This window comes from Varanus komodoensis, unplaced genomic scaffold (assembly GCF_004798865.1).
Source record: "Varanus komodoensis strain SLA01 unplaced genomic scaffold, ASM479886v1 scaffold8, whole genome shotgun sequence".
Lineage (NCBI taxonomy): Eukaryota > Metazoa > Chordata > Lepidosauria > Squamata > Varanidae > Varanus > Varanus komodoensis.
Window position 1 is genome coordinate 14,809,397 of NW_025336481.1, and position 72,089 is coordinate 14,881,485.

Below are 72,089 nucleotides of genomic sequence, written 5' to 3' on the forward strand. Positions count from 1 at the left end.
TGCCTCACACACACATGCTCACATGGGAAGAGTATCTTCTAGGTTGGGGCTCTGATTGCAGAGGAAAATGTAGGGGCACAAGCCTGAGACTGGTGTTGATATAAGGAAAACCCTTTTCCTCCCTTTTGAGACTATGTGTATTTTCCTTTCCTTTTGGTGCTTAAGAAAAGTGATAAGTGGGTGGATAGATGGGCAGGGCAATCCTATGCAGAAGTAACCCAACTCAGACATATTTACACTTACATTCCACATAAGTGTGCATAGGATTGCACCCACAGATTGGATTTTTTTGTGCATTTGTGGGCTCAGAGATGCGGAATAACTTTGGAGTCCAGTTCCTTCTTTGGCTTGGTTACTTGCCTTAGTGAGGCCACCATGGCAGCCATTATGTGACTAGCCACATTCTCCATGGGAGCCATTTTGTGGTAGTGCAGCAGTTTCTCAAATTTCTAAATGTGCCCATGGATCACAAAAGGTTTTGGACTTCTGTTGTTCAGAATCAATCCCAGTCCAAGTGGAGCATCATTAGCTCTGGAATAACAATTTCTATTACTCTCTGCTTTTCATCATCTTATCTGCCCAAGATTCTGTTGTATGTTAATCATACTAAGAAATAGTATTGCAGGATGATCGAATGCAGAGTGTACGAATTCTTAAGTTTTACTCAGAAATGAATATGACGGGGAGGTGGGGATGAAATATTCCATCCTTCACTTTATGACTACAAGCTCTTCACATCTTAATTTAGTCTAGGGGGCTCTAGGATATTCTATCTGCTCTTTTCTCTGTTGCCATGAATCTGAAACAGATAAATGTCTTCCCCTCTTCCTCTAGCAGGTATTGCCCACAATCAAGGGTTAAGCAAAAAGCAACAAAGGGAAGCCCCTTCCCCAGTTCCTTTCTGTAGATGATCCTGCCTGAAATCTACCAAAAAGCCCTTTTCTTGGGATGTTACATGATTAGGAACAGGGCTTTTTCAGCAGTGATACTTTTCAGTGGCAATTCCGCTGGATCTTTGGGAAACTTAGGTTTTAAGGATTAATTACTATTGTTTTGCTTAAGAGGGATTCTTAACTCTTCCTTTTAGAAATGTTTTTTAATTATTTGATGTTAGTTTTAAAGTAGTATTTCTTAACTACATTGAACTTATTTTTGTTTCTGGTTAAAAAGAACAGAAATATTGAGAATAAATAGGTGTGGCTCTTAGAAGCAGGGAGGGACATGGAACATGAATTCTCTTTTACCCTTGACTGGTGAAACTGCAAAAGTAAAGAAGAAAAAAGTACTCTCCAGCACCTTAACCCATACAGTGTTTAGTCCTGCCTGAGTCTTCCTGGGTACAGTAGGAATTTGTTATTGTGCTGCCTGATGAACAGACCTGAGTTCTTATATACAGTTTTTGCATACATGAATGGAAAAGTATTTGTATCTTCTACACACAAGTTTGGTGACCTGGTTAAGAAACAGAAGGAGGGCAGTCATATGCAGGTGAAAGGGCAGGCCTATGTACACAGGGCTGATTCAGAATTTAGTGGTTCCCTCTGAGTCTGTGGGATAAGGCAAATGGTTATTTGAGTGCACCCATTCATATAGGGCAGGGTGTTACTCATTTTTGTGGTGGTGGTAGGGGGCAGGAATTAACTGCTGAATTTAGGGATGACTTTGCAATGGGGGTAAATCATTTCCATGCAGCCAGGACCTGCAACCTGGCTTGCACTGAGAAAAAAGTGCAACATAACTGTGTGCAGAACATATAAAGATGTTGTAGATCCCTCTTTGCAACCTATACCCTGCCCAACATATATACACCATCAGTCATCATGACACACACTTTGTCTGACAATAATTGGTATTTACTTGCATTTTTTAAAAATTATCCCTGGATTGCTTGTAAGGTAAGTCAGTATTGTTATCCGTTTTGCATATTGTAGAAAGGAAATATTCACGCAGTGGCTTGCCAAAAATCATTGACAAGATGAGATTTTAAATGAGATTTGATTTTCTACCAGACAGCTCATACTTTTAGCCTGTCAGCCATACCTTCCAGCTTTTCTCAGGAAGAGTTCAAGAAACTTTTCTTGCTGTCTAACCACTACATTTTGTTTCTCCAGATTGCCAAAAACCTACTAGCCAGTTCTCAGAATGCTTCTTTTGTACCAGATGTGAGGCATTCTGAAATAAATTATGTTTTTTGTTAAACAAAGTTCATACGCAAAATGCACATGATTTGTTCCACGCCACTGAATGTCATTGTTGAAGGGTCATTTAAAATAGAAGTCTGCTGCTAATTCCCTGTATTTGTTTCTGTAAAAATGTTTTGTGTGTATGAACACTGTTGACATGGAATTCTCTGTGTACCTTAAGGTTATTATATTGTCCCTTCTAAAATAGGGAAGCACAACCTCTTTGGCCAGATGTGTTAGTGGCTCCATGGCCTTATGCACACACAAGGAATCTGTATGAAGGGAATAGAGCACTTTCCCTCAGTCTCAGTGGTTCCCTAGCATGCTGTGCTGAAACCTCACACGGATCCTGTGAAAGGCTCTCCTGTGAAATGGTGCCTACACTATAATCCAATTTTACATTTTTTTAATTTTTTAAAAAATATATACTTAGATGGATTGTATGAGATGTATATAACTTTCTAGCAATTATACCTATGTTTCAGATATTCCAGTAAGTTTCTGTTTGGAGTTTGGATCTATATGCCACCCCTTTAATCTTGAAAACTTTCTAAGATCCTCTGTCCATTGCATTACAAGAGGTGAGTGTTTATCCTTTGAATTTTGTAGTATTAAACTTGCAGCTGTCAAAAGTACACAGATAATCCATTTCCCCTTTCCTGTGTTCATTTCTAAGAAGCAGATAAATAATTTAAAAGCACATGCATATCACAAAATATTAAAGTACAAAAGGTATGTGTGCAATAACCTCCTCCCCTAAAGAAGCAACTACTGGACATTACTAAAATGTATTTTTTAAAAAGTATTACCTGTGTTGTACCACCAACAAATAGTCAAATTACAGAAGTGTTCATTAAGAGACTTTTTCCTGAATCAAATACATTCTTTCATCCATAGAAGTGAATAGTAGATGCCAAAGTGGGAAGCCACTGCAGAGGCATCTTGTGCTGGTGCCCACAGCAGTTTATCAAATTCCCAGAGGAGTCTAAACAGCTTGCTGTTTCCTTGTGGCAGGAGAAGAATAATCAGTATGAGGATCCCCCAAGAAAGGAATTGAAAGCATAGGCAGTGTTGTTTTCAGAGGCAGTGCTGGGATCAGGGCACCCTTGTAGGGTGGCAGACTGTGTACCCTGCCCTTTCAGATTTGCTTACTGGTATAAGCCTAACAGCTCAATTCTGCAGTGAGAAAAGAAGTCCTTATAGCACTACTAGTCAGTCGGGATTGACTAGTTATAATGCTGGGAATTGTGGGACTTTTTCTATTTAAATATACATAGGATGACACCCTAAGATTCAAACTATACCTAATCACAGATCAGCAGCACCAGTAAAACTAGCAGAGAAAGAGCTAAGGAATTACAGGTTTTTCACCTGTTACCTATGCAGTCTGTCTCTGTAAGAGGTTTTCTTCCAGCTGGCTTCCAATACTTTAAGTTGCCTATTCCTGGCTGGAGAAGAGGATAGTGAAAGGCTCAGCACAAATACTCTACTGGCTTGCCTGTTCAAAGTGCAAGTGCTTTACACTTGCATTGGTAGACACCTTTATTATCTGCCCCATAAGTGTAGTTTAAATTATTATTAATACACTGTAAGTTGAAGTAGTGTTTTTATTATTGGAACCTTACAAGTTTGACACAGTTGTAGTGCTGGCCCCAAAGCACTATAAAGTATAGCTGTCCGGAAATGTGCACCTGCTATTTGTTCAATTCCAGTAAACTCTACTACTTCTAGAATGATACATCAAAACAAAGCAATTCCTGTTTCAGATTTACAAAATTCTGTAGTAGTTTGTGTCTATATGTACCTCAATTATGAGCAAGAATGACAGGAAAGAGAAACAACAAAAATAGTTGTAGTGTCTTCATTATTTCAAGTGACTCAGGGTACACACTTACGCAAGTTTAGACGGAAAAGGGCCTACAACTCCTAACATACATGCTGCAAATTGTAGGCTTTTTTCTGGTCTTAACTTGTACGGAAAAGTGCCTTTAAACATTTTGTAAAAATGCACTTGGGAGTAGAAAGAAACAACTCAAATGTTGTTAATAGAACCAGTTTCAAAGCAACATTCAGAGAGCTATTATTTTGATTCCTAGAGATGTGGAGTCCCTTTCTTGCATCCACTGGAGTTCAGCAGTTCTTGCCCCATGCAAACCACAATTATTGACAAACATTAAACACTGGTTGACTTTTAAGTGATCTACACTCTCTCCAAATTATCTGAACACAAAATAAATGACACTTCACCCATACCATCACAGTTTCTACTAATGTTCCCATCTCTTTCTTCTTTCCCTCTTTCTTTTCTGTCTTTCACTGCCTAGAAAATAGCAAAGCCCACCACACCCTTCCTACCTCATCAGGTTCCCATTTAATTTACCCTCCTGTCTTCTTCCACCAATCCTAGGGTAGCCTCTCTATTATGCATAGATAGCTCTCTGTGTCCCTTCTCTGGTTCCTGCTAATCTCCAATCTACTTCGGGCTGGTGTATCCCTCTCAGTTCTAGTTAATTTCCTGGCATCGATTGTATGACTTCTCTCTTTTTCTTCCTCTACCCCTTCTCTCTATGTGGGTATTGCCTAGGTATTTCCCCAATCTAAATCACTTCTCCCTCTCAACATCATGAAGCATATATAATTGTGAACAAGTGTTGGTATGAGGACTGAGGAGTACAGGGCTCAAATCCCTTTTTAATTATTAAACTTACAGAGCTATCCTATAAATTTCTACGAAAAAGAAACTCCCACTGATGTCAGCTCTCAGAAAAATGCATGTATGATTGCAGCTGGTGTTACTAATCTCTGTCATAGGGCAGTTGTAAGAATAATACAGATGGTGAAGAACCACTTATTCCACGCTGAACTTCTTAGAAGGGTGAAATGAACATGTAACAAATATAAAACACTTGAATACACAATGTGTGCAAGTGTGTTGACTTGAATATCCCAAGTTCAATTTTCACTTGAAGCACCCTTTAAAATAAGCCCCAGTCACTCAGTTTCAGGCGCTCATGTACTATATAGAAACAGTTACGCTGGCCTACCATACAAGGTTGTTGTAAGTCTTTTTGACACACTGCTAACATTTCACCCTTTAAAAAAATAATTACTACATTTATTGCTTGTCAGAGAGCTTGACTAGTAGACAGCATGTTCAAGGTCAAATCTGCTTTCAGCTGGCCAAGTGACCTTTGTCCAGTCAACTGTCCATCTTAACCTGCCTCGCAAGTTTAGCAGTGAAGCCCAACGGATTTAGTCCCATTTACACTTCCATGTGCCCTGTAGAAGAAAAATCGATCAAAATGGTGGCTATACACTAGCTCCAGTATCAGAGGCAGCATACCAGTTGCTGGGGAACATGGGCTGGAGGGTGCAGCTGCATTCCTGAGGGCAGCACTTTGGCCACCATGTGAACGGAATGGCAGACTCCATGTACCAGCGTTTGATCCAGTTCGGTTCTTTGTACTTCCTCAAAACGGCTGGGTAGGGAAAAGTAAAATCACAACACATAAAGGAAGACTGGTCCATCAGGCCCGCTGATCTCCTCACGCTCAGCCCTTGTTCATATAGAAAGCCTCTTTCACGTTCTCACTTCCCTGTTCCCTCATCACTACTTTGTATGCCTGGAAGGCTGTGGGGTGCGTGTAGGAAGAACTTATCAGTGCAGCCGGAGGTGGAAGGACGATTCATTTTAGGACAACTTAAACGCTTGAGGACAGTTCCCCTGAATAGCTGTTTTCTCCAACGGCAGCCGTGAAAACAAGCGTCGAGTTCCCGCTTCTGCAAGCCTCGAGAACCGGTACACCGGCCTCTCCCTCGCCACCATTTCCATGCACGCCCCCGGCCCGCCTGAAATGGCCTCCGCGGACCCCCCACCCCCATGTGGAGGGGCAGGTCGCGGTGTGTTTTGCTCTGCCAGCCGGCCAGGCCAGGCCTCGCTGCTTCCCGCCTTCCCGGCTGCCGCGGGAGCCCCGCGAGCAGGCGGGGGCGGCGTCCAGCGGGGCACGGCAGGGAGGACGGGCTGGGGGCATCAGAGGACAGCCCAGGACGGGAGCTTCGCGGGGCGGGAACCGTCCTGACGCTGCGGGGCGCCAGCGGGGCCGACCGAGCCTATCTAGGCGCGGAAATCTCGCGCTTCCTCCGCCACCCCAGTCCCTTACTCGCCTCGACACGGCAAGTTGTTGTCTCCCCCGCCCCCCCCCCGCGCGCGCGCGCGCGCACACACACCCCACACACGCGCGCGCGCGCAGCTCGGATGAGCTACACACGCTCGTGAGGAGGCGTGCGTGGAGGGTACGTAGGATCGGGTGTGCCCGTGCTCCACCCTGAGGGGGAGCGAGCCCCCCTTCAAAGGGATGGCGATTGCCCCTTGGGGAAGCGGGCACCGATCCGCCTCCTGACCCCCGCCCTCGCCCCCAGGTGTAGCTACACGGGTACAACATGCCCTTTTTACATAACTCAGATCTTTTAGGTGCCTTCTCAAAAGTAAGCCACACATGGCAAAGGGGCTTAGGATGGCAGCCTTGAAGAACCTTAGGCGCCCGTATGTGGGTGTGTGTCGTTTTCAATTGATAACTTTGCGTTAAAAATGTATAATCCTTTTTCGGGGTGGGGGATGGAATAAAGTTCTTCGAAAGGGAGGGCCAGTTTCTGGAACCGTGGCGATCCCGCTCAGCTTCCAATCCTGAGTATGTTGGTGAATTCAGTGGGGTCCTCTGGCTAATGCCCAAGATTAATCTGTTGATTAATCTGTTGTTTGAACCCCCCCTTCCCACATGCTAGAACTGCATAGGGGTGTTCCTGTTCAGTAGAACAACAGTTAGATACGAATCTAGAGCCAAGATAGCCCAAATAACACAAGATAATACTCTCGATAGGTCCCTGCCTCCGAGGCGCCTGCAGCCTAAAACAAGATGGGGTGGGGTTCCGTGGGCGAGAAGGCAATCACGCACTGGGCGCTTCACAGAGGGGGGGCAGGCTCGCCACCATCCCACCTGGAGATTATGTAGGGCTTGTGGGGAGATGGATCCTTGTGGTGGCGGGGGGGGGGGATTCATGAACGAGGCATGCGATGGGGGAAAGGAGAGCCTCTATTTGTCTTTTAGTATGAGTGTGTTGACGTGCACATGTTATCGTGTGATTATTTTTGTAAGCCGCCTGGGGGGAGGGGAACTTTCGCGTTTAAAAGGCGGGATACCGATGCTTAGAATCAAGCCATAATTCCTCTCCATTGAATTAAATGGACGTGTGCGTATTTGTGGGCGCGTACGTGGAGAGGGGGGCATCCACTTCTTCCAGTTCTTGCCTTCCTCTTTTTCAAGATTGCCTTCTGTCTTTGTCCTTATGATAGCATCCTGCAGTCGTCTTTCTTGAATCGTAGTGGGAAACGCTTCCCCTCGCTTCCAAGCCCGCCCCCACGCTGCCCCCCCTCCCGTGTCAGGAAGAGAAAAGCCAACAAGATCAGGTGTGTGTATGTGTCTGCGTGTGAGGAGTTCGTGCAGCCAGCCTCAAAAACTCCCAATAGCCCTCCTTCCTCCTCCTCCTCCTCCTCCCCCCCTCCCTCAAGGATCCCTCCTCCCTCTCTTTCTCATTCAAACGCAGCGACTCCTGTTGTGTCAGTTTTAATTTCTTCCTCCGCCGCCAACCTCCGCCACTAGGCATAGCAGGATCAGCAGGTAAAGGAACCCTTTCCAAAATACCCACCTCTTTTAAAGTTCTCCTTGTTATGCTACAGTTTCCCAGCTTTCTTTCCAAGCGCTCCCCCCTATCCCAGGGGGAGGGAAGGAAAGGAGATAGGTGAGGAAAACGGAGATTAGCTTTCCCTAAACTTCTAGCTCGTGTATGAGATTTCTCCCTCGGCTATTCTGCCCGCAGCCTCTGTGCCCCCCACCCCCGCGTCCCGCAGCTCCAAGTCGATGTTTGTGAAACTTCCATGAGATAGACGTATTTGTTTTCGATACTCAATATGTCGATCTTAAAGCCGAGGGAGGGAGGGAGGGAGGGGGCAGGAGGAGGAGGAGGAGGGAGAAAGAGAGGATCTCTTTGTGAGTCAGGGATGTTCCTGGAAGCAAGGTTTGTAATGTGTTTGGCTCAAGGTTGGGGAGAGGGGGGTCAGATTTGCTAATGAAAAGTTTATTGATCCGTTTTGTCAGTTTCATTTTTGAATGCTTCTTATGCAGAATTTAATCTGCTCCCGAGTCTGTGTGTGTTAAAGACACTAGAGATTATTTTGAAAGTGGGTGGGGGAAAAGAGCTCCTTTAAAATTAACTACCTACTTGGCTCTTACAACAATAGACTTGGCTGTAGTGAGAAGAATACAAAATTTATCAAGAGGGTACAATACCGTTTCACTTCCGTATGCTTATCTCTTACCTATATATGGGAAGGTATTAATTCTTGGCTAATTGGCTTCATTTAGGGTGTGTTTCGTTTTGTGTGAGTTGCAGAAATCCTATCGTCGAAGGAGCCTTCTTTCGATATGCAATCCCATAAGCTCCCGCTCCACTCCCCCCCCCCCATGTTCTATGTGTGAATCCCCTTGTGAGTATCTGAATTGAAGTGCAAGAGTTTTTGAACTAATGGGCAGCAAAATTTCTGTACTGGGCATCTTGCTGAATGTCAAAATAACTTAAGTTTTGTTGTTCAGGAGGACTATTTTTTAAAAGAAAGCCTGTTTGTGTGTGTGTGTGTGTGAAACTGTCCTTTGTAGAATGACCTTGAAAGCTTTAAAATATTCACTTTTCCTGATTCATAGAAAGGGGGGGGGTGAACGGAAGAAAGAATCTAGTATGCAGTGAAAAGCAGAAATAGGAACTTAAGTCTGTAGATGAAGTGAAATCATTTACAGAAGAATGTGAAAAGGGAAGTTTCTGTATGTGAAGGAACAGAAGGAAATAACGCAGTTTCAAATATGCGAGGGGTGAGGGACACTTCATATAATTCTTTACAGTGTATTAGGCCTTGAAAAGCTTGCCCTGATATGATCAGGAAGGCAGAGGAATAAAATGCCTAACTACAAACTGAATAGCAGGCATTGACTTGCTGACCACTGCTTATATTCTGTCGGCGATTAGGGGCTGTTTTTGTGTGCAAAGGTATCTGAGCACAGTGCTTATAACAATGGCTTGCAAATGTTTTCTCGCCATCTTTTATTACACTTCAGGGGGTGCTTCTGTAAGATTTGGGACAGAAAATTCCTTTTTAAAACATCCAGTGATTGTAGTCATAATGAAATATTTTCTTGGACAGCATGAAATCTCTGGCAGAAATAAGCAGGTTAAACTGCTTTCTTTGAAGGTGGGGGAGGGAAAGTGGGTGGAGTTTGATTCTTCCCTCCCCCCCATACACATTACTTTTATGTGAATTGATGAGTCAGTATTTAACATCTCCAACTGGAATGCCAGCTTGTATGGGTCATCAGTTACTTGTTCTTAATATGAAGAACTCCCTTCACTCTAGAGAATTCTGAAATGTATGCTTATTTATTTATTTATTTATTTATTAATCTCCTGGGGGAAGAAGAGATGTGAGGGAGAGCATTCCCATGGCTTTCTTGAAATGATTACATTCCCCGAGTCCTTATTTCAAGTTATGATCATGCATAACAGCTGTAGTTGAGAAGATAGTACAGTAGAGTATTGATCTGACCTATCTAATTATATTCTCTTCTGCAAAGGCCAAGAGTTCTTGATTTCAGTTTCCTTGAGGTTGTTTGTGCTTGTGGTGGTGTTTTTGTTTTGCTTTTTTGAAAGGGAGAATAACATTGGCTTATTTGGAATAATTAATGTGTGCATATCACTAGTAAGAACAGTACATCTGATTATTATTATTATTTTGTATAAGGTTGATTCAATTATGTCTTCATCGCTTTGGAGCTGGTTGAATGACTTGACATGAGATTAGGTGCAACAAAAGAGAAGGCTGGGGAACAACAGCTGCCTTCCAGTTCTGAGGCACTATTGCTCTTAGCAGGAAGGCATTTTATCTTTTAGTGCTGTGTTGTCAGGTTTAAATGTTAAATATTTATATTCCTGTGAAAGGTTGTTAGACTACACTTGCTTAAAAAACAAAAACAAAAAACCCTTAGTATTTAGAGCTTCTCAAAAACACGATGTTGCATATTTATACATTTTTAAAAGATCCAATGTTGAAATACCAAATGATCCCAACATTTAACTGTACTGCCTTTTTGACTGGGAAAAAAAGCACCACTTGTTTGTACTTGTTTGGTTGCTGTGTGGTAAGAACTTTTAAAGGTGTGGCTTTAATGGCAGCTGACTATTCTTGCTGAGAAACAAGTCTTTATTTTGGTATGTGTGTCTCTGGAAATTCTATGAGAAGCAAAACTGTAACATTGCCTATACCCTGTAGGAAAGAATTGATTTTAAATTGAATAACCAAGAAGATCTTTCCTGAAGTTCATCCATGTTGTTTTAAAGGAAATAAAGGGCATAGCTGAACAATTTCCCCCAAGTTTTGTGTATAACATGATTACTTTAAAGTATGAGTGGTTTTTTCTGCGAAGGTTGAATATAAATAAGATTTTCATGATCTATAGATGTTGGGGTTTTCTTGTGTGTGTGTGCTTTTAAAATGAGTTAATTTCTTATAAGGGTAACTTGTTTTAGAGTGAATGAGGAGCCATTTCCTGGATTTGTTTTAATTAAGCTTTGCTATTTATAAACTAGTTAACAAAAAAGAAAATGGAATCATGAAGGATCACTAATATTTATAGCTGTTTTAAGAGGATGGCTACTGACTCCTTCAACAGGAATTGCATGTGATTCCAGATGGAGAGCTGTGGATAGCTTGGAATATCTCCTTTGTTTTGGTGGCAAATGGAAAGGCATGGGGGGTGGGGGATATGGCTGAAAAAAGAAGGTACTCTTCACTGCCCTTTTACACTGGGTAGTTTCATCTTTGACTTCTCTTTCAAACTCTAGACCTCCCCATCTGCATTACTTAAGAGCCTTGTTATACCTTGCATCCTTCTATAGAATTGCATTAGTTCAAGAATTATTTGTACCCTGTATGTACAAGATCAAAGTGAAAAGCAAGTCTCTTATCTCAATCATGTTACTTGAAAGTAAGCCCTGCTGCTGTTAGTGTGGCATACTTCCAAATATGTTGAGGATCAAGGTGCAAATTACTGCATTAGGTGCCTAGAAAAAATGAGAGTATGGTAAGAGAATTATATGCCTTATTTGACTTTCAGTATGATAATTACTGTCTAAGATGGAAACTTTGTAGTGGCAGTACAGTAGTAATAAATATGGTCTAAATTTTGAAAAAAAATGTTTAAAAGTAGACAGAAATCCACTACTTTTATGCAAGTATGCAGAACTGTTAAGTTTGCTGCCGAATAGTACAAAACCCCTATTGCTAACACACATGGGAAGGAATGCCTTTTCTGCCCTTTACCTATAGTTCAAATGACTAAGCTTTCCTATCTTTAGGCAAATTTGAAAGAGAAGCTTGACCTTTGAGTTTACTTGCTTCCACAAAGATTCAGGATGATTAAATAACTAAGACTATTGGACTGTCATTGACTTATTTATCTCATGTCATCCTTTCCAGTTCAACCTTCTATTTAAATGTAGAAAATCAGCAAAAATTTCTGCCACAGCAGGGCTGCCATTACTAGGCTTACAAGCTCTCCTTTATTCTCATTCACTTGATTAGAACATCAGGAGTCCAATACAATTGGTTCTTCCCCCCACCCCACTTCACATAATTACATTTGCTACGCCTTTGGCATAAAAGATTTATTCATAATGAACATCTTTTTAGCATTTTTAATGACACTGAACCTTGTGCAAGCCTCCAGTAAATAAACATTAGCAGTGGAAGAATACAGGAAAAAGTATAAAATTAGAAAGATGGATGCTCTTGTCAGAGATTTTTAAAGTGATTTACATAAATCAGGGGAAATCATGTTTGTGTAAGTGCATGTTTACAGAGCTTACAGACCTTGGAACTAGGTTGAGCACTCTGTATAATTTGCGCGTGTAAATGGGACTTAACAATTGTAAATTGGGTTTTACTAGTCTAAAGCTAGTGAGTTGGCAGCACTTCTCCTATTTTTTGTTCCTTTTCCCAGTCCAGGGCCACATGTGGTTGTTTTTAAAGCATGTTTTGTACTCACTAGTGTTTTGTTGAATTCTTGCTTTACACTTTTTAAAAGATTGGTTCATAATAATGCTAAGGAATGTTTAAGAGGTGTCCTTTGGTCTGTCCAAGGATTGGAAGAATTCCAAGGGTAGAAATTTCTCATTTGTCAACCTCCATGAACTGTTGGTATCAACTCTATCAGCAGCTTTTGTTTAACATCCTCAGATGACACAGCAGAAGTGGCTAGAAAATAGTAGTGTGTGTATGTGTGTTTTGGGGGAAAAACATCTAGATCAACTTTTCTCCAGCACTGACTTGAACTGAGGTATGTTAGCTTGGGATGGCTTTGTACTCTTCAGGAAATGATTTCTAGCGCTTTGGTAGTGTGACAGATTTTTTTATCAGATGAGGTTCTTCCCAGGTTGCCTGGGTCAACATTTGGAACAGCTTACAGTCAAGACACATCTGACTGCAATCCTGCACACTTACATGGAAGTAAATACCGTTTAACATGGGGCTTCTGGGTAAACATGGATACAGTTGCCCTGTTGGTGCATTTCTACTTTTGGTTTGAACACATTTTCCTACTGTACTGTAAACAGTGAGGGATAGAAATTTTTTTAAAAATAGGACTGGCTTCATAAAAAACATTAATTTCTTGGCAGATGCTGTGAACTTGCACAAGACATCTGGGATAGAGGCTTGATGGCAGCCAGTGACCACTGTTTTGTTGCTCCTCCCTGACCCTGTGTGTTACAGAGAATATAAGCACACCCCTTGTTAAATTATGTAAACATCTACCATAAAACACAGAATAGTCCCTTATTGTTTTGCCAGTATGGTGAATGCATCTTGCTTCTAGGTGTCACAAAAGAAACTGGAAAGGAACTTGGAACAAAACCAAATGTGTTGCAACAAATTTTAATGTGACATTCAAATACAGTTACACAGCAGATATTTGGTGCAATAGATCATTTTATCCAAAAGAAGTCTTTGTATCTTGTTTTCAAGGATGATTAAGCTGCTGAACTACATAAATGTCTCAAATACTATGTTCTTGGTTATTTAACCAACTGTATATTTGCTGTAGTAGCCAAAGATGAGAGCCAGTGAGGTGTAGTGGTTAAGAGCATGGGACTGGGACTCAGAGGGTCTGGGTTCTAGTCCCTGCTCAGCCATGGAGCCAACTGGGTGACTTTGGGCCAGTCACAGACTCTCAGCCCAACCTACCTCACAGGGTTGTTGTGGGGATAAGATGGAGGAGGAGAGATGATGTAAGCTGCCTTGAGCCCTTTGTAGAAAAAAGACAGTGTGTGTGTGTGTGTGTGTGTGTGAGTGTGACACTAAAGCAGTATAACTTTAAAACACGTGATTTGATAAAATCTTAGTTGTCTATATGTTGGAAAAGGACAGGATGGGAGTGACTTCTAATGAAGGCAGGTCATTTGGTAAAAAACCATAAATACCTATTATAGCTGCATTATCTAGTGTCACATGTTTGATGTATTAATGGTATGGCTATAGCAGTCCTTTGAAAGAACAAACCATTGCATGTTAGTTGCTCTGCAACTGAATGGAGCAAGCAATTATATTTACTTGAGGATTGCTTTGTGTAGCCCATATTAGTTAAATCTTTGCAAGAGATTTAGTTTTACTAGAATACTTAAACTGAATCAAATATCTATCTTCTAGAGCTCAGGATAATACGTAAAATGTTAAAGTAGGCTGTATGTTGATCACCCAGAGAGAGAACTGTTTTGCAGTCATTTTAACTTTTGATTGTATCTAGTTTCTTCTGTCTCAGACTTTGTGCCTGCTACTCAGAATGTAGCAATAGTAGAAGTTCCCAATTTTTTTCTAGATACTATGAAAGTATACAGCTTTGGTCTTAACAACATGCCGGCAAGATGGATATGCTGCTGGCAATTCTCTGACGCAGGGAAACAAGATGGCATCTTCTTTTCACCCCATTCATGTGCAGGAAATGACTGGATTGGCAGTTGAATTTTATTTTATTCCTGGTAGTAGTACATGATAACTCCGGCGTACCTGAACATGCTTAGCAGGAGAGGTTTCCATCTCTGCTTCCCCAGCTTCTAGTGCCCAAAGCAGCCCCCTCTGCCTAATGATAGGGCCAGCCCTGGGTTAAGTTTCAACTGTTTCCAAGTACAAGTGTGGGAATCAAACGTTTGGATGCTGCAGCTGAAGCCTCTGTTTCCTCATTGGCACTCTTTATGTGGTATAATCTAGCAATACATTCATTTGATGGGTCTGCTAAGCTCTTAGAAATTAACTGAAACCATGCTTTTGCCTGTCAGATCTATTTTCAGTTTGATGAAGTGCCAGTTAACTCTTTCAGAGGAATAAAATAGTATACAAGTATAAAAATAATCCACTTTGGATTGCAGGTGGGAGATCATGTGTCCCCTAAAACAAAAATTTAAAAACAAAACAAAAACCATGCTGCATAGGGAAAATGCTGAGGAGCATGCTTGGCCAGAACCATCTCACTAATAGCCTCCTTTGCATGGGAATTGAGATCTTTTATGATTATTTCATATTAGTGATACTTCAGAGTGCCTGATTTACAGTCCCAAGAACTTTGTTTCACAAGATGTATTTTAATATGTGTACTGATTTTGGCAAAACACAGAATGGACCCAATTTATTGATTCTCATAGCTGCTCTCATATAGGGTACAGGGTAGGAAACAATAGTATATTCAGTTTCTATTCCTCCCCCCCCCCCAGGAAATATTCTGGCATTCCTACTGTTGACCTTCAGTAGGAATAGCACTGGTATGTTTCCATGTTGCAAAGTTGTATAAAACATTAGAAAAAAATCAGATTTTTAATTGCCCTTCTTGGGTTTCTTAAAGTTCTTGAATATTGAGGCTTAAGGCCCTGAATGTACCAAAACCTTCTGGAAAACATGAATACAAATGATTGTTAGTTCTTAAACTGACTCTTCTCAGAGCTTCCCCCCCACAAAGTGATGAATTAGCACAGTGGATTATTGATACTGTGGTAGTTACAGTTACCCTTGAGGAGGTTGAAGAGAGCTTGATCTTAGTGTTAAAATAACATTATTTTTTCAAGTGTGGATGAGGTGGTATGTATACTATGAATTACCAATTTATTCATACCAGGCCAATCTACAAAACTAAATTTAGCATCTCCTGTTCACAGAATGGATAAAAAACTTTTCCTTAAGACACAGAAATGTCTAGGTGCTGTTCGTGTTCCACTAGACAGAACTAAGGAAACTTACTCTGCATTATGTCATACGGAGTTCTTTACAGGGGTAAGGAGGCTGTGGACTCTAAATGAACAGCTCCACCCACTATTGTCCAGGCTGGCTGTACTGGGAACTGCAGTCCAGTAGCATCTAGGGAGCTGAGGTTTCTTACCATGTTTCCTTGAAAATAAGACCTAGTGTGTTTTTGTGAGCCAAAAAAAATATAAGACAGTGTCTTATTTTTGGGGAAACACGGTAGCATTGTGAACAACACAATGTAATAAAGGAGCATCTTTTGGAATGATATAAATGCATACCTGTTCTTGCTCATTCTGGTTTCTCCAGATGTTTTGGAATCGATTCCTGTTAGCCCCAGCTAGCGTGGGTGCAGGTTGAAGGTGGTTGGCATATTAGAATCAGACTTAGATTCTTTTTATTCTTTCCCCCACTCGCCTTTTACATAAGAATTCTTACCGAGTGCTTTCATGCAACAGGGCTCTCATGTATTGTTTTCCTGGACATTATATATTAAAAAGCTTACATTTCTGAAGCTGAAATATTAAGCATTTTGTGGTTTTCACAGACAAGTTACCTTTTTCCAAATGCAGAACCACATTTGAGATCCAGTGTGATACAGCAGTTAAGAGTGTTGGACTAAGACTTGGGAGCTTAGGATTTCCGTTCTCCTCTTAGTCATGAAGCTTCCTGGGTGACGTTGGGCCAGTCACTGACTCTCAGCCTAAACTACCTCACAGGACTGTTGTAAGGAAAAAATGATGAGGAGAACCTTGTAAGACACCTTGGGTTCTTTGTAAGAGAAAAAAAAGGCAGGGTATAATGTGATGTAGTAGTAATAATAATTGTGGCCATGATTAAAGCTCACCAAATAATGGCCAACTAATCTATACATTCTATAAAATGCAAAGAGACAGGAGGCATGTTTTAACCATTTCTTTTGCCCTAGGTCAATCTGAACAGAACTAACAGATTTATGCTGAAATTTCCAGTGCTAATTACATGTGTTTAACACCTTGTTCAGAACTAGAGACAGGTAAACTTGTCTCCCTAAAAATTTTCCATTGTGGCCACACTCTTTTCTCTTAAATCTGGGGTGAGAATGTGGAAAGGATGTAATACATAAGGGAAACCTGAATATTGAGATGTGAAGCTTCTCTTTGTCAATTCTTAAACATGAGAAATATTCAGGTTATTTTTTCCAGGTATTTCTGTGTGGTCCTGCAAACGACCTACTATTATATCTTGAGGGTGTTTGCAAAGCCTTGGATCAAGGGTACAGATCCTAGTGAGATCTTGTATCCAGCCCTCCAAACAACAGCGCCCCCAGAAGCATATTTGAAAATATTTTTGGAATTCTCATTATTAGTTGAAAAGCAGATACTCTTATGTATTACAAGCAGCTTTTACAAGTGACAACATTTTCTTGAAACACACTGTAAGAAACAAATGTTGTAATTTGCCTGAATTTGGGCAATATATCTGAATGTGTCAGGGTGCTGTGATCCTAAAAGGGCTGAATAAGCTCAAGCAGTGGTAGTCCTTGTAGAAGTAAGATGTTTCTGATACAGATTTTCATGAGCCAGAAAACACTGTCATATGCATGAACTGTTCATTGGTGAAGGTTATAAACATGTACATGTACATCCAGGGCCAGAGGAGAAAAGTGTAGAACTGTGGGGCTGAAACTGCTCGGAATTCAAGGAGCAACGGCACATCTGTGACATTTGTATGTAGTTTCCAAACAGATGTGTAAGTGATCTGTTCAGTACAGTAGTCACTGTGATTGCTATCTGCCTAGCTATACTTTTGTTGATGCGATAAGAACATGCTAGTTCCAGTTAGGTTGAAATGTATTGCACCTTCCAAAGGTAAAAACTTCTTAGCTAGAATTTTATCAACACATTTGCTTTGTTGATAGCAACTTGGGCAGTGGGAGGGGTGAGTGTGTAGATACATTTACTATACAGACTTGCATACCACCTATCTCCATACTTCTACTTTAGTGGCTTACAGGAAAAAGTAAAATTGCCTATTGCTGTTGTCAGTTGATTTCCTAATCTTTCCTGATCTCTCAACTGTCCAGAGAGCCATGGAAGTAAAATTGTTGAATAAATAAATAAAATAACCATAGGGCACATTTTTAGAGTCTTAGAGCACCTTTCAGCAAGTGTGCTGGCTCCCAATCTCATGTGCTGCCTCTGGATTCTTCTCTATGACTTGCAAATCCAGCATTTTGGGTTGCTTAAGGTAAAGAACCCAAATCCTTGAAGCAAGAACAAAATATGTGTTTGAAGTTTAGGTTGTTTCTTTCTCAGTAATCCAGAGTTCTGGGTTCATATGCTCTGGAAAACAAATCAGGAATGGAGTGACCCTGGATCCCAGAAGTGGGCAAGCAGTTGAGAGCCAGCTTATTTTTCTCCCTACCCCTTTTAAGCATAGCTTGTTCATTGCATACAAACTGGGTCTCTGTGTATGAGTACATAAAAATCTGCCAGCTGATTGCAAAGCTTAATTGCAAAAAGCAAAACTATCAGTGTTAACCTTCTGGAACTTGTGATGCCCATTAGCAATGAGGTCTCATATTAGGATACTTTTGTAGCAAAGAAGTAAAACTGGCTAGATTTCTCTACACCTGAGCTTGTTCTAAAGCTTGTTCTTTTATGAACTGTCATAAACAAAAGGAACTTGACTTTTTCTGAGACTGTTACAAACAATTAAAAGCAACATTTAAACATTTTTCAGTAGCATGTGAGCAACACTGGTTTTAAAGTTTTGCTGGCAGTGCATATGGTGACTTAGTTGTAAAACCAATTTATTTTTAAATAATTTTGAAGCTAAATCTTTACTGCTGTTGGAAATATTTAGTTGGGTTAGGGGTCAAATGCCCAGACTCTGAAATTTAGGGTTAGGGTTTTTTTCTTTTTCAGGTGAAACAATATGTACAATATTGTATCTCCTCATAAGATGTAGTAGACTTTAATCTTCCAAATGAAATACATGGCATGCATTAAGTAACACATGTTTGCATATATATTCCCTACAGAAAAAGCTGAGTACAATAAATGATGCCTCATTTAAACTGTTCCCCCTGTAAAAAGAACACTTTATGGTAGATGTTGCTTGAAAAGCTTTATTCTAAGACTATCATGTGAGATATTGTGAAAATTAAGACTTTTGAAATCTACTTTAGGAACTTAATGCTTGAAAAAATTCACCTATCTTACCTTTTAATCTGGGCTTTAAAATAGCAACATCTCCAATTTGAATAGGATGCTATCCATAGATAGTTTTTCAACTAGAAGTACTCTTAACTGTGTAGATTTTTGTTAGCCTGTGTTGGTGAGAAACACTTACTTTTGAATCACTAGAATGATAGTGTTCTGTACAGTATACTTCAGCTAGCTTTTAAAAAATGCTTCTTGGGATACAATCCAATGAGGATCTAAATTCAGAATATTGTGGACATCTTCTTGAGAGCAGGAAGAGTGAGGAGGTGATCTGCCTGTGCCCTGCAAATCAGCTAGGTAGCTTTTTTCAGCCACCTGACTATGACACTTTAGCTGAGGAAAGGGAAGGAGGCTGCCAGTATGCAGTATTGTTTCATAATGGACCTTTCTCCTTCCCTCCCCCGGAATGCCCTTCTCTCATAACATTGTTTCATCATTTTTTAAATTACTTTTTTTGACTTGTACAACTGTGGAGATCCATATTTCTATAAGTTGGAAACCTCATCTGGATAATGCCCTGGAGGTTACCTGCTGTCAACATGGATATTGACCCAAATAGGCTGTTGCTTTCACTTTTCTTTCTCCTGACAGTTGTCAAGAGAAAGAGAGAATGAGAGAAGGCAACTTCCCTCCATTTTGCAGCACAATCCATAGGGTTTTGAGTAATCCCATAGGTCCCAGTGCTCCCACTTTTCCCAGCCATTCCTGAGATACACTGGTTGCTTGGGAAAGTGGAAGAGTGCGTGATTTGCCTTTTTCCTACCTTTCCCTTTGATAGCTATCAAAAGTATGTAGAAAAAAGTGGGTTTCAGGCAGAACTAAACAAGGTGGTTTGGGCAGATAGTATTCATAGAAACTCACATACTTGCCTGTTCAAAGCCCCCTGTCTATTGCTATCTAAACCCGTTTTCAAAGAAACACCTTAACAGGTGTCAGAAGTGTTAGCAGAAAGGGAAGTCTGGAAAACACCTTTGGAGTGTCTTTGGTTCAGTGCAAAGTACATGTTGCATTTTGGTAGCAGGACCTCCCCTAAGCAGGACATTGCCCAGCCAAGATGTTCTGATTTTTGACTCATGATCTGTGTATTTTCATAGTTACACAAGTCTGACTAAAAGTATAATTCAAAGTTATGAAAATACTTGTGCACATTTGGGGTGCAATTTAAAAAATAGGTGGTTAACTGGTGATAACCCCTCTAATATACTGCTTGATACTTTGGTGAGCTGTCAGTGCCAGTCAGTTATGAGATCACTGTTCACAATCTCTGCAAAATAAAAAGGAAAAGTAGGACAAGCTTCAGTGAACAAAAAGCACGCACTATCACAGCAGGGACAGGAGACAAGATGAGTTTATTGTGAAGGACACAAGAATGGCAGCAGGAGGACTGAGCCAGAAGAAAGGAAGTTTGATCATGTATCAGGTACCATAGATTGTACACAACAACCAACCAAGTTTGACTTATTGCCAGCAGGGTGGATTTGATTTAAATTTAGTCAGCAAGACTAGATTTAAATCATGGTTTTCTACATAATTTGCATGCATGCCTGCCTTATCCATAGGTGGGGAAACTTCATTAAAATATTCCCAAATTGGCTTTCTTTTACAGCCTGCTGTCATTGTAGGTTTTCCTCTCCAGGGGCAGAATAATGCGATAAACCTCAGACTATACACAAAAAGATCCAAAGACTTATGGGCAATTCTGCTCAAAAGGTTTCACTTTCATTTTTACTGTTTGCCTTTCCTTCATCACACTTAGTCTCTTGTGCAGATCTTTTCTCCCAACAGTCTTGTATTCATTGATTTTTTTTCAACCTAGCACTTAAACTGTAAGGGGTTGAGTCTGTGTACACAGATTTGCAAAGGAACAGTGGGATTAAGGTCTTTTTCTTAACTCCATATTTTTATTTTTTAACATTTACTGTGAAGAAGAGGCCTGCGATCTCTGCAGACACTATTCACAGTTTCGAGAACTGTAAAACCAAGCATCTGTGATAATATTCTCTAGATAGAATATTTGCCTAATAATCTTACAGAAACTTCTGGAAGAGCATGACATTGTGAATGGATTAATGGAATTGATTTACCAAACAAATTAAAGATTGCATGAATATACAGCCTCATGCTATATAAACAAAAAATCCTTGTTTCATGATGAATAACCTTGGACTACAATGTATCTTATACAGAAAACTCTCTTTATATATTTTTTTTCCTCAAAAAAGTGTTAAAAGTCTAGTTTAAATTAAAAAATCCAAATTACAGAAATATCCAATTAATTTTTTTAAATTGATTTTTATCCATCCTGATTGCCAGGATGGGTTACAGTGCTGTGCCAACTTACCTGATGAGTTTTCCCAACTGATGTTCTTACTTGCATATAACCTACAGCTAAACTGACTAACAAATCTGAGAGATTTTCTAGTCCTACCTTTAATGACTTGCCACCTATACAGAAACTTCTCAAAACTGCTGCTATTGCCAACTTAGTCCCTTCTAACTAGCTTGTTGATCCTTGTCTTGTGAGATAAACAAACATTTGTCTTCCTAGCCATTTTTCTCTTTCAAGTCATCAGTTTTGATTTTTACTTCCTTATTCCTTTGTGCATGAAAAAGTGAGTTTCTGTGTTGGGACTCAGTTGTATTGTCCACCTAGTATAGGGAAACCAAGTGCTGGGAATGGATTTTCTTTACAGGCTCTGAGAGGCATCCATACCACTGCCCTCACTAAAGGGCGATCATGGTAAATTGGTATAACTGGTCTCAAACATACCTGTTCTCTACAGTGATGCTGTTAATAATGGGATTAACATGTAAAACTGCTCCTGTTTCATTTAAGCAGGCCTTTCCTGCAGAACTGCATTAGGGTTCCTTCTAAAGCAAATATCTTAGTGTCCTTTAAGTTTAAATAAGGAAGATTTAGGCATTGCAATGTCAGGTCAAACAGTACAGAGGGATGACAGGTCGAAATTAAGCAACACTGGAAGTGCAATGTGTTCTTTAGTATGGGACATTAGCTATGTTCTATGAAGCCATCATATTCTAGAACTTGTGCTGTTCCTTTTAAAGTAAAAGATATTTGGCAACTCTTGAGAGAACACAAAATTAAATTGTAAGTTGCTGGTACTGTTTGTTTTATTTAAAGCTGTTTTATTTTCACTGTTTGTTGTTAAATGTGTAAATGTAACTTCTCACCAAAACTGTCTCCATGTACATAATTTCAACATCGTGTGAAAAAGAAAGTCATCTAGTGAATTTTAAGATACCATAAGGTATTCTTCCTCATTTTCTTGCCTTCTGCCCTAGAGGTTGATATTAGTTGCTGCAGAGAGCACCAGAGTCTTACTCTTCAAAGAGATAGTGGAACAAAACTCCTCAAATCAGATTAATGTAACAAATATGATTTTGCATTGTTAATGCATAAGGGTCTATTCACATGTCTGTATACACAATTATTTTGTACACGTAGAAAGTTTAGTAATCATACAGAGGGCAAAATGTAAAGATTGTAAATTGTTTCTGCCGTTATGCTATGCTATGCTAGTCGCGAAGTCATGTCTGACCCATTGTGACCCCATGGACAACATTCCTCCAGTACTTCATAATTAAACCATTTATGGAAAACATTCATTGGTCTTATTAAACAGAATAAAGAATGAAATTTTTCACTAAGTTATGTTCTGAGCACCTTTTTCTAGGTGATGTTGAATATGATGACTATAGGGTGAATTTGGATGTTTTGGTTACATATGAAGCCAAAGAACTTGCATTATTTAAGGCAATCTGTACAACAGAAGTTAGTAATTTGGTGGGATAACCCTTCATATATAATATTTGAATGTTATTTCTCAAAGAAAGATGAATGATTGGTTACCTGTGACAATAAGGAAAGGCAAAAACATTGTTCAGGTGCATGTTATATGTATGCACAGATGTAAGGTAATTATGCAAAAAAGCGCATTATGCAGAAGTTAAATTTCCAGGACTGGGTACAATTTCATACCTTACGTATATATATAAAAGGATCACCCTATTATGAGAATGGGCTGGTGATTTAACAAAAAATCACTGAATTCATAATACACATGTTGTTTCACCCCTAAAAAAATTAATAGGTATCAAAACAGACTGTTATATCTGATAAGATGTTTTTTTGTTCTGGCTTTGGAATCAAATGAAACCTGGCAAGTTTGCTTCTTTGCCTATGCCTCTTCATTTTGTCAAGAATGTATAGTGTGGTAAAGAGCACAGAATTCAGTTTTCCTAAGAAAGTCATTCTGAAAAGAGTATACAGTGATTCTTTCAAGATCCACTTGTAAGTACAGAGATGGCCATGGGGGTATGGAACCAAGATATCAAAACCCTTCACCCCCATATAATGAACAAAGCCAGTATAAACTCTTCAATTTGCAGAATTTATAGATATTGCAGAATTTGGATTTTCCAGCTGCAATTAAAACAAAAACAGGGCACACAAAGTTTTGGCATGTACTTTGTTTCATATAAGCATTTTCATTATTCTAAGTTTTTTCCACTCTCTTTAATGGGAGAGTGGCTTACTGTATCTGTTTAAGTTGAGCACTAGATCCTGAAGCTATAAGAAATTCTTGTGTTGCTTTATTGTCTAAGCTTCAATTTTCAGTAGAGCCTATGATGTACTTGGGTGTCATTTCCACATAAAAAGTTCAGCTTCTGCTCCTAAAAGCTTTCTGTCTGGGAAGTGTAGGAGAGAGTTTGAAGTGCTGTCTGATCATTTTAGTCTTCATATCTTTCCCCCTTTAAGTTAGTTGTCATCTGCGCTCTGTTAAAATGGAGCAGTCAGGAGTATGAGCTACTAATGGAGTGTGTGTACATGTGGCAACTTGATTTTAAGGGGCTTTATCTCACACTGATTTACTGAAAAACAGAGTTTCTCAACTTAATAGTCCCCATGGGAAAATCTGATCTAAGATTTCAAAGGGTCCTCATAGAAATCTATGCTCAGTTGAAATGAAACTCTTTGGTTTTTACTTCCATGACAATCAGAACTTGTAAAACAACTGTGAGTTTGTAATGGTCCTATATATTTACTAAGGTCATTGAAAGTTTGGGAGCAATTATACATTCTATCACTGTGCACAATTTTAAAATAGTGAGATTGATTGATTGATTGTGCATAGGAGTGGTGTCACCAGGTGTAGGACTAGAAAATACAAGGAAAGGCATCAAGGAGCTAATGCTTGGCAGACATAATGCTTTTGAAGGTGTTGGTGGTTTAAGTGAGTAAACCAGCAAGATGTAGCAGGAATGTCAGATTAGGACAGGGGAGACTCATTGTTTCCCCCTGCTGTGACATGCACTATATGACCTTGGCCAGTTCATATGACGCAATAACCCAGGCTGTTTTTCCTTAAACTCTGTGAGGGCTCATGTCAATTTTTATTTTACAACTACAGCATGAGATAGTTGAGACTAGAAAACCTGATATTATGCCAAGCTATTTTGCATAGTTTAATAAGCGAGTAGTTGATTTTTTTTTACCCAGTTCTACATCAGGATGTGGTGACTGCCATTTTGCCACAGAAGTTCTGGGCTATGCATCTGTTGCTGTGTTAATCAGGATTCATTGTCAGCAAACAGCTAACTTCAGATAGGCAGAACTAGGTCTTTTAAAAAGTTAATGGGCAAAATTATCCATTTGGGGAACTGCTAAAACACTAGCTTTGATTCCCATTAAGCTACCTTGTTTTATGGCATGGTCCTGGCTTGCATGTAATTTCATTGGTTGCCGTCTTGAATATTTGAGCCATGATGGAGGGACAACATAGCTCATTGTAGTGTGTATCCCTAGTAAGGATGGCATATTGAGGTAGTTAACAAGTGACCCACAAACCTAAAAACAGCCCATGAGTTCTGAACAGCTTATCCATCACCCCAACAACTTAGTCACACTGTATTCCAATAGTATAACAAGTTATGGCACCCAATAGGGCTTCAATATTCAAAATGGTGACTGGTACTGGGTATTTGGGAAATTCACGCATGGTGGACTCTTGCTATGTGCAAACCTAGTTTCACTGCCTTGCAGAGGTATAATGTTGCAAGGAGGATTGAGAGCACAAATGAAAATATTACATTTCTATACTATCCAATAGATGAAACACTCTGGGTCATTTTCAGAGTAAAGCTTAAAACTCTGCTACTCCTAAAAACTCTGCTGCTAAAAACACAATAATACACGATGTAAAATACCTTTAAATTTTTTAAAGGAAAAAAAATGAATATAACAAAAAGGGGAAGGAAAACAAAACAGTAGTAGTACCAGATGTAAAAAGTGCTAAAACTTTTTAAACTGAATGACTAAAATGCCTTGGAGAATTTCTTTTAAAGACCTTTAACTGGTTCTTTAAAGACATCACTACCTGTGCTAGGCAGTACTAAGGAGGCCTTATCACAACTAGGTTGCCATCATGGAAAAGGCTTTCTCCCTGGTACTTACTTGCCTCAATTCATTTGGTGGAGTCACTCAGAAAAGGGTCTCTAAAGATAACGTTGAGGTCCATGAAAGCATATATGGAAGGAGGCTGTTCTTTATATAGCTTGGTCCTAAACCTTTGTCTGTTTGTTCTGTACTGCCCAATAGCTCCTTGCTTTGGGCTTTGAAAGTTAATACTGGTGGAGAGCATGACTGGAAGGTGGGGCAGGTCACAAAGCAGTGGCTAGCATGATCATGTAGGCCAGTTCCTTTTAACAGTCTTCCTGCATTACGTTTCCAGACTGTTTTCAAAGGCACCTCATGTATGACTCATTGTAGTCATCTAAAGAAGAGGTTACTTGAGTGTGGTTAAACACAGTTTGCCTGCCTTGATCCAGAAAGGATTTTAATTCATATAACAGCCTAAGCTGATAAAAGGTGATCTGTGCCACTAAGGCCATCTGTATCTCCATTGACTATGCTGGATCCAAGAGTACCTCCAAATTACAAACCCTGATGCCTTAAGCTCTAAGGCGGTCACCACTGGAACTGGTTTAACACCAAACAATAGCTGAAGGAATATGCTATATAATGTTTAGATTAAAAATCAAGAGAGTGTTCCATGTGGTTCCAGCGATACTTTTTGTTGCAGCAGATTTATTAGCCAGTAGGAAAGCTACCTTTCAGGTTGCACAATTCTTCCCACCTAGGTAGGAATAAAAAGTAGAGCTACCTGTAAAATACAAGTAAGAAGGCTCAGAAACTGAGGTGAAGTTAATTGTTGGAATGCACATGTTGATATATTGTGCTGGTTTCGACCAAGTGACAGGCCTGGTACTCCTGTGTAAATTCATTGGTGTTGGACTGGGGAGCTTTGATATCCAGTTTCTGGTCCCTATTCAGCCTGGGTGACTTCTGGGTGACTTTGGGCCAGTGATGGACTCTCAACCTAACCCTTCTCACAGGTGGGTCGTTGTGAGAATAAGAACTGAATGAAGGAGACCTATGGGTTCACCACAAGAGGAAAAAAGGCAAGCTATAAATGCATAATGATGATGAGAGTGGCAGTAGTAATAATAGCTGGATTTCTGCAAAATGCACTGTCCAGCCTTAGTCCCCCTGCCATTTAAATTATACTGTGAGATAATAATGCTTTGTGTAAGGTTTGCATTGAAACTGAAGAACCTTGAACACTTGAAAATGCTATATACAGCAGGACCCCCACATCCATGGGGGAACCCCCTAGCAGATGTCTGAAACAGCGAATAATAGCAAACACTCTATACTGTATGTATACATTTCTCTTTTTTTAATGATTTCACAGATATGTTGTTACCATACATCTTAGCAACCTCAGCATACTTTTTTTTTTCTTTTCCTATTAAATCAAGAATTTTTCACTTAAAGAATTGTACAACTTCTCTTTGGCACTTTGCAACTTCTCTTCATTACTTTATGACTTCTCTTTTGGACAAGGTCATCTGGGGTTAAATGAAAATGCTGTAACTGAACCAAGATATATGGGGGTCCTTCTGTAAATGCTATATGTTGTTGCAAACTTACTGTCTTTGCTCCTTTCATTTAACAAACTGTTTAGCTTTCTATTTTTCAGAAATACAGCAGGGCCCCCCCTATACACTGCCTCAGTTTCCATGGTTTTACTTAACCAAGGTTATCTGTCCCTACACAGACATGGGGGTTAGGGGTACAGGACCCCCATGAAAGTAGAAAAACTATGACTATCTCTAGGAGCAGCAATTAATATCTCTATGGAATGATGCATAGTGTCTGGGGACACCAGGCTCTTTGTCTCTGTATTAGCCAGCTTCACATGTTTTGTCTCTCAGTGAGTGTGAAGACTCTAGAGTTATTTGTGGGTTTTCCTCTGTTGTGGGGGTCCTGTGCCTTTAATCCCCACAAATGTAGTGTATGTTACTATCTGCAGTTTCAGGCATATGCTGAAATGCTTGGATCCTATACCCTGCAAATATAGGATCCTGCTGTAATAGGAGTACCTTAAAAGCTGACTTGCTATGTCTGCTGTACCAGTAAGCAAAAAGAATCAAAATTATTATCTTTTCTCTCTCTAATGCTTGAGATTAAAGAGGTTAATATTTACAATGAATCACAAAAATATATGTGCTCATGCATTTCATGCATAAGGACTCAGTTTAACAGTTAATTTCTTATTTTACAGCTCTGTATTGATGTCCTGTTAAGTAATCCAGAAAGTGAAAACTCTTCAAATGGCTGGCTGTTGAGGGAGCAGTATATATTCAAAATGGCTGCTAGATGGGCACTATCCATAACTGAAGATTCATGTTGCCATGAATAGGTACTTGTTAAGGGGTGGTTCAAACCATGCTTTAAAAAAAATCATTTTTGAAGCCAGGGCATGTATAAAGCAAGCCAAAGGAAGGAAGTAGGGCATCAGCATTCATAGAGGAGTGAAATCTTGCTATTATTAATTCACATTAAAAATGCAGAATCTTAGAATTCATGAAATGGAAGAGCATAATTATTGTCTTACTCGATTCATTTCTTTGAGGCAGTTTCCTGCATGCGAGTTTAAAAGATAATATGAATGTTGCAGTAACTCCCTAAGGCAGTTTCCTTGCAGAGATTAGTAATTTCCTTTGATAGTTGCATCATTTTCAAGATAAATATTTGTTGAAATCTGAATTCAGTAGCTGCATTATATGTCCTTAAACATGGTTGACATAGAACTAATTTTTAGCCAGTTTCTGTAAACCTTTTTGAAAGTCATCTTTAAAATCCAGAAAAAAATAATGTTGATTATATTTGTGCTTGTGAAGGGGTGTGTGTGGAAGACTTTTAAAAGGAAGGAGACAGCTTTTATCTGCCATTAGAATATCCAAGGATACTTATCAACATATTAAATCACTTTATTTGGTAACATTTAAAGCATACTAAGTGCTGCTTTTGTTCTTGAACTATTTTATTGCATCTATTTTGTTTCTTTGGTTAACATTTGTGTTTAACTTCCCTTTTCTTAGGTGATGAATTTCTTGGTGCTGCTGAGCCATTTCCATATTTCTTTATGATTAAGAAGAACTATTGAATTATTACATGTGGAGATACAAATGTACTAGCTTTTCTGAAGGCAAGTTAAATGAACTGGAGAGGAGCATAAGCAATTCTATACTTTCAGTGGGAGAACTAATGAACACCTTTCTAAATAGCTTGTGTCATGTCATGTGTGGCTAGCTACATCTGCAGATGCACAAAAACATTCAACTAATGTCTCTTGAAGGAGTTGTCTGGACTCCAGCATTTGTAAGCAAACAGGTTGGAAAATACTGAAGTGGCCTTGTTTCTAACGTAAAAGCCTCCCTAATTCATGATAACAGCAACAAAGGAAATATGCCTACTCAACCTCTCTTAGCATATATGGATGGGCCAGATGGAATAGCCAGTACTGTTGGCTCACGTATGGAGAACAATGATGCCACTATGCCAATAAAAGGGTCCAGCACAATCTCGTACAAGAACTTGCAAGACAAGTTTCTGATGCATGGAGAAGGATGCATGCCTTTGGATTGTATGTTTTGTGATCAGACTTTCAAACATCCAGAAGATCTTGGTAAACATGTTTTAACACAACACAGACCCACACTTTGTGAACCAGCAGTTCTACGTGTAGAAGCAGAATATCTTAGCCATCTTGATAAAGGACAAGCAAAAGCAGACTTGCCATCATCCAATGTCAATGAAAAGGATAACCAAGATTTCAGCTGTGTGGTTTGCGGGCAAACTTTTGATGAAGGTTTTGATGTTGAGGCCCACATGCGGAAGCATAAAGACTCTTTCACTTATTGGTGCAGCGTGTGTGGAAGGAGATTTAAGGAGCCTTGGTTCCTCAAAAATCACATGAGAACACATACTGGTAAGCCTGGCTCTAGAAGCAAGACTACTCAAGGATCCGAGAGTCCTATAACAATAAACGAGGTTGTACAGGACCAAGTAACCGAGAGCATTACGTCGCCTTATAAAATCTGCATGGTTTGTGGCTTCCTATTTCAGAATAAGGAAAGTTTAATTGAGCATAGCAAAGTACATACCAAAGATTCAGTAGCCAGTGGTGATGGCTCACAAGTTGACAGAAGTGGCAAAGGAAGCAGGTCGCCCAGAGAAGAGTTTTTGCGGTTCTTAAATTTAAAACCATGTTTGCCTCCTGGCAGTAACAAACAAGAAAAGCCTGTGAAATGGATAGGAGAGTTAGATCCATTCAGTACATACCAGGCATGGCAACTGGCTACCAAAGGTAAAATTGCTATTGGCCATGGGCAAACAAAAGAACCAGGGCAAGAGGGAAGTACAGACAATGATGACTCCTCTTCTGATAAGGAAGATCTTGGGGAAATTTGGAATGTGAACAAAGTGAGCCAAACTGAAAACACTGGGAAGAGCAAGGCAAGCAAAAGTGGAAATTATGCAGGGGTTGGTAACATGCCACAAGACAAATGCAAATATCCCTGCCGTGAAGTGCCTTCTATGGAGATAGATCCTAAATTGTCCCAGAACAAAGATAAACCTACACATTGTTCAGAGTGTGGCAAAGCCTTTCGAACATACCACCAGCTAGTCCTTCACTCAAGAGTACATAAGCGAGACCGAAAAAATGACTTAGAGGCCGGTTCCACTGAAGGAAAGCAGCCAAGAACATGTCTTCCAGAAGTTGTGACTCTGGATGAGCATGGATCAGGAGAACGAGTGGAGGGAGGCTCTGAAGATGGCTCAGAAGATGGACTACTAGAGACTTTAGGTAAGAAATAGTCACAAAAAGATTGTTTCTTTTTAAACTTTGTTTGCTTATACAGCTTTTTATGGAAACCAAGGAGTGGTCTTACCTAATACTAATACTTCCTTTTCGTTGCTCCTGAATGTACCGTTGCTTCAGTTGAGTTTCAGCTGAAAGTTGCTACTTCTTTGCCATGTGATACTCAACTGATAAGCATTATAGGAAGAAATACAGGGCTATGGTCAGCATGTTGCTATAAGTGTTCATTTTCCAAATACAGTGAAAAATTTGAGAGGTTTTAGGTTCAGTAACTCCTTGTTATAAAAGGCTAGTTATGTTTTCTGTCTAGTATTTCTGCACTAACCACCATTTTGCAATCATTCCTGGTAACCAAAATTGGGTATCTCATGAATGCAATTATAAAAACCCCTTGGTGAGTATAATGCTGTGCTTGCTGCCCTCCAGTGGTAGTTTTTGAGAACTGCAAATACGAGTCTGGGAAAAACACCTTTGTTCTTTCAAAACGTTTTTGACTAGCTTAGTAGATGAACAATTGCTACCCATTGAGATGAAAAGCACATAACCAGAAAAGATCCCCCAAATAAAACATTTCAGTTTATGGAAAAACATGCCCATGACAGTGAATTTTTCAATTCAATTTAATATGATCATAAATGAGCATAAGCCAATGTGGACCAACACAACAATTTAAAATAATTTTTCTATTACCACAATTAAAATGGTAGTTAAAATGAATTAAAAGCAAGGAGGCAAGTAACAAACACAAATAATTACAAATAAAATAATTACAATTAGGCAGACATGCATGTGCTAAGATCACATACCTAAATTAATGCTATAAACATGGTAAACATAATAGCATAACCTTTGCTAAAATTTTCTGTCCTTCATTTATCATTCTCCTGCAATTGATAGCAGAGGCACAAAAGTGAGCTACCGTTTGAGTAATTTGGAATTCCGTCATGAGAGTGAATTTCTTTCTCAAGCACAGCTTTTTAAAAGCTGAATTCTGCTACAAAGTTATGAAAGGTTATGTAAGTAAATGAAATATGAAGGTGCTCCTAACTCACACATTGCAATATTAAACCCAGTACACCTTTTAAAAATCTTTTTTAAGGAATGGAAACATCTTGAAGATGGATTTAAAAATTACTTTAACACTGTCCATCTAAGCAGGCAGTTTCAGTGGACATGTTTTAACTTGTTCAGTGTAGTGTATCGGGTTTGTGGCTCTTAGAAACCTAGCTTTGCATTTTGTTTTGTCAGTGATGCTGTAGTCATAGTTACAACTTGAAATGATGGTTTATCAAATTTATAACTCTAACATGCACCATCACACTTAAAATTCTCCTAATATTTGTTTGCTATATTTCCTGCTTTTCAGATTATAAAGGATCAACCCCCGTATGGTACTTGTAGACCAGTAACTCCCAAGTTTTGTATGCTGTGGGAGCAGCTGGAATGTATCTTGAAAAGCTAAGCCAGTATGTTGGCTAAGCTAATGTCCTATAGCTGTGCTGAATTGGTTCTAAATCTTTCAGCTCTGTTTGCAAGACTTATATTTGGAGACCATTTCCCAGGTTTTCAAGCACCAAAATAAATCTCATTTCTTCCAAACAGTAATATGTGAAAGGTAGTGGTGGGGTGGGAGGAGGAAAAGACTGTAGTTTTTTAACAAATGTATTTCACTGTCATGTGCTTTATAACTTAGCTGGAATTTTCTTAAACTCAACATGACTTGGATGCAATGAAGTTATCAGGCATCTTGGTTCCATTGGGAACTGCACCCATGTTTTCCCCCTAAAATATCTTAGAACAGTGCTCGTTCAGGATTGTTTGGTGACTAAGAAAATGGCAACCATATCTCTCAAGACTTAAATAAGTGTTTCCAGCACAGCTGTAAAAGTGAACTGCAACTTGAAATCAAACCATAAAGCATCAGCACAACATATTCTTAAAACATTATGGTACAGTCCTTAACTATGGGATGTCAGCTCGACTGAAGGATATCTCACTGTTTTCAGGGGGATGTACTGAAAAAACTGGGAATCATCAAGGGAAAAGAATTTATATATTTGTGGAGTAGCTTTGTTCTCTTGCAGTTAACAAACTCAAACTACCTCATTTACTGTTGCAGTTAGAATGTGGGGCATAGGGCAACACAGTTGATTAAGTTCACATCTTTGTATCACATGGCCATGAAGAGATGCAAGGAACGAAGGATAAGATACACATTGTGTGTATATCTGATAGTGGTAGTCCGCTATTGTTATTATGGATGCAAAACATGCCTGGATTTTGTTCATGTGTTTTATACTTTTATAATGTATATTTTCTTTTGTGCTCTCCCCCCCACAAAAAAAAATTAAAGATAAAAGTGAAGATGGCATGGAAAGAGCAAAAGTCAAAAACCTTGGGGCCTCCAGGGAATGCAGCTACTGCGGGAAGTATTTCCGCTCAAACTATTACCTCAATATTCATCTCAGAACTCACACAGGTAAAAAACAAAATCTTGCAATGAAGATCAAAACCTGAAGTGGAGGGAAACTTATGGAAAGAAACTGTTTGACTTGTGTGGTGTTATGCTTCAAGGAAACAACTTAGTGCATGCAATTTGTCTGCTTTGTAGTAACCAAGACCTCCAGATGAACTCCAAATGTTCAGAATTATGATCCAGCTCATTGGAATTTGGGAAATATATGGAAATTAAAGGAACTTAAGGAATGAATGAATGAGCTGTAGGCCTTACATCCTTACCTGGGAGTAAATTCCAGGTCTATTACTTTTAATTTCTGAAAATGAAACTTGTATCTTAAATATCAGTATAGTTAACAGACCCAGTTCTGACTTTTAGCACTGATCTTGCTAGCGTGTTTTATGGGAATGGGAAAGAAGAACATGATGCAAATTCTTGTACAAGAGGGTAATGAAGATTGTTCTGATTCTTAATTCACAACTCTTTTCAGGTGAAAAACCATACAAATGTGAATTTTGTGAGTATGCAGCAGCCCAGAAAACATCTTTGCGGTATCATTTGGAGAGACATCACAAGGACAAAAACATAGAAACTACTACAGAATTAAAAAACGACAGCAAGGTTTTGCCACCTTTTCAGGAGATGGGCCTCTTGCCAGTTAGCAATCGTGCTCCGGAAACCAAAAATTTGAAAAGGCTTCTTGAAGATGCCAAAGATACTAAAGGAGGCCCTCCTGTAAAACAGCAGAAAGAAATGCTCTCCTCCTTTCAAAGCACACCGAAAAGTATAACTCAGGACACGAGCAAAGGTACAGACTGTGATGGCTCAAATGAGGGTATATCAGTGCCCTGCCTTGAAAACATAATATGGGAAAAAAGCACAGTGGAACGTCAGGCAAACAGTCTTGTTGTAGATAGGATTGAGAAAAAGAATTCTGTTTTGCCAGAAACTACTCTATATGCTGGTGCTTTAAAAGGAAGAACAAATGTGGAGCTTCTAAGTGACATTGCAGAAAACTCAAAATGCAGACTAGTAGTTCAAGAGAAGCCATTAAATTTATCTACTGGCTCTTCTCAGGATGCTCCAGTCGCTTCTGTTTCTCAAGGCTCTTTAGCAACCAGCACCTGTCCTTTTTGTACTTACCGGACATTATATCCAGAAGTTCTAATAATACATCGACAGTTGATGCATAAATTCCCCAGTAACCCCAATACTGTTAATAAAAATAAAAATAGGACAATTCCTAAAACCAGACGTACTGGATGCCCACCATGTCTTTTGGGCAAGGATGTTCTCCCACTGCCTCTTAACTCAGGGAAAATCAAGTCTTCCCTGTTGACACAGTCAAAATCCCTGCACATGGAAAAAGCTAAACAGGTTCCTGCTCTACAGAGCAAAGCACCCGCCCTTTCAGGATTAAACTCCAGCAGCTTGGCGCCAAGTAACTTGAAATCGTGCAAACCACAGATGATTGGAGTTCAGATGAATAGCTCTAAACAACAGCATGAAATGCACCACAGTCCTAATAGCACTCAAACACAGGATAGAGGGAAAAAGCTGGATCCTAAAGCAAGAGTTTCGGCTTCTCAATTAGGCGTAGCAAGTAGCAACATCAATGGCTCTCTTGAGACTCCGTTGAACGAAGCTGCTTGGTCAAGCAATCGAGGAATAGAGTTTCTCAGTAACAGACCTGCTGGGAATATAAACTTGGAATTTGATGGACTGCCTTCTAAAAGAGCGAAGCCTAATCACATGGCTGCAGAACAGATTGACTCTGCCCTGTATCGAAGAGGGAGCGATGCTGGCAGATTACATACTGCAGGCAGATATGCAGGTCTGCTACCTCAGGAATGCTCACACACCAAACCTGCCACCTCTTTCCTGCCAGCCAAACAAGGGCTCGTGAGCTCTGAAGTAGATGCTATAAATCCAGTAACTATTCTAAAGCCATATGAAACGTATGGTCCTGGGCCATTTTACAGTTCCTGTGGATCAAGTAGCAGTCAAGTCCCCAGTTCTTCAAAAGAAGGTATACACAGTCTATCCCTCAGCATTTAATAATTATAGGATGAAAAATCCTTTAAAAGAAAGTAATGCTCTTTGCTTGTTGAATCAAATTATAATGTTCTTAGCAGCACTGCTGGCCATGGGAAAAAGAACCAGAACTTCGCTGGGCATTCACCAAACCTAAGTGTATCTTAATTTACCTCCCCCTACTTCCTTCACCCCTATTTCCTGCAACATGCAGATGATTGCATTTTCCTGGGTTTATTTCCTGTGTCTGGAAGCATTAAAATGGTTGACCATTATTGTTAGCTGCATAATAGTACACCTTTAAAAAAATGTATCAATAGTTCCTGTTTTAGTTACTTCTGTTTATACAGAGTGTGAAGTCCAATTTGGCTGCCTGTAACCCTCTGAATATAGGCATCCAGTTGAGCCCAGGAGGAACATGGGGCAAGAACTGCCTCTTGTTGGGTATTTTTCATGCCCAACAAAAGGTACAGGTGGATTTTTGCTTTTGCTTACAGGAAGGAGGGGCCAGAGTTTCCTAAAAGAGCCTCACTTCTCCCTTTCTGTTCTCCAAAAAGCCCACCTGCAGTTGGCCTGGCAAGAAATACATCAGGTGTGAGGTAGAGGAAGGGCTTTCTGGGGTCAGAGTCTAGCTCTGACTAGAGAGCCCTTTTCTGAGGTTGGAGCTGGGACTCTATGATATTCTAGACATCATCTAGTAACCACAACATGGCTTCCTAAACATATTAAAGAAATTATTCCAACATGGGTTGTTCTGCCATTACTTCAAAAAGCTGTACTTTTTCATTCATATATCTCTGTGTTTTCCAGTGTTGAATCACAAATCTAGCACCCAAATACTTGAACTTTTAGCATTTCCACATTTCAGTTCTAGCTGATTTGTTCCCTGTAATAGCAAATACAGGTGGCTGACTGGATTAGAGATAAAATGCATGTTCTGAAAAATAAGAGGGGAGGTTTTGGAACACTTGGATGCATCCTGGTATCTGTTGAAGCAGTTTTTAAAATGTGGGGTATATCCCCAAAACAGCCCAGTGAATATGTTCTGTGGTCCCCAGAAACCAGAGAATGTTTAGTATCTGGTTTAGTAGAAACCAGGGAATGTTTAGTTGAAAAACAAAAATGGGAAACTAGTGGGGGAGGAGTGAATTGGCTTGTGTCCTAATCACCCTTTGATTGCAGTGTACCAGCTACTACCACTTTGTGTAAACTTTACTTGCACTCATCTATTTAGGAAGCTTTGAATAGCTTATAGGGATTCCCCTTGTGACCTTCCATTGAAGTAACCTAGGTGGTGCTAAGGCATAGAATCTTAACCAGTGTTCCCAGCCAAGTACTGGTCAGGCACATGTCTTCTTAGCTTCATCAGTGCTGAAGTGTGAGGTGCCCTTCATAGAAAAGGAAAAAAATAATCTGGAGTAGCACACAGCTACTCCATAAATATAAGGGCATAAAGATCTCATGGATTTTCAGCTCTTGTGCAAGTCAAGTCAGCTCATGGACGTACAGCTCCAACATTAAAGAAATTTGCCCAAATCACACACTTTGCATTTTTTGTGCAAATTGAAAGTTGGAAACAGAGTTCTTTTGCAATTTGCTTAAATTTCCTTAATGTTTAAAAAAATCTCAGGGCAGAGCTCATCTCAGAGACAGACGTCTGTAGGAAAAGAAAACTGACTTTGCCCTCTCCAGTCATCAGATCAGAAGCTGGCAGGAAGTCTGGGTAGCTCAGATGAGCCAGACTTGCCAGAGTCAGCACATGCCCGAACACAGGACAAACTCCTAGCTTTTGTTAGAGCTTTCTTACCCCTTTGGTGGGATTGAATCTTATTTGTTTTTATCTATTTAAAACTTTTCTAGACTATCCCTTACCAAGGTCTCAGGATGGTTTAACAATAACTTACCATAGAAAATAACAAAGATCTAGGTTTTTATTATACCTGCAATTGGGCGGCAGCAGCTGTTTTGATACTCTCACTGTTTCTTAAACCCAACAAGAGCTAGCAGTAATGATGGGAATTTCTAATCTAACCTGGGCCTTATTTTGTATGGAAAATGCATATTTTCAGGATTAGACATTGAGAAGTGTTCACATGCAGGTTAAGACTATGCATGTATCCAAGCACTGGTTTTATGCTGGAAGGGTGTCTGTGTCACTTGATTACCTCTTGCTGTAAGCAGGGAAGTATCATATATGAGCAAATTTTGACTGAAAATTCTAAACACACCCAATTTCCTACCCCACCCTACCCCTTTTCCTGGCAATTCGGATATAATGGATTGTGTTTGCACTTTTTTAAAGGGTTATTTTTAAAGATATTTTTAAAAACTTAGTACATACAAAAATGTCATGAGACCTGAGTTAGAGATGGAACATTTCCTGACACACAGGGCCAGTCCTACCATTAGGCAGAGTAAGGTAATCACCTCAGGCAGCAGATGCTGCAGAGCAGCAGCAATTCTTTGTGAGTTGCTGCCTGTGCTGCTCTGCTGGAAGTCAGAGCTGCACGTGCTGTGAACACTGCCTTGGGTCTCATTAAACTTCCTTACCCTCTGCTCAGGCACTGTGTAGGGTTGCAATGAGAAGAATCACTGATTTTTCCTTCTCTGCAGTACTTGCTGACCATTCCCCAGTACTTAAAGCAAAAGCACGGGGTGTCTGATCACCTTTATTTTCCTGAAGCTAGGAATTTTGCGTTGTGATAAATTTCTCCCCAGTACTCCGCTTGGAGCAGCTGGATAGTTGGATTTTATTTTATGCAGCCACATTCATGTATAGCCACTTCCAGGTGTCGGGGGTCAGCTCATCCATTGTGTGTGCTCTGGAAGAGAGGGCCAATTGCTGCCTTTGTTATGCATCATTGTGTTGTGGAAGCTAGGTGTGGGGATCCACTATCTTACTTTGTAAAGTTGGGAAGAATCACAAATCCTGGGCACATTTTCTTACTATATGTGTATGGTGGGCAGAGAGGAGATTGCAAAAGGCTGGAAGAATAACTTGATGAATTATTCCAAACTATGTCAGTTAAGGGAAATATATGCATTTACTAGGGAAATGTTTGGGCATTTCAGTGAACTGTGGGCTGTAATTACTTTACCAATGTTTGCTTCTCAAAAATTGTTGCCCTACTGTGTGTGCATCATGACTGCATGTAGAGATAAATTGCCAAAGGCCTACAAGCCCAGATCCAAGGCTACAGCCAATTTTGAGAGGAGCTGGTCTCCCCTTTGAGCAGGTTACTAGTGTGGAATTGGCCCTGGAAGCAGCAGGCAGCCAATAATCAGAAGCAAATAAATAGGCAGTACTTAAGCGAGTAGCATCTCCAGCTTCCTTGTGCTTTCTCAGCCTGATGGTGATGCAACCAGGCCGGGCAGCTGGAGCTACTCCCATCCTAATCTTCCTAGAATGACTCATGAGCAGCAACAGCATCCCAGAGGATGCTACTTTGGGGGTGAGGCCCAGGGACATTAGATTATCCAAGAAGGTGACTACATCTTAAATAAAAATGGTTGCTGCTGAGCAGTGCAACACATAAATTGTACAAGGGAGTGTACTAGTCACAGCAAGGACTCACTTGACATAGGTATTAAATGGTGTAGTTGCTCTTCCTTCATTCCATCCCACACTGTTCCAAACTAGGAATGCAAAAACAATGAGAATAAGGCAGGGTGGTACTGGAGATTATGCCACCATATTTGCATTGTTGCATTCTGCTGTATTGGTGAAACTTTTCCCATTTATTTGGATCTCTCCTGCATTGCTTCTACATGCCTGTATATTCATTTATTTAAAGCATTTTCCCCAGATCTTCAGCCAGAAAGGCTTACAGGGTGGCTCACATGCAGTTAATTAAAAAAAATAAATCTCTGCCCATCGACTTTACAAACTATATGACAGGAGGCAAAAGGAATAGAGAGGAAGTGTGTGTGGATGGGAGAAACAGCCAGTATGTTAAGTAGCTCTTACAGTGAACAACTAGCTGTGAAACATGGTAGTCTAGATTTCATAGTTGTATTCATGGAGTTTGGGGGTTTTGCTTCATATATTTCTTGAGTTAATTCATATTCAAATTGGTCAAACTTCCATTGAAAGTGCTTCACTGTTTCAGATCAGGATTTATGCTACATGATTACTGGAGCCAATTTGAATCAAGTAGTCTGTCAATAGTCTTTCTTTTTTGTAATAGGACCAGATTTCTGTGTTCATTCTCTCCAGCATAAGGTCTCCCCACTCTTTTACAGTCACCTTTGTAATGGAACAACTGGCTATAAAGCTAGCAAATCATTCATGTTCAAAACAAAAGTTGGTAACTTGTAAAATATTAGATTAGGATCAAAATTTTAGGCTCATACAAAAAAAAAATCTGTGTTGTCCTGGTGGAATTTTGACTTTTTTAACAGCTGACTTTCATGTCCTGTCAGAAACAGATTTTGAAATTACTCTTTGTTTCAAAAGCAGTTGGCTATGTGAAAGGGGTATTGCAGTTTTGAGGAGAAAGCAAGCAAGGGCTATTTGAGCTCATGTAACTAATTTCATATTTCAGGCATGTCTGTTTTAAGTGCATGTGACTATCCGAATATTCTCTTTAAGTGTCATAGTCTGAAATAAATTGCTACATTTTTCTTCTCGCCATTGTATTGAAGAGAAATTTACAATGGTAAGTTTTATTATGTTATTGAGTTTCATGAGAATGATCAACATACAGTTGTAAAAAGTATATAAAGTATGTATTGAAGTTGAGCAGTGATAGAAGATGTGCTGTACAAATCACAAGTTCCTGAAATAAGTTGTGACTATTTCAAGCCTTATTATTAATGTGTCCTAATAATTGCTTTTATTAGGAAAAAGGCCAGTATCATATCAACACTTGTCTAGCACCATGATACAAAAGAGAAGCTATGAGAGCTTTATTGGTAATGCACAAAATCGACCGAATGATAAAAGAACATGATTTGGCTGCAGTGAATGGTAAACCATATTTAAATATTATTATTATATTGCACTTATTTCATCTTTTCTCTCCTTGAGAGCTTGCGTAGCATAGCTCCATTTTATCCTCACAATAACCCTGTGAGGTAGGTCAGGCTGAGAGTGAATGATGGGCTCTGTGTCACCCAGTGTGAACTTCATGATCAAATGGGGACTAAACCAGTATTTCCCTGGTTCCCCATCCAGCACTTTAACCTCCACACCAGCTGTGTGCGTGCACACACATGCGTATGCACACGTGATTTATTTAGGAATGTAAAAGCCTTTTCTCTTTAATGCACAACGCACAGGAACCTAAACACCCTGTATGATGCTACTGTTACTGGTGGAAGATGATGGCGTCTAAGTGGAAATGCTTGGAATGACAAGCAGCTAAAATCTCTTTTGTCATCCTGCAAGCTAGGCAAAGCGGGGAAGCTGTTGGCGATACTTTTCTCAATGGTTTAATAGTCAGTCTTTGCAATTTCTCATTTTAAGGAGAAATAGGAGCTATGTGAGAGAGGATCCACTCTGATATATAAATATCAGGCTGAATTACCTTCTCCTCTTACTGGGCCCCTCGAGATAAATTGTTTTATGACCAGTGATCATGATATTCCAGGGATCAAGGTTGTCCCCTAATGCTTTCTTCTAGCACTGCTTCCTTAAATGTTTGTAAAGGCAGTGACTAATGTGACAACAGCACTCATGCTTGTGTTTGGCTGATGTAAAGAAGCTCTAGCACAGTTACATTACTTGGCCTGGTGGGTTTTCCAGGAAAACATCAAGGCATCTAACAGTGTTGTTGTTGCACTAGAGGTCTAGCTTTCTCTGGTGCAGTGCCATTTATGTTAGTGCCAGTCAGTGTTGTGTTGGATACTGCCCAGTGTTTGTGCATTGGCATACTCCAATCAGTGTTTATTGTTAACAGTGCTCTGAATCTGTCATAGTATATTTGAAGATGGACTGGCCTAGGCAGTGTTTCCTTACTTAGTTTTCCAAGTGTGTGTCCTTCATTAAGATGTTTGATCATGTAACATTAATCAGTTAACATTAATCGCTTTTTAACAAAGATCAGCTGTGGGAAATGATGTGGTTAAATCTGTTAACAGGAACTTGAAAACTAGGGCTTTGATTTAGTACCCCACCAAACTTCTTTCACTTTTAAGAGGGAGAGTAATTTGTAATACATGGATGTTGTGCTGCTAGGTAAGTGCTTCCTCATGTTATAATGAGGACTAAGCATGACAGTGCCCCTTTTTCATGGTAGCCCTATGATACACAACATGTAACTAGGCTCAATGTTTATCTTCAGGTTTGCCACAGTTTGCTTTTTAAGAAGCTATTTATACCTAGGACCTCAAAATCTTTCCAAACATTTCCATAGATACTGTTTTAACATCTGTTGTGACTGAGTTACCGCAACAGAATTTTTGTTCATGTGTTCCAGGTATGAAGATGCAAATTTTGAATTCCTTGCTGTACATCTCTTGAGGATAATGAATGATGGAAGCTACCAAACTAAGCTGTGATTGTAGTATGTATAGAGCAAAACACTACAGTTCTGTAATGGAAGGTCTGATCCTGTTTGTACAATGTGGATATAAACCTTGTTGTCTAAGATTGGGTTGCAAAGAACTGGCAAATACGTGTATCAACTCTTGTTCTTGAGTAATATTTTTCTTAAAATTATCATAGACCAAATATTCAACATAAAAGTATATTTTTGCATTCCTGTGTGCTGCTGAAAAGAGACCCACTTTTGAAGCTGTATGTAATTCTTGCACCTCAGGTAAATCTGCATTTTGTTGCCTGGTTTAAAATACTGGGAGGATTTTTGTATAAGGATTGCAGTTTGTCAGATCTAGCTTTGTGCTTTAAACTACATACCTTGTAGAAACAACTTTCCAAGTGAACTATGTACTTTTTTGTTCATCTTATGCGCAGTTTGAATGTCCTGAAGAGTATGATAGGAACATTGATACAAAACAAAGGCCAAGCCATAATCTGCTCAAAGAAGTCACATTCTTTCTCCAGTTGATATTTCTTGAATATCTGAAAAAGTGAAATCCCCTTAATAGGAATTAGGACTTCTCATGCCCCGTGTTGGGCAATCACAATTCTTTCCTTACACTGCAAATGGAGGGTTTTTAGCTGAATGCCTTTTGGCCTTCCAGCTATTTCTGGAGACAGTTGTATTTGCATGAAGGCTATTGAGTTACCTGACTTACGTTAATATTCAGTTTTTGGCTCTTCATCCACGGCATTTTTCTGTATTTATGTCCAACCCAAAAACATCCACTCCCATCTAACATTCCCATCAAATCCCAGTGCAACTCTTCAAACATGGTGGAAATAATTTTAATTGAGAATATGGCAGCCCTTTGTCTGCCTAGTAAGCCTGTTGTCTGGGAAAGGATTCCCACTTTAGAGCCCTCTTCCACTGATACTTAACATCTTTATCTGTCAGCTCTGAGTCAGTATACAATGTCATATTTACTGTGAAAGAGCCAGACATACCTTCAGCAAGAGGCTTGTGCCAACCTCTCATAGAGCAAGATCCAGTGGAAGCGCTCTTTCACAGGATTACATATACGGGGCACCTGCAGGTCCCAGCTTGCACATTCTTTACCATCTTGAAGGTCGCAACTTGCACATTCTAGTGTTGACCAGCACTGTGTTTTCCAAACCCTCTTAAGAGGTGGGATCTCACTAATATCCTCCAGCACATATCAAAGTTGGCTTGGGGTGTTCATCAAGCAGTTAATATTTTTGCAAACCCATGTGGTTTTTTTTAATTCTATATGAGTGAATACTGAATACAAGAATTGCCTCTTGCCAGCTAAGAAGTTAAGGAGATGGACATTCTATGCATCTTGTAAAGCCTTCAATGACAATTTAATGTTTGGGTGTTAAGTTTGAGTTTGATATCCAAAAGTTTCCAGGACAAAAATGGTTTCAAAATTTTGTTTTGCACTGTTGAATGTGTGTTTCTTATCAGATGTAAAATAGCAGAGCCTAGATATTCTTGGAGATTTTCCCACATCCCAGTATGCAACTTGGAGACATTTTAAACAAATGTCTTACTTCCTATGTATTAAGGAATATGTAACTTTGATGTCTCTGTAAAACTGGGCAATGTAATGAAGTGCTTTCTATCAGGAAATTGTACACAATTTACCCTTTTCCTGTTCATAAGCTGAGCCATATGTACATAAAACCTAGATTTCTTTTCCTAGTTTTGCACTTTTATAGCCTATTTTTTGAAGATGAATACACTTGGAAGATGGTTAATCTATTTTTGCCTGACCTTTCAATGAGTCTTATTGGATGCATACTATAACTTGTCTCTCTCTTTGCTGCCTTTAAAAAAAAAAGAAAGAAAATGATCTTAATAAGCAATGAAATAAGACCAGATTTATGTTGAATTAGGGTTTTTTAATCTCTTTGTGTTGGTGTAGTCTTTCTAAAACTTTCAGGCTCAGGCTCTCTTCCATTTGGATGAGCATGAAAAATGCAGACATGGGACATCTCGCGTTATCTTTTGTGCAGCACAAGCTTCTTCCTGCCCTGCCAAGGCAGTATCGAAAGTCCTGGCTCTTGCATTTGCTCCTACCATGCCAGTATTGGATGAGATTTCAGGAAGTCTGACATTTGTGGGAGCAGGAGCCACAGTGTGGGTTCTTTGCAGGTGGTCCAGGGTTTCCCTTAGCAGCACAGGAAGAAGAAACTTCCCACACTGGAAAGGTAACATGAAAGCGGTCCTTCTGTGCAGCCCTGGGGTACAGTTCATCAAACACTTCCACAGGGAAGTACTTTACAAATCCTGTTGAAACCAAATGGAGGATTTGCAACAGCAGTACTTTGTAGATTACAACCCTGTTTTCCAAAGTAGGTTTTGCCCATCAGTATTAACTATGGGATACTACTGTGTTCCCCCACGTACCCCCCTTATTATTATTTTGTTGGCAATAGAAATGAATATACTGGTACAAGTTGTTGATTTGTTATATTTATTTCCTTCCACCTTGATTTATTTTAATTGTGAGCCCCATAAGTTGTTGAGCTGTAGACACCATGCAAGTCATTTAATTTATGATGTTAGTGGAATATGTTATTACATGTTGATGTAAATACAAACATGGTTTTTGCAAATATTCCTGTTGTTCTTGTTTCATCTTCTGAGCACATTTGAATATACTTTGATGGTCAGGATGTTGCTGCGTGGCTATTGATTTGAAAATTGTTTGTGTAATTTTTGTTTGTGCTGCTGGCATACACCATTTCAAAGATTAACCTTGCCTCCAACAAATGAGTTAAAGGGAGTTTCCAAAGGGTGTGTTCAGAGGGAACCTGAAGTTCAGAATTGCATTCTGACTACCAAAAGGAAAAAGACAAGTTTCTTTCTAACAGGATGTTCTGTGCAACAGCAGGTTATGTGAGAAACCAGGATATATCTATTTAGGAGATTTCACTGCATCTCATTCACAAAATGTTAACAAGTCCAGACTTCATCTTCCATTTGTTACCTTCCTGTCCTTTCCCAGCACTTTTGTTTTCTTGTCACAATATCTGTAATGGAGGGAAAAACAGAACAGCTGTACAAGGTATCTTCACAAGTCCTGTATCTGGATCCAGCCTTACGCCCAACAATAACAAGACCTCCCACTGCTGCTACAGTGAAAAGAATTCTAATACAAATTGTATTAGTAGCACTATTTGACAGCTATCCATGCAAAGGCAGGCAGATCGTTGTAGAGAGTAGGCATTAATTTGAAGGGCAAAATGAAAGAATCTTTTCTGCGACTTGCATTTCTGCTGAAGTTGCTTACTCACTTTTTCAGCAAAGTAGTTTTGTTGCAGCTGTTTGGGTTGCTGCCAAAAAGAAACCCCAAGAACAGATGTGCTTACCATAGCCAAGAGATGCTTCATAGAGGTAATTTTACACACAAGTGTACAGACAGGCTTCCTTACAGAGTTGCAACTGAGCATTCACTGCATGGTGTGTGCTCCACTGTCTGTGTCATCACATCAATTTTGCTACAGAAGTGTTTCCCCTAAAGCATATAAGAAATACTCCACCACTTTAGAATGCAGGCAGGGATTCACTTATCTGAAAACACTGCTTTAGAAAGTGCTACTAAATGTGTTCCTCTAGACATGCGCAGAAAATTTCTCACATTGTTACAATAAAAGTTCATTAAGGATGGATCCAGTGCATGTTTCAGCAGAAAAAAACAATCCTGGCTGAGGAATGCAAGAAGTTGTAACATTGTTTTCTGTTTGAGCATGCCTGGGTTTGTACTCTTAAGGGGTCTTTAAATTTTGGCAAGAGGTGGTCTGGCAGAAGGAACCAAATGGTCCATATGTCTTTGTGCACATACAAGCTTCTCTTAGAATGGGAATTTATTTAAAAAAACCCTAAGAGATACACATATTAATTGGGGAAATTAACAGTAGAATGTTCATGAATCAAAACATACACGTGTGCATAAATCTTCAGTGGACTACAGGGAAATTGATCTTGGCTCTCTTCAGGAGCTGACTGTAAGGGCCCCTGTGCTTAAAGCAAGCATGTGTGTGAGCAATCTATACTGCTCTATGATGGGTTGTGAGTGTAACAAGGTCAAAGAGAAGGATTAAGTAAATCTGATCCCATGGCACTCTTAGGATGGAAGAAGAAAGCCCTGGGTTAGCTTGCAAGAGTGGGTAGAGGAAAAGGTTTCAGGAGACTTTGCCCGAACAAGGGGCATTGTAATCAGGGTTATCTAGGTACACAATCTAAAGGAGATGGGAAGGAAACCTCAAAATACATTCACTGCTAATTTAGAGCACTTTGTGTGTTATCTTCAACCTTGTTTCTGTTTTTACAAGGTGAGTTTATCACCATCATCTTGGCCAAATGAGCGGAAAAGGAGAACAAATCTGGGTAAAAGCTTTTACCCACACATCTTGTCCTCGTGTAGGAGCAACTTCTGTCCTGACCTCTCCTATTTGTGCTCCATTTCAATTAGTTCCTGAGTTACCCAAACCATACCATCCTGTTTGATCCAAAAGAGAAACTTTGTTTTACACTTTCTTTGATACTAGTCTTGCAAATTGCCAGTTTGAAGCAGTTTCTGAGGGGCAAACACAAAATAGTTGCTGCTTCTGATGCAACTCTGATACATCTTTGTAAAACCAGGAAATAACTAAGCAAAACAGTGTTGTGAGCATCGGCTCATCTGTGTAATTCTGAATGATTGTTGGCATTATGTCATCTGAACAGCTGTGAACCACTTTTGAACGTTGTAGGCACAGGGCTGTCCTGAAGGTCTGAAGTCCCAAATGTGCTACCATATTGTTCTCTGTACACCTTCATCCTCGACCCTTCTCTTTTGGGTCTGTTAAAAGTGGGGCTGTTTTGCCCTCTGGTTACACAGCAGACAGAAAGGGAGGAAGATGATTTATATCCTAACTGGCTCTCATGGGTCCATAAAACTGCTGTATTTCCCCATGCAGTTCCCAGCAGGAAGAGCCATTTTAGTGGATGAGAGAAGCAGATTTCTTTCAAATTTGCCTGTTCCCCCAAAACAATATATTGCTTTCTTCTGATCTTTCCATTGTCACTTGGTTCAGAGGTTCAAAAGAAGGCAGTCTTTCATAAAGAAGACTTTCTCAATACAGTGTAGCCCACAAGAGGGCCCCCCAAGGCAACTTATGCATCAAAATATTACTTGGCTTTAACCCAAGTACTGTGTGTACTGTGTGTTGAGAAAACAGGAAGCTGCTTGAATTTACTCTTGCAACTCATCAACCCATGCAATTTGAAAGGAGCTCAAATGTATTTTAACTCTGGTTTCTGTATGTCTGAAAGACTTAAAGCTATCATCGTACTGGTTCCCCCATAACATCTGTGTGATCCAAATGAGAAAGATCAATATAATCAGTATTATCCGATTTTCTGTATACTGAAATAGGACGCAACTGAAGTATTAGTCCAATTCAAACTTTGGTGGGGTAGAAATCACCCATCCCTGTTCTCTAGTTTTTTTTCTCCTGTATTATGTTGTACTTCCCACGGCTGAATCTGGGTGTGGCTGCCCTGATTGCCCCTTCTGGTGGCTGGGGATTTCCTACCTCTATTTGAATACTTATTTTCTTCTTTTAGGGTCAATATCTTCCATTTATTGAACCTACCTCTTTCTTGCATGCTGTACATTGATCAAAGCTATACCAACACGCTGCTTGCACCTGGGTTAGCACACAGCCAGTGAAGAGCTGGACCTGTGAACTTGTGAAATGGGTTGCATGGTTGCTGTGAGATTAAAATGAAGAGAAGCATTTGGACTGCTCACAGGAGGAAAGAAGACAGATTATAACCAGTAACAATGGTCACTTGCCCTCCACTGAGCTCCCAACACTTGCTGTAGCAGCACTGGCATAAAGTAGGATTTGCTATCCATCTTGGTGCATCCCTACTTTGGATAGCTGACTGTTTCTGCACAGCAGAAGGTAGTTCACTGTAACTATTGAAGTTGGTTAAACCAACTTGGTCCCATCCATGAACCGGTACGGCAGCAGTAGATGTATGAAGCCTACTTCCCTCCTCCCTAACAGATGGAATACTCGGTTCTAACTGGCTGTTGCCATTGGACTGCAGTGCAGAAAGAAATCATATTCTGGTCTCTGCCACCAGCCAAGGGTCCAAAAGAGGGAGAACATAAGAGGGAGGCCAACATAGCCCCACCTGCCAGACAGTGAAGGAGTAGCTTTCCAATGCTTGATTTCCCCATTTTTCCTTTGTTACCATGTTCGTGAGATTGGGAGGCACCACCTCATCTTTTAGAGTGTACAGTACTTAGAAAAATATAGGTGCATTGAGGTCTTTCATAATAACCACACAGCTTAAGCAGTGGTTCAGATAAAAGTGCTGACAGACTAGCTAGAAGCAATGCAAGCCAATGAAAAAGATGTAACCTCCATTCCTGCCTGAAAGTTAAAAAGGAAGAAAAGTCACACACTGCTGAGAGGAGGCTGTGGGGCAATTATATGAGCCCTGTGTCTCAAATGTCAATCCTTACTTCACACAGTACAGGTTTAGGAAGATGGGCCTGAGGAGATAACTGAAGCCCACAAGAGGCAGAGGCAAGTTCTAAGTTTTTGGGGGTCTAATGTTATTAGGAGGAGTAGGAGAAGGAGTATTCTGTCTGTCTTTCCCTTGCAAGGAACCCATGGCAGCCTGCAAGGTTCTCCATTCTATCTTCACAACAACCTGGTCAGCTGGATTAGGTAGAGAGTTTATGCCTGACCTAAAGTCACCCAGGAAGTTGCATGACTAACCACCCCCTGTGTTTTGCTCTATTTCCCCACCTCCCTCCATGTTGTGAGATGGATAAGAACTCGCATCATAATTGGGGCTGATAGGAATTAGAACTTCCTATCTGGATGGCATTCTAGCCCCATCCACTGGTCAGGGGAGTGAGGGCTAGTAGGTTAGGTGACCCTCAAGTTTGTGTATAGGTATATGTATTGTTACAGTCTTGATGGACAGTTCAGTCAAAAGGTGGGATATCTTATCATTATTATAAATAATGATAAATACATGTGCTTTCTTTTTGTGAGGTTTACATAAACTCTTCAAAACAGCTTAATATTGTAGGGTGTGTGCGCGCGCATGTGCGTGCATAAATCATTCTGAGCCTGTAATTTAAGTCCAGTTATGTACATAACTAAATGGAAATTAATGTAACTTAACTGAGAAAAATAATTGCTGCTCCCTGGATAGGCAGGTGGATTAGATATTCCTAAAGAGCAACCATGTTGAGAGATACCTTATGTTTGAAAATATGCTGTGAGTCTTGTGACCACAAGGTGACAGTAGGAGCTCATGGCGAGGCACCTGGAATGCACATGAAATAAAGAATAGATTTGAAAACGGAAGAGAAAAATGTTATTCAGAGGTTAATTTGGGGCTGGTCTCGCTGCTGCCTTCACTTCTGTGCACACAGAATGGGCTTCTGTTTCTCTAGACTCGGGCCCCACAGCTCTGTGACAGACCATACATGTGCCATGCCTGAAAGTGTGTGTGAAAAAACACCAGCCCTGCCGCAAGGCAGGGAGAGGCAACTGCTTCATGTGGCAGATGCTGCAGGGCAGTCCCCATGGTCCCCAGCTGTTTCCTGTGAACCCTCCGGGTGTATCCCTTTGTTGGAGAACGAAGTTGTGTGTGGCACAGCCTGATCTACACCATCTAAATTGGCCCTCCACCTCAGGTGTGGTGGAGGGTGCTATCCCACCGTCATCGTCATCGTCAACCATTCAGTCGTGTCCAACCCTTGGCCGCTCTACAGATCATCGCTCTCCATGCCTTTGTCTCACACTGCCCCCTTCAAGTCCACCATGGTTATCCAAGTGTCTTCTTCTACAGTGTCCACCCAGTGGGTGCTGGGGTGGCCCCTTCCGCTTTTTCTGCTGATCACTCCCAGCCTGATTGACTCTTCAAGTGAGTCAGCTCTCACGACATGGCCAAAGTATGACAGTCCTTGTTTGGTGATCATGTCTGGCTATCCCACCACTAGTGTGGAATTCAGAGTCTACTGATGGTCCAGCCAACTTCTGCAGGAAGAATCCGGAGACATTTTGTCATTTGCCTAAGGCAGAAAGATGACTTAGACCTACCCTGATGAGTGTGGCACAGGGAGTCTGTGCTTCCCCCCCCCCCCCCCCCCTTTGCCTCACTCACATGTGGTCTGGTCCTCCTGGAAAGTTGGTGATGAGAGGATGTAGCCCTTGACCTGAGAAAGGTTTTCTTGTCATCATATGGAGGATCCCAGGTTCCATCTTCGCCTTCCTCCAGTAAAAGCAGGCTTAGAATTAATCTCTACCTGAGACATGTGTAGCAGCTGCCAGTCAGAATAACAGTCTAGATAGATCCACTGCAAGGGCAGTTCAAGTATTCCTAAGTTAAACAGTAAAAGAACCAAGGGAATCCCAGAGGTGCAGTAACATAATATTCCCTTGGATCCTGCTTGCTGTCTGCCTCCTTTGAACAATGTTAATATATAGTTTAGCTCCTGATCAAGTTATTTTTAATCATTAAGGTTTTTGATGTTGAATCAAATTCATTTTAAAGAAAAAATGAAGATAGCATATTGTAAATCAATTGGGATGAAAAATATTTGGTTGCATTTAGAACTCTATCATGTTTTTTTTGGTAAGACAACCAGTTAAAGACTGGTGAAATTTTAATTAATAATAATTAATACTTCATAATCTTTGAAAGTGGCTCTGGAAGTTCTTTTTGGCAGAAGAGTAGGGTAAAATGCTGCAAACAAACAGACAAATTGCTGATTCTTGGTATGATAAATATTACTATTAGCAATATTATTCATATATTAAAATTGGCATGAGCTGGTCCCTTACTTCCATTCTTCTGGTTATCAAACAAGACTTTTACAAGAATAATTCTTTTATTGAAACTGAACAGATTACAGATCAGTACAAACTTTTAATAACCTTCTGCCAAAGTTGAGGAGTAGCACCTGCCTGTATAAAGAGCTGAACTCAAACCTTTCTGTTCCTCCCTTTCAGTAAAGCTTCGGATTCCACCCTCAGGGTGGCTCTTGCTGATGGAGGGAATGGCTAAGACCCTCCAATTGGGCAGCTCATTTATCCCATGATCACCTCCTTACTGGGTCAAGGACTGGTCTCTCATTGTCTCCCCTTCCCCTCCTGAAAACCCACCCCTTCCAAAGCAGGCTATTCTGAAATTTCATATCCCTCCCCCCAAAACACCCTGGTCCTCCACCTTCTCAGAATCAGACTAATCTATCTGAACAGTTCATAATAAAAGAGAAAAGCTCACTCTCTGCAGAAATACTATTAGTATGTAGCATCCTTAGACACAGAGGTCATGAGTCAGTCCATAAATAATTGATTCATTTAATGTCTAGCCCACCTTACCTCCAAGGAACTTGATGTGACATAGACATTTATCTCCTTATTTTGTCCTTCCAATGATGCTGCAAGGTAAGTTATACTCAGAGATGGTCACTGGTACAAGATCATCCAGTGAACTTCACAGCTGTCTATATTTCAAATCAGGTCTCTTGAGCTCCTCCTCATCCTTAACTCTAACCAGTACTCTCCACTGGCTTTGAGCAGACAGATAGGTATGAGAAAAGCAGGAGCTCAGGACCCCGTGAGTAAAACACAGGTTTACGAACACTGCATCTTGAACTCAACTACTAGTTAGTGGAGTACCAGGTCCAGATCAGAGTCTTTGCAGAGCTGGGTGTAATCGTATTGGCTCCTTGTGCCAGTAATCCTACTGAACATACAAAAATAGTGTAGCTGCTGTACACGCTCGGGCCATGTTCACACGCCACAAGAAGCCATGGTGATTACCTACCTTTGTTGGACTGTTGTGTACTCCAGATCCAATCATGGCGTTTTTAGTTTCTCAAAACCACAGACACTAGTGGCCGGTTCTAAGATTTCCATGCTTCACCATTGGTTCTCCATTCATCTGGATCCAGGATCTCCATTTTGTCACTGTTGCTTTGGGTGCATCACAGAATCCCATGGAAAGAGAAACCAAGGGAGTGGCCAAGCCATTCATTTTCTGCTACCCTCAGCTTCCTAGCAACATGGGTGCCATCCCCTGCTTTATTCCTATTGGCTGAGCAATGTGCCAGTCTCCTTGTTTATATTTGCATAAATACAGGAGAAGGGGGAAATTGTGGCAAAACTATAATGATGTACTAATAATCCTTTTAGGGGCTGGGGTGACTAGGAAATATTGCTGAGATGCAGGTACGCTGGCATCTGGGGAGAAAAAACCTCAGAGGAACCAAGAGAGCTGGTGGGCTCTCCCACATGAGGGACATTCAAGGCAAAACTGAGCAGTCCTCTTGAGTAGGATGGTGTAACTGGGTGTCCTGCACAAGCAGGGGGTTGGACCTAATTGGGCCGTCTTGGGCCCTCCTGACCCTACTCGTCTATGAATCTACAGTATGAATCTGTCAAGGTGAGATGCTGGATGTGAGGCTTAGGGCATTAAAGATTGCCACCCTGTGCTTTGTTCCATGCATCAAAGGAACTGGAACACAAGGAACTGGATTGCACCCTAAGTCAGAGGACCTCCTGGTTGGATTACATATGCAGAAATCATTTTCCAAAGTGCTTTTGTGCCCCTCTCTGTGGTACATGCTGGGCCAAAAATAGAATGATGGAATATCTCTGGGTGTTTACTGCATGGGGTTTATTATAAGGGGTGTTCATATGAAATCCCCAATATGTGCTTTGCTTAGTATGTCGCATGACACTTGGCTTATTCCTCCTCTGCTTAGGACCAGGAGGCTTTGCCTGAAGTTCTGTGGACTGGATGGGCTACCTTGAGCTCTTCATGCCTTCTTTGGGGTACTGAAAGAAGCTAGAAGGATTAGTGCTGAGTAGGAATCAAGGGTTGGCATTCTTGGGCAACTGCAAGGATAAGTCGCTGAACAACTTGCCCTTGTCTCAGCACTGCGGAGGAATATCAGCAAATGAGTCTTAACTGCCCATTCCAGACCAAACTCCTTTGCATTACAAGAGGGATAGCTAACAGCAATGCCCCCTTCCTGGGAAAATCAATTTCCCAGGCAGCTACTATGAGAATTATAGCCAAGTTCAAGGGGAACGGAGAGTTCTGATCAGTGTGGAAGCTGATGTCATTGTCCCTAGTAATAAAAAAAGTCCTGGTACTTCAACCCTGTGACCGGTGTCTCTGCCACACCACTGCAACTGGGCCAGACATACCCTTCTGCCACAAGCCAGTGAAGGACCCTAAGGGAAAATGTGAGGGGATTGTGAAATCAGGGATAACCTGACTTTCAAACATGTGAACAAGCTCTCTAGCGACAGCCAGCCTTTCTAGGAGAAGTATGTTTATCACAAGGAAGAGGAAAGGGAGCCACCATTTCATTGTAAGAGACAGAAGACGGTAACACTTAAAAACACGGCCTTGGATTTCTGTGTGAAATATCTGTTTATTCTCCTCAGAATGGAGAGCAACAAGGGGAGGCAGCTAGTAAAAGTCAGGAAAAATGGGTTTGTATTAAAATCTCCTCTGTACTTAGGGCAGTAAATTATCCATGGATTCAAAATGGACCATAAATTGAGTATTTTAGTGTAAGTGAAGTGGGTTCCAGGACTCAAAAGCGAGTTTAGAGTGTATTCCCCTTTTTGTTCCTCTTAATCATCCTGCACTTCTGAAAGCTTTTCATTTGCCCAATAGCATTGTGCTATTGGAGGGTGAAAGTTGTCAGTGCGTGCGTCTGAAAAGCAGCAGGAGAGCAATATAAGATAGTAATAATGGTATGTCCTGCTACAACATCAGTACTGGCTCCTTGAACAGAATACTGTCATTTTCATCATGGCTACCACTGGCCATCTTAACAGAGAGCCAGGGGCTGCATCCACAGATAACAAGATCTTTCCTTGCCCTTGTTGGTCTGTTGTGTTGTCCAGACCCAGTTGTGGTGTTTCTGCTTGATAGCTTTAGTTTTCGAAAATCACAAAAAAAAATCACCAATAATCTCTAAGGTTTCCACACTTCACCATGGCTTCTCTGGTCATCTGGACCCAAGATCCAGATGTTAGTATGGAAATACCATTGAGTCCTGTGGAAAGAGTAGCAGCGGAAGCGGCTGAACAGCCACCTGCCTGTTCTCTACTACCCTCACCACCCTAGCAACACGCATCATCACTCACTTATTCCTACTTTTGAAAACAGGGAGAAAGTAGGTAAATGTATGGAGGGAGAAGGGAGAAATGGCTATAAATCCATGAGGTGACAGCACGGTCAGTGTGTACGTAGGTTGCAGCATCTACTGCTGTGTCTTCTCATCATCCCCAGTGCCTGGGCCAGAGCGAGTGGCAGGTGAAAAAGCAGGTGGCAAGGGGGAAGAGTTACTCCATTTGAATCTGAAAACACAAGGTTGAAAGCAGCCGTGTAGTGTTCCATTTTCAGGTGCAGACATTCATAGCAACATTGTATAGCCACATGCTCAAGTAGAGCCGAAATGCACAGGTAGTTGCATTGATCTAAAGAAACCAGCTAATGGGTCTTAATTGCTTGTTCAGGACCAGGCCACTACCCCAAATATTTTATATTACTACCAAGGTAATTCAAAGCTATAGCTCTGCTGCTGAGAAAATTAATTCTACCAACCCCCTTCCCTCAGTTTCTGTGAGCTAGGCTCAGAGGAAACCGGGAGTTCTGAGGGAGTGGAGTAGCAGCTGACGCACCGACAACATGATTCCCCACCATCAAGGCTGACCGTTAGCCATCACTGGTTGGGAGTTGTTGTGTTGTCTGAACCCAACTATGGTTTGTTAACCATGGACAAGCCAGATTGGCCAGTTCTCTTCATGGCCTTTTGTGGTTAACAAGCCTTGCTTTTTTGTTATGGCTGCATTCATGTTTCAGTGACAACCATGCATCAGCAACAGGTCCCTCTCAACTCATGCTCCATGCTGAACCTTGGTGATAGTGTTGTGAAAACCAGATGCTAAATGCAAAATGCCAGGGCTGCATCCCTGTAAACCCATCATGTAATTGCTCTGTGATCAATGGCTGCTAGCTGAATGGGTGAATTTGGCTACATTTAAAAGAGCCTTGCTTGTTGGATTATATGAACATTTTATCCATAGTATTTTGCCTGTGATGGCCCATTCATACATACATGCCACCAGCTGATGTTATGGTGATTAAATAAGAAAGACAAATATGCGAACCAGCCTGAAGTGACTTATTGAAGACTATTTCTGAGTAGATATTGGAATCAGAAGTTCTCAGATCCTAGGTCCACACCTGACACTATCCACTGCACCTCATTGGCTTTTAGAAGCAACAATTACATGCATTCCAGCAAGGTTGACTGCAAGAGCAATTTCACTTTAGAAAAGGAAACCACAAAATTAAATAGCTCAAAGAATGATGCATCCAAGTAAGCCAGATTGCATACCACAGGGACCCAGTGGGAAGGCAGAAGAAGAGAGAGTCCTTCCCAGCTTTAAATAATGGTGACCAGTCAGTCCTTCAGTCTGAACTAAACTCCTCCACCAAAGTTTTGAGGACTAAATATTATGGAGGACAGCTCATGCTGTCCAGTGTTCTATTTCTCATTCTAGCAGTCTCTGAAGCTCCAGCAAAAGAGACAGGAGAAACCAAAATAATATGGGTTTAAAATGCAAACAAACCTGTTTACAACCCCAACGATGACAACTAGAACACCAGGATAGAGAGTCACATTAATAATAGCAATATCCAAAAATGAAAATATTCAACACTCTTTGAATATTTTTGACAGTACACCTTATTTTCTACAGCCTTTCAACCTGTATGTTGTTTTCCTCAGGAACTGCACTTCAGGGGTATAATTTCTGTAATAAATGTTCGGTAAAAATGCTGTTAAGAAGCTTGTAGAATGCCACTGGTAGATAACAAAAAGGAAGGAAGAGAGGGAGGGAAGGAGATGGCTGTGCCAGTTTATGATTTACCTTGGGATAGTTTTAGGGTCAAACAACACAGATTGTCAAGTGTGTAGCCAAGCCTTAACTTTTCTTTAGGGCAATTGTGCATGGCCCTGAAATAGATAAGGATCAGTATGTATGGAGAGGGCAGGATTAATCCTCTCCCACATTTGCGTTTCAGAAATGCTCCTCTCAAAATCTCCTCCCTGCACCCCTCCCTACCTTCCAGAATTTTGGGAAGCAAATGAGAAGCGAAAATGGATTAATCCCTGCTCCTTGTGTGCTCTGGTTTCATTTTGAATTGGGGTTAAACACAGTTAGATACTCTAAAGAAGAGGAGGAAGAAGAAAAGAATCAGCTACATTTTATGCAATTAACAGTTTAACCCTTAGATGCCTAAGTGACCCATAGTTCTGGATGCTCATTCACAAAAGCTTCCTCTAAGGCTGAGGGACTGCAGTTATGAGGACTGTCAACACAATCCAAGATATGGGTTTGAGGATGCCTTATTTCTTTCTAAGGGTTTAGCCTGGCCATGTACATAATGTCAGTTTTTTGTGATGTTGTTATAAGCTGTCCAGCCATCTCCAACTTATGGTGACATTTCCCTCCAAAATGTCCTGTTCTTCACAGTCCTACTCAGCTCTTCTAAATTCAGGGCTGCAGCTTCCTTTATGGAATCAATGCAGCTTGTCACTGGTCTTCCTCTTGTTCTTCTTCTGCCTTTGGCTTTCCCTAGCATGATTGTCTTCTCCTGGTGGTCTTGCCTTATGAGGCACCCAAAGTACGACAGCCTCAGGTTAGTAATTTTTGCTTCCAGGGAAAGTTCTGGCTTCATTTGATGTAGAATCATGTCCTACTTTCACACCCATGCATGGTGAAAGGGAACACAACAGTGTGGATGATCTTGGCCTTGGTCTCCAGTGAAACATCCTTACACTTGAGGATCTTGTATTGTCCCTTCATTGCTTGAGGATCTTGTATTGTCCCTTCATTCAAGTCTCAGTCTGCTTCAGATTTCTTGGCTGCAGCCTCCATTTCAGTTGTCGACTGAGCCCAGGTAAGCAAAACCTTTTACAATTTCATTTTCTCCTAGTGCAGGCTTCAGCTGCCGGGGTCCTTTAGGGCAAGACACCCTCAGTGAACCCCCTCCATGACTTTACCTTCTTTTTGATATTGTAAACAGCAACTGTTGTTCTTGAACCTCTCCCTTATCTTTGCTACCACTTGCTACTTGGCAAGTACTTGCTATGTAAGGATCATCTTACCCCCTCACTGTCCTGGCAGAAAACAATAGAATATAAATAATTTTCACAACAACTGTATTCTGCTCCCCAAACAAGCACTCATTCCACCTAATGATAGAACCAGCCCTAGGAGGTCCATGGTCCAGCTTTACAGATGAATCAACTATGTAGGCTGACCAGATAAAAGGCCTCTATTTTTAAATGTTTTCTATTTGAAGGGTTGTTCAGTTCAAGTCTAGTTTAAATACCCCCCTTCCACACACACATGCACACACACAGAGTGAGTGAGTGAGTGAGAGAGAGAGAGAGAGAGAGAGAGAGGGAGGGAGGGAGGGAGGGAGGGAGGGAGGGAGGGAATAGGGTCTTTGAAGTTACTCATCAGATCTAGGACCTGGAGAGTGGAATGAATAGGCACACAAGTCCCAGGATTTTCCAGTATGCTGAGATGTATTGTAGTTTCATTTTAAGGATAGTAATACCTAAAGTGGCATCCATATATCCACCAAAACATACACACTTTATTTAGAGTGTACACTTTTATCCTCTTTTTTGCTGAAGTATTTCCTCATTTTTGGTGAGATGTAAGTGGGTACACTGGGTAGCCCCTTTGCTAATGGAGACTGAATGTTTGTTATGAAATTAATTCATGTACCATTGCACATATTTAAACAATCTCTAAGTGGTTCATGAAATACAGCATAATGCACATTCAGATACAATTAAAAGACATAACAAAACATTAATAAAAACAGTGACTTTAATTAAAACAGCTCATTAATTGCAAACAGATTGGGCAACACGTTGACTCGGGGAAGGCCTGGGAAAGTAAATGTGTCTTTAATTAACACTGAAGTATGATGGAGTTGGTGACTCCCAAATAACAGGGAGGAGATCATTCCATAAATCAGGCACCATAATGAAGAAAGCCTGCTTCCTGGATGCAGCCAAATGGCGATCAGCAGGTCATGGTGCCATCAGCAAAATCAACTCCAATGCATGGGTCTGTAGGGAAGGTGATCTGCCAAGCTGTACCTAAGCTATTCAGAGCTTGCCAACCAGGAGACCTTGTATTTGGCTTGGTAGCCAATAGGTAGCCGGTGCAGTTGCGTTAACACTAGTGCAATATGTGTGCATATCCAGGCAGTCCACTCAACATCTGGGAGGCTGCATTCTGCACCAGCTTCTGGACCAAGCATAGGTGTAGCCCTACCCAAAGTACATCACAGCAATGAGGTCACCAGTGCATGGCACAATGGCCAGGCCATCACCAGTGAACCTGCTTTTCTTCAGTTGTTTATGTCCCTGAAAGTAATGCCCAATGCCATTTTCAAATAGGTGGAATGATAAGGTCAGCAGAGCAGGAGATGTTTAGCTCCTTGGTAATTCCCTTGGGAGGCTATCTGCTGGCTGCTTCTTCAGGGGAAAACCCATCACCTCAAAGAAGAATGGACGAACGGATAATAGCAATGTTATTTGGACCACTGCCATATCTAAGTATTTTAAGGGTTAATCAGGAGCTGTTACTTGGCTAAGGATGCAGTCCTATTGATCTTCATTTCTCTAGGTGTGCTTGTCTATCTGTTTGTCTGAAGCATTTGTTTTTGGGAGCATTTGCTTTTGCTATACTCACAGACAGACCATTTCCATATGCAAACAGGAGCAGAGCCTCACTTTCACCGGCACCCTTGAGCTTGCCTTCCTCCCATTGTATGCATGTTGGGTGTTGAAGAGGTAACCACCAAGTGCCAGCAGTTGCTCCCTTGCACTGGATGCCGCCTGATGGGGGTCCCTGTGGAATTCGTCTGCACGGAGACCCTGCACCTGAACAGCTGCTCATACACTGGGGAAGCTTTTTGGCTGACAGCCACCATCAATGGGTGGGTGATGGAGGAAGGAGACGCATAATTGGAGCCAGAGGGCTAAAATAGGGTGGCTAGTTTTGAAGCACCAGAAGAGAGGAAATGCTTTACTAAAAGAGAAAGCACATCCCCACACACTGATTAGTATAAAATATATGTACAGGTGCAAATTTAGAGGTAATTTCTACAGTTTAAATAGAGAAAGAGTGTTTCTTACCACAAAGTGGAAGGTTCTAGCTGGGTGACTGGTTCTGCACAGGAACTGAAGCACAGTGGTTCTTATGGTTCTTTATCCTTAAACTAGAATTAGACTGCACAGCACTTCAATAGAGGACTGTCCTGTGTAAAAAAAGGCACTCCAGAATAAAAGCCAGCCCTACTCCTGCTGCACATGGAAATGTTCTATCTGTGGTTACATGCAAATATCCTACATTCAGGTAATGCACCAGTAGGACTTAATATGTCTCCACCTACACTCCCTACAGACCTCCCTCTGACTTCTATTTCTGGTTTTGTATTTATTCACTGGCTTCTTTGGAAAGTGACCAGATTTCCATAGCCAGAGTTAATTCACATGAGTGAGACAACGGCCCTGGGACATGTTCTTTGGGGACCCATCCTGCTCAAGAAATGAACTGCGTGATCTAATGTTTCTTTTCTATCTCAAGCTATCGCTGATTCATTGGCTATTCTTAGGCATCTCTCCATATTTAAGTGTTTTATTTTACCCAGGAGGCACCCTGTGAGATGCACACAGTCAAACTCCTCTGAAATGTTTACTTGAAAACTCTGGTGTCGTATAAATACAAGGACCTTTCAACTGATTGGAATGTCTACTAATTACAAATACGCAATCTCATCTAACAAATGGCTTCCTAACCAGGGCTGTGTGTGTGTGCGCGTGCGCATGTGCGTGTGCACGCATGTGCGTGTTGAGTCACAATGGAAAAAGAATGCCAAAAGGAAGGCAGTGATGGGCCCCAGTGGTGGAGCCTGATTCCCGTGTCTACCTTGGTGGTGCTGGTGGTCTTCTTCTTTTTCTTCTTCCTTTTCTGCGGCAGTGAGGAAATGCACCACCAGAGGTGCCTGAGCAAAGCAAGGTGGTGGGCTCTCCTACATTGGAGGCATTCAAGACGCAGCTGGACAGCCATCTGGGAGGGATGCATTAACTTGGACTCCTGTACTGAGCAGGGGGTTGAACCTAATGGCCCTCTGGCCCATTCCCACTCTACCATTCTGTGATCCAATGACTTTGTGATGGAAAGCATCACCATCCCTGCTCTTTGAGCTTCTTATGATTCCTTGTCTTGAAACTGGATTTATTTATGTATGGATATATTTCCAAGATTTATGTACCACTCCCTATTCAGGCATGGAGATTTCAGCGGAATGAACAATAAAACATAAAACAAGTACAAGTTTCAAAAAAACAAGAATGGTAACATTGTCTCAATGGCTAGTCGCTTTAGGATATCTTCCTAAAATAAAAGGGTTTTCAGGGTATGCTGGAAAAAATGCATGTCTCATGTCTGCCTGGCCTGCAAAGGCAGGAGGTTCTGCAGAAGGGGACTCAATGCACTGAAGGCCTTTCTCTGAGTAGACTTGAGAAGCAACAGGCGCATGCCACCTTGTGTGTTCAGCGATTGGACAGGTTGGAAAGAGAGAAGGGGCTCTTTCAGATAACCTGGTCCCATATTGTGAACAAGCAGCCCATGCGCTTCCTTCAGCAAAGGAGTTACAGAAAAGAAATGCCTGCGAGCAACAGCAGAGCTGCTGCATTCTGCTCTAGCTTCTGGTTCCAGATCAGCCTTAAGCGCAGCCCCACATGGAGCATGTTGCGGGAATCCAGTCTTGTGTGTTGGCATCACTCTGGCCAGGCACTCCAGGGATGGGGTGATCCAGTATTACTGACATGGTGCATAGGCAGGCTGCAGAACAATGATAGGTAAAGCTGCAATTCTAGGCAAGTTTAGTCCAGAAATGTGCTACAACAGACTGAGAATTGCTAGGAGTTGAAGGGTCTTTTTGCTGTCCTTTCGCACGGGATTGAGCCCTAAATGAATTAGGCTTCTGGTCTCCTGAGCGTACAAAAGTGCTAGGACTAAATCTCAGGGATGGGAAGCAGTGTTTAAAAGGACTTTGTCACTTGCAAGTAATTAATATAATACATGCCATATTACAGTTGTTGGACTATAAATATAAATCAGGCATTCAGAATTAGAACAAGCTGAAATGAAGTGATGTTAGGAAGCTGAGCACTATGAATCAGTCGTCCAGTTTTAAAAGATTGAGGGAGTGGGGGAAAGGCCTGTTATACATTTGTACACAGCTGGAGTAATGATGTTTGCATCCTGCCTCCCTTGTGCTTTTTTTTCCTGGATTTATTCTAACATTTTCTTTCCAGCAATTTTTTAAAAAATATAGTATTATGAGATATCTACTTTCCCTCTCAGCAGTTCATGAATGTTCGATGGCATCTTATCTTGCTGGTAGGGGGTAATAGACACTCATATGACCTCCAATCTTCAGGTCTTTTTGTCTTTTTAAGATGCCAGTATTTTCCTTGGATGGAACCTTGTCTGTGAGGGGCCCACACATCCCTGCTGGCACTGTGAGGGTCCCTTGAGGGTCTCTTGACATGTCATCACTGTGCTAAGACATCATCCTCCAACCCTTCCATACGAACAACTGCGTGGTGTTCTGTGGCCTCATCACTTACATTTGTGGACCTGACGATCACATTATTTGCAATGTGTATGTGTTACTGCAGGTTTTGATGAGCAAGGCTGCTCCTCAGGGTTGTGTGACTTGCCATAGCTTATTAAGTATGATGTTCCTGAAAGTTGCCTGTATGCCTGCAATGCACTGCATGTACATCAGATACTTGTGCACATTCCTAAAGGTTTTCTCTTCTTTTTCTCCCCCTTTGTTGTGTGAATTTCAAGAGACGCTCATGTCTTTAAAAAGCATTATTTCATGCTAGAACTGTTGATCACACTTCCTGACTATATTTGCATGTAGAGAGGACATAACCAGGGATATAATAGTCCTGTTCCCATGACATATCCATGGATAGGAATGTGTGAGGAGAAGGGGGAAGATCACACTCCTGTTCAAAGTATCAGCCCCAGCACACCTGTCCCTAGCCAGGTGATGACCCTGGGCCGTCACCTGCTACTCTCTGTGGGCTCCTCAACTTCAACCCTGAAGTCCCTCCATAGTTGTACCACTGTCTCATGGTGGGAACTTAGGGGCAGAAGTCCAAGCTTGCTACCAGCAGCATAAATAGAAGGGCCCCCAAATGCAGCACAGCTGGATCACTGCATTTTGAAGCATCTGAAGATGCTGCTCCATTCACAGTCCATCACTGTCAACTTGTACCACTGTGAAGATGTCAGGGTCAGGCTAGAGCCCATGGTGTTGAGCACTCTGCTCTCTGTCCACTGACTTTACCCACCGATATGTGACATCAGCTGGGCTAGTGTTGTGCAATGAGCAGAGTGATGACCCCCTGATAACATTGTTTAAATCCCTATTCAAATAATGGAGGGTTTAGTTACATAGAAACACAGAAACAGAACTAGTCAGAAGGGGTCCTCTGGGCCATCTAGTCTGACCCCCGGTTCCAATCGGCTCTGCTCATGACATGCCTACCATGTGCATGTCCAGCCTGTCCTTGAATGCCCTCACCAATGGGGCTTCAACCACCTCCTGTGGGAGCCCATTCCATACCCTCGGGGTCCTAACTGTCAGGAAGTACTTCCTGGCATCCACCTTGAACCTTGGTTCCCTCTAATAGCTTTGCTCCATTGGAATGTGTCCCGCCCTCCTCTGCAGGGGAAAACTGGTCATCAGGTGGTATAATACTCTGGGCAAACTGCTTCTAATCTATCAAGCTAGCATAGCTATGGTGGCCACATAAGCATTACTACAAAAGAAGCAATGCATCATCAAGAAAGAAGATACTAATTTGCATATACACAAATTCAGAAATAATAACTTTAATTTCAATGCAGTACATCTCACCATAGTAGAGAAGACTAACCAGGAGTTCAGTCTGCGGCCCAGATAGTTTAAAATACAGAAGAAGACAAGACTCTTGGAGAAGACAATATTGTTAGGGAAAGTCAAAAGCAGATGAAGAGGAAGCCCAGCTGTGAAATGGATTGATTCCATGAAGGAATCCACAGCTTTGCATTTATACAAGCTGAGCAGGAGTGTTGAAGATGGGACATTTTGGAGGGAAGTCATTCACAGGGTTGCCGTAGGTCTGGCATGAGTTGATGTCCCATAACAACAATAAGGTAAGACACCCTAAATGTAGCCCACCAATAATGTATTGGGACCAGCTGGGTGCCTGATAACTTCTAGGCAGGCTGCAAAACCAGGGGGGCTGATAAAGCCCTGGTGGGTCACCCTACATGACCTGTTGATGTACAGTGCCTGATAATGAACTGTTACCTGGATATACTGCTGTATATCCCCTGAAGGTAGGTCAGGTTGCCCTGCAGAATGTATCTGTTGTGTTCTGTCTCTTTGAGCAGCCTTACTGAAGGCTTAGCAAGCAACAGGCTATGGAAGGGGTCTGGAAGAAACAATGTCATTTTTGCAGCAGGAACCCAAATGAGTGAATGGGCTAATACTACCTTCTTGTTGTCCACATCAGTCCCAGGACTCACCTGGAATGATCCTCAGTGATGTTGCTGTTGTTTTTCTGTTTCTTTCCTTCAGTACAATTTTCTCCTGCCCCGACTTTTCCTTATGAGGTGTAATAATAAATAGTCGAGTGTTTTGAAGGAGTCCAGGGCAATAACAGCAGCAGATGATAAGACTAGTGTCTATCTAGTCTGGCATTCTGTTCACAGAGTAACCAACCACTTGCCAACGTGTCCAAAAAGTAGGACATGAGCATGGTAGTGCCATCCTATGAAGCAATTGGTGGATGAAGGCATAGTGGTTTTAATACTACAGGTAGAAGTAGCCGTCAGCACTAGGAGGTGTTGATAGTCTCCTCCTCCATGAATTGTCTAATCTTTCAAAGCATTCCAAAATTGGTTCCCATCACTACTACTTCTTGTTGCAAATGCCATAGCTTGGCAAGGCGTCTTCCTTGTATCTGCCCTGAATTTCCCACTAGCCAGCTTTGTGTGGTGACCCCTGGTTCTAGAGGGCAAAAAACCCCCAAAAACTTCCTAGTCATTGTCTCGCCTAAATTAATAAACCTTTGGAAGTTTTTGGCCCCTTTGATGCTCCATTTGATCTGCAGTGAGGATAAGGAGGAGGAAAAAGAGGGAGAAAGGAAAGTTGGGTGGGTGGGTGGGAGGAAGGGAGGAAAACCCCCTATCCAAATTATTCCTTTCAGGGTATTGGCTTCTGCTTCAGAACTCCAGGATGTGAAACATCACCCAATTCGCCGAGGACATTAAGGGAAACGAGGGAGTGCTTAGGGAAACTAAGTTTTAAACAGGGCCATCCGTCTAAAGTAGGGCAGGGGAGAGGTGTCTCAATCATGGCTGGTTTATGGCCCACCATCCTTGAATTTGTGTGACAGCAATCCAGTGCCTTACATAGATTGCATCATAAATAACCCAAGTCCGCAGTGGTCAGAGAATCTAAATGAGAGAAAGGAAAGAGATGTAGAAACAAACAGTGTGGAAAGGAATAAGGGAGTTATCTGGTTTCTTAAAATGCGGACAGGGAGGGCTGGGAACAGAGGTAGCCTAACATGCCTCCCTAACATGGCTTAATTTCAATTTTATTTTGTATGGTGTTGTTTGAGGAAAGTGTATTTGCAGTTCCTAATCTGGTTTTCTTGTTCTGTGGAGAATAATATTAGATGCTGAGGTGTTTGGATTATATTGTGCTGTTCTTATTATATCCTGCCTTGAAATCCAGCAGGAATGAAGAGTGGTCTAGAAATTCTTTAAACAAGGACATAATAAAATATATCCTACATACATTCTAATCGTCTATATTCATCCGGGATGGATTTTCTGGGACCTGTCTCTGAGTTCCAGTTGGTGTAGGACGGGGGGCTTGGAGAAGATCAGGTTAACAAACTGTAAATGTTAGCTAATGCCGCACGGTAATTTTTCAGAGTGTATGTTTTATTAGGGTACATACCAGAGAATGATTTCTGAAAGGAGAGGAAATAAATGAATAAGATTGTGAAAGGGAGTGTGTCTTTCTCTCCTCACCTGGAGTTTTTCTTTCTTCTCCTCTCTCTCTCTCACTTTCTCCTGGGTTTGGAGAAAGCTTACAATATTTTGGTGCTGGCTGTCTCTGGAGAGCTGATGCAGGGCAGTAGAACTGTCTGCTTCTTTGCATGTTTTGCAGATTTGCCTCCACCTTTGTGCATCCTGTGTATTTCTGAATAGGACATGAGAGAATTCCACAATTTTCCAGTACCTCCTCATAAAGGAAGTCACACCTATATCACTGAATCATATCATAGAATAGTTGGGTCAGAGGGGGCGGGGGGGCATTGGGTCCAGCCCCCTGCTGGTGCTCTTGGAACTCCTCACAGCTTGGGTGAGTTGGGTCAGCCTCACCCTATTTTCTTGTATTTTTGCCTTTCTGGGATACCTGGTTAAAGAGCCATTACAGCTGTAAGAATTGTCATTGTTCAAGGATCATCTTTCTCTCCAGAGCCGCCTTCTTTATCTCCCTCCCCAGAGCAACCCTTCAGTTGTGGTGGACTTAGAGATGTGCAGGCCTGCGAAGAAAGTGGTGGGCTGGGGAACCAGCAGAAGGAAGGAAGGAAGGAAGGAAGGAAGGAAGGAAGGAAGGAAGGAAAGGACGGACGTTTTCATTTCATTTAAGGAAGTTTGGACAATTTTGGGGGAGGGGGAAATCTTCTACAATCCCTCCCTCCTCCACTTTTCTCCTGCATCTTCACATCTTTAGCAGGCCTCTGATCCTGGCCTCCCTGGCTGGGGATGATAGGGGTTGTAGTGAAGCATATCTGGAGGGTACTCAATTGGGTTTCTCAGATGTACAAGTCAAGGTTTATGTGTATACATGTGTAGGTGTTCATGGATGCATCTAGTCTCTGATATGCAGGCACATGAAGGTTGCACTCCCAGCCGGCCCTTACACCTTCTCCAGCTGCTTCGGTGTATTCTGAATAAGTGATGATGTGTCGTGAGAGTCTCTCCCCACTCCCCAGTATATGGTTAACCCCCCCCCACACACACACACCCTTATTGTGTGTCTGTGCAGGACAGACTTTATGCAATGCAGATGAATGCAACGTATTGAAAGCAGAACAGAACCTTAAAGCGACATGTAGTAATTTCAGCAGGCTCAGACCCTACCTCCTGGATTGGGAATAGGAACATGATAATCATGCTCATCTGTGCAATGTTGGAGGGTATTTGTTTAATGTGCTGATTCCGAGTCAACATGGATTTCTTCAGAGGAGAAGGCTTTAATCAGAGATCTGCACGGACTCAGACACATTCCTCTGAAGGATCAGAGATTCCTGCTCTATGGAATGGGGAACCTCAGCCCTGGGACCATCCTGGAGGTTGCAGCTGCATAGACCGAGAAGGCACCAGGTCAGGAAGTCTTTCCAGTTGGTGGGCAAACTCTAAGTAACACGTCAAAACACTTGGTGGGATTCAGGCATTGGGCTTGAAGATGTTCGTTGTGAAGGGATCTTGGCCATGCAAAGCGCCTGGCCTTTGGGGCCTTGTGTACATGGCATCTTCCACTGCAGTAGAAAATGGTTACCATTTCTAAGAGTGCAAGAATGCAAAAAGAAGATGTTAGTATCGGATTAGGCCTGTCTCCTCATGTGACCTGAATGAGGCCTGATATCACACCCTCACATGTGGGAAATTGAAGAAATAGGAAAAAAAAAAAAGAGAGAGACACAAAAAGAACAGTCTAAATCTCTTGGACAAGCAGCCAGAGACCCTGGACTTATTTCCTCTTGTGGTCAGATAATTCCCTGTTTTCCCCCTTCTAATAAAAAACACACACATGCAAGTACGCACGAGCGTCACACGCACACACACAGGGAGAACTCAATCCATCAAATGTCATTACAGATTTATTAAGCCTGATGTAGAAAGACTTTTAACATCTTCAGAAAGCATAAAAAGAGCACTTCTGTTCAGTCTTGTGCTTTGAAAATCTAAATATATTTTATCGTATAAATAATTCTTTTCATGTTTTTAAGTGCATCTGTTTTTTTAATTATTCTTTCTTCAAATTTCCATTTTACAATTGGCCCAAACTGAAGTCTGCCTTGACTGAAATGAAGCTATTTGCAACGCTAATGATGTTGTGGGGCATGTCTATGGCAAACCGTATCAGCTAGATTTCAGAAAGGTAGTTCAATGAGGAAGGCATTAAAATGAAGGACAGCCTCCAGCAAAATCATAATTGAACACACCCAAGCCCTTAATGTCTGCAGTTGGGTTTCCTGATGCGAATTATGATAACATTTCAGATGGAAACATTTGCTTTCCAATATCTGTGGTGAGAAAAGAACCGGGGGCAGGGGGAGGTGTTCCCTTGCCATAGAGCCAAGAATTGTTTCTACTTTTTTTCCTTCAAAGTGTAAATAATGTATGTATGGAAACCTTCTCTAATGGAAATGAAGCATTCAGGATTGTAGGCATAGTATGAGAATTAACCCTTTCTGCTGATGAACACCATTGTTAAAGATGGGTGTGTGATTTCATTAGTACTACTATAAAACTTGAACCTTTTGATTTTTCCAAATATTGGCTGTGTGTGCATGTGCGTGTGAACACAGGAGTGTTGTACTAGCATGTGATGCAGCTAGACAACTTTATCCACCTTCAAGTGAACTGAGATCGCAAAGTTATAGCCTATTATTATCTCTACGTACCGGTATGCTGAAATTGTGCACACAGGGGAAAAAAAAGTGTTTTTCCCAGTAATAGCCACAGCTTTGGGTTGAATTGATAAAGTTTGGCTGGAAAATAGGTAAATCTTGGATAAATCTGAGGCTGATTTTTTGAGAGTGATAATAATTTGTTTTAAAGAAGGACAACACAATTGAAGAAGTATGATTATGATTTTTCTCAAATATATCTAGCAATCAACCCTCCAAAAAAGTTGCTGACAATTCTTATTTTTCCAGCTATGGCTACAATCCTATTGTGCACTCAATCTCATGAACCCTAATGAAGCTTACCCTGGAGCAAGCATGCAGAGGTTTGTCACCCGTAATAGCTAATAGATGGCCATACTTTAGAATCTTCTTGATTCGCAAAAGAAACATCTTTCCTTTGGAAAACCCAAACCTGGGATTAATCCTTTTACCACGAGGTGGCGCTATATTCCTAAATGTGAGAGCACTGTGGTTTAATTTTCTTCTCTCTCATATATATATATATATAACTGTACGGACCATTCATAATCATCAAAACCAAGTGAAACATGGTTTTGATTAAAACAGCCTGTTGGCTCAATAATCTTAGTAATTTCAAAAACATCCTTAATGTGGAAGAACTGTACTACAATGTCAGCTGCGGCCTTGGGGCCCGTTAGAACAGCAACAAAATAAATAAGAACGAGAAATGTGAGGTCATGAAAACAAAATTAAGCTAATGTTTCAAATTTTGACAATTACGAATTGTTCTTCGGAGAAGACTCTCCCCACCCCCCTTGTTTTTCTTTAAAGAAAAAAAAAAATCAGGCACTATTAGATAAAATACAAAGAAGGTAATTGTACATGTATGGGTTTTCTCATGGGGGTTAAGCATGCCTTCAAAGCAAAACTTGGACGTCATTTTATTATTTTTTCCCTGTCGCCAGAATTGGGCAGGGCTCATGCAAACACAGACTTGTTTTCGCCATCGTTCCTCTGTAAACTCAATTTTAATTCCTTGCAGCGGAATTAAGAGATGATGAGCAAAGAAAACACCAGCAAAAGCGACAACGGAAATAGCAAGCATAATGGACCGGGTTCTGTTCTTTTTTGGGGGGAGGGGGTCGATTTTTTTTTTTTTTGTAGGAAACAGAAACAAACAAGTATAACCAAAAAAATCTGTGTTCATTAACATGGCAATATAGTTAATTATATACAAATATGTACAGTATAAAAATGCACCAAAGGCTTCAATTTCCATCCATTCAAGCTGCAGTGCACACAGAAAAGCAGCTTGCTTTTCCTTGTTCACCAGTCCCCTCTCTGCCCCCCCTCCTCCCCCACCCTTTGTCCAAAGTATATGGGCAATAGAATCTATAGAGCATGCACCTTGAAGCAAAAGTAATGCAGATGTACCGAGACAGTCTTACAGATACACTTACTGTAATTTTTCATGGGAAGAAATGGAGTCTTGGATGGTTCGTTTGTACAGTGTTTTTTTTTAAAAAAAGAGGTGCGTTAGTAAGAACGTGTCTTTGTGTTCCAGGCTTGCTCACCTGATCAAAGGAAAATGCACTTTTCAGAAATGACTCTTCATAGGTGTCCTATAACCAGCTACTGAGAACTCATTAACAAAAGTCCTGAAGATGCTGCTAAGAACATTCCGATCAAAAGTATTGCACTAGAAAGGTGACCATTTTTACTGGGCTTGCCTGCAAGATTCTACTGTTTAAAACCGGAAAGGATCTTTATGATTCATGCTGTGAGGTATTCCAGACAGGGAAGAAGAATGCACAGGACGAGAGGAACAAAACAAAAGAAGAAATTCAGGACTGATACTCTATGTGCTTGACGAAAGTCTATATTGTACTAGAGGTTATGTGAGGGTTAAGAACTCTGTGTAGCATGAAAATGGTACAGCTTGTCCGCATTTGCAACTATATTACTGCAGAAAACCAAAAGCACAGTGTAGATCCTAAAGGCTAGTAAGGAGATTTATTTGCTCCTGTGTAAGGATGACCAGCTTCTCTGCTCTCCTGACCAGTTTTTTCCAGTCTGGGGATATCCAGATGTATTGTGATTTGTGTTGAACTACAAATCACAACGTCCCCAGTCAGCAGGGCTGGTGGTTGAGAGTTTCAGTGCCAGCCGTTTGGCAGGTACTGCTGGTACCTGGTGTGCTGGAAGTTTGTCTCTCAACTCACCCTATTACATGGATGCATTTGGTAGATACTACAGGAGCCTATCAGTTCATTCAGTGAGTGAAAACATTTCTACATAGACTTTTCATGGCAGAGATCCTTTCCATCTGAGCAGTAGCTTCACAGCTAAGTATTTGGCTAACCCATTCTTGAATTCGATTCAACAGCTTTTGTAATTAATTAAGTGACACAATATATAGGATAGATTTGGGGGCGGGTTGCTTCCCACCATCCTGAGTAGTTAAACAATGGCCCTTTGGACAAGGGTGGATTTTTCCTGGAATTTTCCTTCCGTAGGGTTTTCTGTTTGGGTTTGGTTTTGGTTTTGGTTTTGGTCATCTGCACTTTACAAAATGCACTTTGCACAATTAAGAGCTCAGGAAAAAGAGGACTAAGTGTAGCATAAAGCAGTTTTTCCTAAGCAGAACACCCTTGTAAAAGCTGGTGTACATGCCCAAGCAGAGATGAGCTGGCAGCACTGGGTGATTATATTCCGGCAAGACCAGTTGAAAAATGACTTTGTTAATTGGAAGTACTTTAATAAGAATGGGTTGGTCAAGGGCATAGTGAGGGAAACATGTTTCTGTACAGTTCTGCACTATCTCACCCACACTCAGGGCCCATTTGCTATATATTCTTGATAAACACAAACTTTGACAAATACGTTCCCATGTAAAAGGAGCTAGTAAACTAGAAAATTATGAAATATGGAAGAGAGAATGCTTTGAAATAAAGTGCATCCTCCAAGAGAGCCTTCCCAACCTGATGCTTGCAGGATGCATTAGAATGGAGGACCCCCATGGCCATGTTTACTGGGGATGATGGGAGTTTCAGTCCAATGCATCTGAAAGACACCAGGTTAGGAAAACCTGCACTTTGGTTCGTCATAGCATGGTAGAATCCTGCACAGTAAAGAGTTCTATTCATACACCAATGCACTCACAGCAGTCCTCATCCTACTGGCCTCTGCTATCGGTTGCCCAATGGTTTCCACAGATGATACACATGGTTCTCTCCCATTGGTGATTTCTCACTGGCATCCTGTTTCACTGATGAAATCTAACACTGCAGGAACCAGAAATATGGGTGTAAAACTCCCACATGCTTGAGTAGGTTTGAACTGAAGAAGGCAGTTAATTTGCACTTCAAATCTCCCAGCTCCCTTTTCCCCCTGGGCTGCAAGAAAAAAGGCCCCAAAATCAATCACCCCCCCCCTGCCTTTTTGGGTTCTATTTAAACCTGAAAACATTTGCTATTTCATTTTCAAAATTCTGATGTAAAAATCAAATCCCACCCGTTCAGCATCATGTTCTCAGGTTTTGAAAAATGGGTATATGTAATATTGCAGCAATATTAATTTTTCCATCACTGATGCAAATATGTTAGATGTGCATGCAAGGTCTTGACGTGAACTTACTGTTATGCAGTAAATCCAAGCTTTCCAAAGCTTTTGGTGGTATGAACACCAGGGAGCCTTTGCAGGTAGAAGATGGAAGGGCGTTCTTAACCCCTTTCCTACCTGCTATTCATACGCATAAACCTTCCTCCCCAGCTAAGTTCCTTTCCTTTTTCTCCAGTTGGGTGCAAGATCTGAAGCAAACCCCCTGAGGAAGCACCAAGCATGGGGGGACCGCAGCCTCCCTGCTGCCACTTCTTCCTTGCAAATACGGTACCCTGCATTCACCTTCATCAGCAAAACTGTGGTTTGGAATCCAGTGTCAGCCACAGATAGCTTCTTCTTGCCTCAGCGGATGTCCTTTGCACGAGAATAATCTCATTCTTTAATTGAGGTATTTTGCTAGGTGCAGATAAGCCTAACCCTTTCCCAGGACTGTTTGCAAAACCGTCTGAAGGCGTTCTTTTTCCCTATTCCTTTTATTGAACTGGAAAGTGGAGTTCGAACCCAGTGGTGCTTCTGAAATTGTGCTTCAGAGACCAAGAGCAGTCGTGGAGCAACTCCACAGAAAGAAGACACCTACTTGCCGGCTCAATGAATGGAATGCTCTATCCCTCCGAGTCATCTGCCTTGCTTCTTGCTGAAGGATCACCGGCTAGGGGGCAGACACCCATTGAGGGCTGGTGGGTAGAAGAAGACATGAGAACTGCTTCTGGGGGAGAGAAATGGCAGGTGATCCTAGTGGCAGCATGACCAGCAGACCTTGAGGTTCTTGGCCATAAGGAGACGTAACATTTGAAAAGCACAAGGAGATGCAGCTTTTAAACACAGGCCCACACAGCAATCTAAGGTGTGCGTGCATGTCTACCATTCTCATCCCACTTTCCCCTCCTGTTAAGGAGTTGCTTATTTAAACATGACTCCAATATATATTGTCTAGTGCCTGCCCAAGGCTTTGGGGGGGAAATCCTTGCCTTTGGTGGGAAACCACTCTATCCTGTCATCTGGTGACTAGAATCAACCTCTCACGCTCAACAGAGCTCCTGTTTTAGAAATGTTCCACACTTTAAGCCAGGACTTTGCCGTGTGCTTCATATGAATATATGAGACTGTTGTTTTCAACCCATCTAGCCTTGCACTGTTGATTGGCACCCCCTGCCCCTGTTCCACTGAAGGGTCTTTCCCATTAATGGCTACCTGATTCCTTTAACTGAGGATGCTTGGCTTGAATGCGGAGTCTTGTACATGCGTACGTAAAGTCTGGGCTCCACTAATGGTCTCTGTCCTATTCCTTTTTCAGATTTAAAAATGACAGTGACCTTGTTTTGTAATTAAGACACACTTGAGGAACATGGTGTTAGTGCCAAGATCCTTGGAAAAATAATATATGGCAAAGAAGATATCACTGTGCTTTTTGTAGCTACGGATTTCTTGATTTCTTGTAAGCTTAGAAGACTTTTTTTTTCAAAGAATTCTAAAAATAATGTTGATGATCATTTAAATCATTCTTCTGGATTTTTATTTAATGTCAGTTTGCCAGATGTCAGAAAA

The 72,089-nt window shown here is 41.1% G+C and overlaps 1 protein-coding gene across 2 annotated transcripts; it reads left to right on the forward strand.

Annotated features, from left to right (window-relative positions):
- The first annotated feature begins 7,771 nt into the window (after nucleotides 1-7,771).
- Nucleotides 7,772-43,646, forward strand: ZNF217 (zinc finger protein 217). Of its 2 annotated transcripts, XM_044455336.1 has the most exons (7): nucleotides 7,772-7,858; nucleotides 27,425-27,562; nucleotides 28,245-30,013; nucleotides 32,382-32,507; nucleotides 32,977-34,515; nucleotides 39,363-39,489; nucleotides 40,940-43,646. In XM_044455336.1, the coding sequence occupies exons 3-6, from the start codon at nucleotides 28,612-28,614 to the stop codon at nucleotides 39,470-39,472; spliced, it is 3,177 nt and encodes a 1,058-aa protein (XP_044311271.1). In that variant the 5' UTR covers nucleotides 7,772-7,858; nucleotides 27,425-27,562; nucleotides 28,245-28,611; the 3' UTR covers nucleotides 39,473-39,489; nucleotides 40,940-43,646. The 2 variants fall into 2 exon arrangements, with proteins under 2 accessions (XP_044311271.1, XP_044311272.1); XM_044455337.1 differs by lacking the exon at nucleotides 27,425-27,562 and having other exon boundaries at nucleotides 7,802-7,858.
- Nucleotides 43,647-72,089: the final 28,443 nt, after the last annotated feature.

Excerpts from the sequence above, each read along its gene's own strand:
- ZNF217 (XM_044455336.1), top strand. The coding sequence starts at position 28,612 with ATGCCTACTCAACCTCTCTTAGCATATATGGATGGGCCAGATGGAATA. Across the intron at positions 30,014-32,381 it reads TGGACTACTAGAGACTTTAG|ATAAAAGTGAAGATGGCATG; the intron begins GTAAGAAATAGT and ends AAAAAATTAAAG. Across the intron at positions 32,508-32,976 it reads TCATCTCAGAACTCACACAG|GTGAAAAACCATACAAATGT; the intron begins GTAAAAAACAAA and ends AACTCTTTTCAG.